The sequence below is a fragment of the Pan troglodytes genome, chromosome 20 (genome assembly GCF_028858775.2).
Source record: "Pan troglodytes isolate AG18354 chromosome 20, NHGRI_mPanTro3-v2.0_pri, whole genome shotgun sequence".
Lineage (NCBI taxonomy): Eukaryota > Metazoa > Chordata > Mammalia > Primates > Hominidae > Pan > Pan troglodytes.
The window spans coordinates 26086845-26145121 of NC_072418.2; the positions used below are offsets into that span (position 1 = coordinate 26086845).

Sequence of the window (58277 nt, forward strand, 5' to 3'; positions counted from 1 at the left end):
ACATGTACAGATTTGTAGCATAGGTATACTGCATGTTGTTGAGGTTTGGACACTTAATAATCCCATTGTCCAAGTAGTTTACAGTATTACCTAATGAGTAATGAGTAATTTTTCTGTTGTTTTTTTTTTTTTTTTTTTTTCCTGAGATGGAGTCTTGCTCTGTTGCCCAGGCTGGAGTGAAGTGGCATGATCTTGGCTTACTGCAACCTCTGCCTCCCGGGTACAAGTGATTCTCCTGCTGCAGCCTCCCAGGTAGCTGGGATTACAGGCACCTGCCATCATGCCTGTCTAATTTTTGTATTTTTAGTAGAGACAGGGTTTTGCCATGTTGGCCAAGCTGGTCTCAAACTCTTGATCTCAAGTGATCCGCCTGCCTTGGACTCCCAAAGTGCTGGGATTACAGGTGTGAGCCACTGCGCATGGCCCACTTTTTGACTTTTTTTTTTTTTCTTTTTGAGACAGAATATCGCTCTGTTGCCCAGGCTGGAGGGCAATGGCCTGATCTCGGCTCAGTGCAACCTCCACCTCCCGGGTTCAAGCGATTCTCCTGCCTCAGCCTCCCGAGTAGCTGGGACTACAGGCACGTGCCACCACGCCCGGCTAATTTTCTGTATTTTTAGCAGAGACAGGGTTTCACTGTGTTAGCCAGACTGGTCTCGGTCTTTTGACCTTGTGATCCGCCCACCTCAGCCTTCCAAAGTGCTGGGATTACAGGTGTGAGCCACCATGCCCAGCCACTTTTTGACTTTTTAATAAGAGCCATTCTAACTGGCGTGAGATGGTATCACATTGCCATTTTGATTTGTATCTCTATTGATTTGGGATGTTGAACAATTTTTTGCATGTTTATTGGCTGCTTTTATGTCTTCCTTTGAGAAGTGTCTATTCATATCATTTGCGTTTTTCTTATTAAATTCCTGATAGATTCTATATATTAACGCTTTGTTGCATGCAGTTTGCAAATATTTTATACTGTAGGTTGTTTTTTTACTTTGTCAATAGTTTCTTTTACAGTGCAGCTCTGCAGTTGAATTAGGTGCTAATTTTTATTTTTGTTGTATTCACTTCTAAGGTGTTAGTTATAAATGCTTTCTGGAGGCCAGTGTCTAGAAGAGTACTTTCTAAGTACTCTAGGATTTTTATAGCTTGAAGTTTCACTGTTAAGTCTTTAATCTATCTTGAGTTATTTCATTTTTTATATATAGTGAGAGGTAGGGGTCTAGTTTTCTTCTTCTGCATAAGACTAACCAATTTTCCCAGTGCCATTTATTGCACTGGGAGTTATTTTCTCTTTGTTAATTTCTGTTGACTTTGTCAAAAATAAGTTGCTTGTAGAAGTGTAGCTTTGTTTCAGGGCTCTCTCTCCTGTTCAATTGGTCATTATGTATACTTTTGTACCAGAACCATGTTATATTGGCTACTGTAGCTTATAGTATAGTTTAAAGTCAGGTAATGTGAGGCATCCCAGTTGATTCATTTTCACATTGCCTTGGGTTTTTGGCTTTTTAATTTCTTATATGAATTTTAGAGGATTTTATCTGAATTCTATGAAAAATGGCATTGATAGTTTGATAGAAAGAGCACTTAATCTGTAGGTTGCTTCAAACAGCATGGACATTTAATTATATTGATTCTTCCAATCCATTAGCATAAAATGCTTTTTTATTTATTTGTGTTTAATTTTCTTCAGCACTGTTTTGTAATTTTCTTTGTAGAGATATTTTATCTACTTGATTTAATGTATTCTTAGGTATATTATTTGTTTGTGGCTATTGTAAACAGAACTGTGTTCTTGATTTTGTCCTCAGCTTGAATGTTATTGGTGTACAGAAATGCTACTCATATGTGTATGTTGGTTTTGTATGGTCAGACTTTGCTGAAGTCATTTTTTAGTCTTAGGGGTGTTTTAGTGAAATCTATAAAGTTTTCCAGGTAGAGAATTATTTCACCTGTGAAGATAATTTGACTTCCTTTTTTTTCCTATTTGGATAACTTTTATTTCTTGATCTTGTTGAATTGCTCTGGCTAGGACTTTTAGAACTATGTTGAATAGGAGTATTTAGGGTGCATATTTTTTTCCTATTTTTATTCTTATGGAGAATGCATCCAGATTTTGCCCATTCAGTATGATTTTGGCCGAAGATTTGTCATAGATAACTCTTATTATTTGGAGGTATGTTTCTTCTATGCCCAGTTTATTGATTTTTTTTTTTTTTTTTTTGAGGTGGAGTCTTACTCTGTCGCCCAGGCTGGAGTGCAGTGGCGTGATCTTGGCTCACTGCAACCTCCGCCTCCCAGGTTCAAGTGATTCTCCTGCCTCAGCCTCCCTAGTAGCTGGGACTACAGGTGCCCGCCACCATGCCTGGCTAATTTTTTTATTTTTAGTAGAGACAGGGTTTCACCTTATTGGCCAGGCTGGTCTCGAACTCCTGACCTTGTGATCCGCCCACCTCGGCCTCCCAAAGTGCTGGGATTACAGGCGTGTGAGCCACCATGCCCGGTCTTTTTTTTTTTTTTGAGACGGGGTCTGGCAGTCACCAGGCTGGAGTGCAGTGGCTCACTGCAACTTCAACCTCCCGGGTTCAAGCGAGTCTCCTGCCTCAGCCTCCCAAGTAGCTGAGACTGCAGGCATCCACCACCATGCCCAGCTAATTTTGGTATTTTTTGTAGAGAAGGCGTTTCACCATGTTGGCCAGGATGGTCTCGATCTCTTGACCTCATGATCCACCCGCCTGGGCCTCCCAAAGCGTTGGGATTACAGGCGTGAGCCACTGCACTCGGCCTTGTTGATAATATTTTTATGAATACTGGATTTTCTTGAATGCTTTTTCTGCACTTGTAATAATTATGATTTTTTGCTTTTATATTTTTACAAGGTGAATCACACTTATTGACTTGTATATGAACATTTTTGCATTCATAAAATAAAGCTCACATGATAGTGGCAAAATAACTTTTTGATTTGCTTATGAACTCAGCTTGCTAGTTTTTTTTTTGTTTTTGTTTTTGTTTTTGTTTTGTTTTGTTTTTGAGATGGAGTCTCCCTCTGTCGCCCAGGCTGGAGTGCAGTGGTGTGATCTCGGCTCACTGCAAGCTCCGCCTCCCGGGTTCACGCCATTCTCCTGCCTCAGCCTCCTGAGTAGCTGGGACTAACAGTGCCCCCCACCACGCCCAACTAATTTTTTTGTATTTTTTTAGTAGAGACGGGGTTTCACTGTGTTTGCCAGGATGGTCTGGATCTCCCGACCTCATGATCCGCCCGCCTCGGCCTCCCAAAGTGCTGGAATTATAGGGGTGAGCCACCATGCCTTGCCCCTCAGTTTGCTAGTATTTTGTGGAGGATTTTTCTTTTAATGTTCATCAGGAATATTGACCTATAGTTTTTTTTGTTGTTGTTCTGTCTTCACTAAATCGTGGTAACAAGATGATAATGGTGGGTTTTTTTTTGTTTTTGTTTGTTTGTTTTTGAGACAGAGTTTCATTCTTGTTGCCCAGGCTGGAGTGCAATGGTGCGAATTCAGCTCACTGCAACCTCTGCCTCCCAGGTTCAAGCGATTCTCCTGCCTCAGCCTCCCGAGTAGCTGGGATTACAAGCATGTGCCCCCACGCCCGGCTAATTTTGTATTTTCAATAGAGATGGGGTTTCTTCATGTCGATCAGGCTGATCTCAAACTCCCGACCTCAGGTGATCTGCCCGCCTCAGCCTCCCAAAGTGCTGGAATTACAAGCGGGCCACCAGGCCTGGCTGACAATGTTTTTATATAAGTTAGGGAGGAATCACACCTTGATTTTTTTGAATACATTCAGTAGGATTAGTACCAGCTCATCTTTTTGCAATATATGTTGTAAAACTCAGCTGAGAATTCATCTGATTTAGGGCTATTTCGGTTGATAAGTTTTTTATTACTAATTCAATTTTATTATACATTTTAGACATCTGTTTTGTTCAAGATTTTTGTTTCTTTCTGGTTAAATCTTGGGAGGTCGTGTGAATCCAGTAGTTTATTTTCTCTGAAGTTTCTAGTTTGCAAGCGTAGAGGTGTTCATAGACGTATCTGAGGATGTTTGTATTTCTGTGGTATTAATTGTGGTTTTACAACTGTAACGTTTAAATTGATGCTGGATAAAAGTTCTAGAAAAGTCACAGTCCCTCACAATAAATCTCTGAAAAGCATAAGTATAAAAAAACGCACTGCAAGCCAATAAATGCCACATATAACTTAAAAAAATGCACAGCTAATAACATACTATATGAGGTAATGTTGTAAGCTTTTACTCTAAGAGCTAGAATAATACAAAAATGCCCACTTTCTCCAGTCTTACTAAACATAGTACTAAATGTCCAAGACAAACAAATTAGAGAATAAATCAAAGTGTATTATTCTGTTCTCTTGCAGCTAATAAAAACATAGGCCAAACTGGAAAATTTATAAAGGAAAGAGGTTTAAAGAACTCACAATTCAACATGGCTGGGGATGGCCTCACAATCATTATGGAAGGTGAAGGAGGAGAAAAGTCATGTCTTACATAGTGATAATGGAGAGCATGTGCAAGTAAATTGCCCTTTGTAAGACCATCAGATCTCATGAGGCTTATTCACTATCATGAGAACAGCATGGGAAAACCCACTGCCATGATTCAATTACCTTCCACTGGGTCTTTTCTATGACCTGTGGGGAGTATGGGAGCTACAATTCAAGATGAGATTTGGGTGGAGACACAGCCAAATACCATAAAAGCATCCAGATGGAAAAGAAAAAGCGAAATTATTCCTGTTTGCAGATTGCATAGTTTTAGGTATAGAAAAGCCTAAGAATTTACTAAGAACTACTAGAACTAATAAATTTGTTAAACTTGCAGAATAAAAAATCAATGTACAAAAGTCAATAGCAATTTTATACACTAACAATTATCTCAAATTGAAATGAAAAAAGAAATTCCATCTACAATAGCTGTAGTAACTATACTTTGAAATAAATTTAGCCAAAAAGTTTCAACACCTTACAATCTAAAAAACATTTAAGTAAAAAACTAAATAATACACAAATAAAAATACATTACTCATTCATGAATTGGCATATATATATATACATGTATATATATATGTGTGTGTATATACGTGTGTGTGTATGTGTGTGTGTATATATGTATTTGAGATGGTGTAGCGCTCTGTCACCCAGGCTGGAGTGCAATGGCATGATCTCAGCTCACTGCAACCTCTGCCTCCTGGGTTCAAGAGATTCTCCTGCATCAGCCTCCTGAATAGCTGGGATTACAAGTGTGCACCACCACGCCTGGCTAACTTTTGTATTTTTAGTAGCGATGGGGTTTCACCATATTGGCCAGGCTGGTCTCAAACACCTGACCTCGTGATCTGCCCCGCTCAGCCTCCCAAAGTGCTTAGATGACAGGCGTGAGCCACCGTGCCCAGCCAGCATTAATATTTTTAAACAGCTGTATTACACAAAATAATCTACAGATATAATGCAACCTCTATCAAAATGCCAGTTGTTGGGAGCAAGCCCCCCAAAGTCTGGCCATAAACTGGCCCCAAAACTGGCCATAAATAAAATCTCTGCAGCAATGTAACGTGCCCATAATGGCTGTAACGCCCAAGCTGGAAGGTTGTGGGTTTATGGGAATGAGGGCAAGGAACACCTGGCCTGCCCAGGGTAGAAAACCGCTTAAAGGCATTCTTAAGCCACAAACAGAAGACTGAGCCATCTGTCTTAAGGGAGTGTTCCTGCTGCAGTTAACTAGCCCAACCTATTCAATTAATTCGGCCTATCCCTTCGTTTCCCATAAGAGATACTTTTGGTTAATTTAATATCTATAGAAACAATGCTAATGACTGGTTTGCTGTTAATAAATATGTGGGTAAATCTCTGTTCAGGGCTCTCAGCTCTGAAGGCTGGGAGACCCGATTCCTCACTTCACACCTCTGTATTTGTGTGTGTGTGTCTTTAATTCCTCTAGCACCGCTGGGTTAGGGTCTCCCCAACCGAGCTGGTCTCAGTAGCCAGTGACATACTTAATATAAATTTTGTAAAATATATGTAAAATTCATATGGTACCACAAAAGACCCAGAATAGCCAAAGGAATAAAAAAGTAAAAAAGGCTGAAAGTATCACCCTACCTGGCTTTGCAACATACTGAAAAACTATAGTAACCAAAACAGTGTGGTACTTCAATAAAACTGGATACATAGGGCAATGTAGCTGAGGAGTGTGGAAATATATCCATGTATTTACAGCTAATTGATATTAGATATAGGTGACATTTTCTTAGAGAAAGGACAGTATCTTCAATAAATGGTATTGAGAAAACTTTCTTTTTTCCTTTCCTTTTTTTTTTTTTTTTCTTGAGAGGGAGTTTTGCTGTTGTTGCCCAGGCTGGAGTCAATGGCACGCTCTCAGTTCACTGCAACCTCCGCCTCCACATTGTTCAAGCTTGCCTCAGCCTCCCGAGTAGCTGGGATTACAGGCATGCACCACCATGCCCGGCTAATTTTTGTATTATTAGTAGAGATGGGATTTCTCCATGTTGATCAGGCTGGTCTCAAACTTCCAACCTCAGCCTGCCTCAGCCTCCCAGTGTTGGGATTACAGATGTGAGCCAACCCGTCCACTGAGAAAACTTTCTAGCCACGTGCAGAGCAATAAAATGAGACCCTCATCTGATACCATATATAAAAATTAACTCAAAATAAATTAGATATTACAATGTAAGGTCTGACACTCTGAAACCACTACAAAAAAAAATAGAGTGAAAGACCCATAACATTAGTTTGGGCAGTGACTTTTTTGATATAACTTCAAAATCCCAGGGAACCAAAAGAAAAATAGATTAATCAGATTACTTCAAATCAAAAAATTGCTGCAAAGAATCTGAGACAATCAACAGGATCAGACAACTAAAAAATGGAAAAAATGTGCAAATCATACATGTGACAACGTGTTAATATCAAAAATATATAAGAATCTCAAATTACAATACAACAAAAAAGTACTATGAAAAATGAGCAAAAGGCTTATTTTCAAGAATAGACATACATAGTCAAAAGATATATTTAAAAATGCTCAGTATCAATTATCAGGGAAAGGAAAGCAAAAAAATAAAAAAAGATGAGATATCAACTCACTCCTGTTAGAATGACTCTTATTAAAAAGAAAAAGAAAACGAGTATTCGTAAAGGTGTGAAGAAAATAGAATGCTTGCACACTGTTGGTTTGAATGTAAATGAGGGCAGCCATTATGAAAAACAAAATAAAGATTTCTTTAAAAATTTAAAATCAGGCCAGGTGCGGTGGCTCACGCCTGTAATCCCAGGACTTTGGGAGGCCGAGGCTGGTGGATCACGAGGTCAGGAGTTCGAGACCATCCTGGCTAACACAGTGAAACCCTGTCTCTACTAAAAATATAAAAAATTAGTTGAGTGTGGTGGTGGGTGCCTGTAGTCCCAGCTGCTCAGGAGGCTGAGGCAGGAGAATGGCATGAACCCGGGAGGCGGAGGTTGCAGTGAGCCGAGATCGCGCCACTGCACTCCAGCCTGGGCAACAGAGCAAGACTCCGTTTCAAAAAAAAAATTAAAAAAAATAAAAAAAATAAAAATTTAAAATCAAACTATCATATAATATAGCAATTTCAATAATGGATACATCTCTCAAAATAATTAAATCAGAATGAAGAAATATTTGCAGAAATACTGCAAGACATATTTGCAGAATGAAGAAATATTTGTAACATTCTTCACAATTGCCAAAATACAGAATTAACACTTCAACATCTAATGAGTACATAAAGACAACGTGGTATATATACACAATGGAATACTATTCATCTTTAAAATAAAAAATTTATTATTTTCAATTACATAGATTTACCAAATTATTTCACTTACATGATTCTAGAAAAATTAATCTAACTGAAGTACAGAATAAAATGGTGACCACCAGATGCCAACGTATTTGGAAAAAAGAGAGGTTTAGAAAGATGTCAAATACATAATTACGGTTGAATAGGAGAAATAAGTTCAAAAAAGCTTTTGTACTGCATGGTGCCTATAGTTCATAACAATGTATTTGTATTTCTGAAAAATGCTAAAACATTGTCATGTGCTCTTACCACAAAAATGTTAAGTATGTGAGGTAAAGCATTAATTACCTAGAATGAAGCATTTGACAATGTGTATATACTTCAAAATGTCATGCTTCACAGAATAAATGCACAATTTATATATTACAGATGGTATGAAAGACACTAAAAGGGCAGCTTGTTTCTTATGGTCTCACGACTGGCCACTCTGTGAACACAGTAAACAAGTTTGCACGCAAAATAATAGAAAATGTTTTTATCCAAAAGCTGCCATGATCTTCGAATGTTTTCCAGAGAATATGACCAAGAAGCTGGCTAGTTAGGTGACTAAATGTAAAAACTGTAGACTGAACTTCACCCACTAAAAAAATCATATAAGACTGAGAAAATTTCTTCAAATTGTAATATGAATATGGAAAAGAAATATTACTCCAGGTTTCAAAATCACAGAGGTCATTTTACTATTTTGCAATGTTTAATGTTCACACTTATAAATAGAAGATTTTGCATGGAAACGTACATTATGGCATAAGTATACTGTAGAAAATTAAATTAAAAGTTTAATTTCTAAGATATATTTTCAAGCAAATTTTATATTTGCCACACTTTGTGTAAGAATTTAATAAGATTATTCTTTAACAAACAGAGAAAAACGCTAAATGATTTAATCCTTTCATCTGTAGACACTGTATGCTTTTTGTTTTAATTTAACTGATCAGAAAATTATATTGATATGCAAAATCTCCAGTTAAAACCAATCTTGCAGTGCATTAAAAATACTGATTTCTCATCAAAACCTACAATATACCATGTGAAATGACATGGTGTGAAGAGAACAGTGAGAAAACTGTAGCCACAGCACAGCAAAACGGAGGGCTGTGATGCATACACAGCTGAAATACACATAATAAGACAAAGAAAACTAAGACAATTAGGAAATAAAAGAAGCACAATTTTTTAATTTAGCAAAATTGAGCTTTGCAGCCTGAAAATAAATGTCCTCTCCACATAAAAAATCAATGTTATTTCTCACCATTGATATGTTCCATCTCTGTCTTGAAGTTACAAACTAACTCCAACAGGAATATTTATGGCTTATTATAAAGCACCTGTGACACAGAAAGCACTGTCATGTTTGTTTGCTATATTTATATATAAAAACATCCTCATGATTTAGGAAGCCCCCCCTAGTACTTACCTAAACAAATGGGCTCAATCAATTTACTTATTTTCATTATAAAAACTGAAAGGAACAAAAACTAAAAAAAGTAGGCTTATACAGCATTCTCCAATTAAAAGAATAAAATATTCTAACAACATAAAATATAACAATACACTAATTTTGAAATTAAATCTAAATTTTTTGCAGATTTTATAAAAATTATTTTTATAATCTCTGACCAGCTCACATAGCATCTTATATAAAATAAGAGAAAAAAATGTAAGACACAAGAAAATTATGGGTCTAGCCTAAGAATCAGACAAGTAAAAACAAAAATTTGCATAGGGAGATTCTGAATTACAAGCCATACAATTTTACAGTAATCAATTCAATACAAAGCAGAGAGTATGGATTTGTTTTCAGCATTTTTAAGTTTTTTTAGTTTTGCAGTCATCATCTAATTAAAATAATTTGATTTGTTTCAATATTGCTCTTCTGAAACTAGGTAGAAACTCATATTCACAAAGAAGGCATTTACTCACTCCATAATTTTTTTAAACCCAAGCTTTATCTTTAAAGTAATATATGTATATATTTAACTCTGTGTAAATCAAAACTAATAGTCTGTATGTGCTTGCAGGCAGAGAGGCAACATGTTTGAAGAAAAATATATAACAATTTTTTAATGTTAATTCAGGTCTCAGAAATGTATGCATTTTGTTTATATTGTTTTCTTATGACCATAAAAGAGACCCTGTAGCCAACAACAATTTAATGTACATTTGAAAACAACTAAAAGTGGCTGGGCGTGGTGGCTCACACCTGTAATCCCAGCACTTTGGGAGGCCGAGGGGGCTAATCATGGGGTCAGGAGTTCAAGACAAACCTGGCCAACATAGTGAAACTCTGTTTCTACTAAAAATACAAAAATTAGCTGAGTGTGGTGGCATGCGCCTGTAGTCCCAACTACTCAGGAGGCTGAGGCGGGAGAACCACTTGAACCCAGTAGGCGGAGGTTGCAGTGAGCCGAGACCACGCCAATGCACCCAGGCGTGCACAGCCTGGGTGACATAGTGAGACTCGTCTCAAAAAAAAACCAAAAAGTGCAGAATTAGTTTATAATACAAACAAATACAAACAATAAATGCTGCAGGTAATGAATATTTCATTTACCCATATGTAATTATTACATATTATATACCTGTACCAAAATATGCCATATATGCCATATTTACACATACTATGTACCCACAAAAATTAAGAAAAAGAAGTTTAAATAAGAAAAAATGAGTAATAATTCAACCTACAGGAATAATATTCTGACTTATTTGCAATTTAAAGCCACTGGCAAAATAGATTACTAGAAATGTTAGTCCATTATCTTATTAAATAGTGTATTGTTACCATCATTTACCTATACCCTTGAGTAAGATGGGATAAGTTAAATTTAATGGCATAATAATGCTTCATTGAATGCACAATGGTCTTAACATGTTTTTTAAAAAGCCTGATTAATAAGTTCACACATTATCTAAAAATTTTAAAATGTACTACATTTTATTACATAGAAGTACAATTGGCCAGGCATGGTGACTCGCGCCTGTAATCCCAGCACTTTGGGAGGCCGAGGTGGGTGGATCACCCGAGGTCGGAAGTTCGAGACCAGCCTGACCAACATAGAGAAACCCCATCTCTACTAAAAATACAAAATTAGCCAGGCATGGTGGCACATGCCTGTAATCCCAGCTACTCGGGAGGCTGAGGCAGGAGAATCCCTTGAACCTGGGAGGTGGAGGTTTTGGTGAGCCAAGATCACACCATTGCACTCCAGCCTGGGCAACAAGAGCAAAACTCTGTCTCAAAAAAAAAAAAAAGTACAATTAGTAAAATGATATACCAAAAAAATTTTTTTCTCAATATAACACAGGATATTTATCTGAACTCCTACCTCATGCAACAGTCAATATTATAAATTAACCAGAAAGAGCCTCTCCACTTACATTTTCATCTTGCATCTTACATTTTAATGTCCTTAACTCTTTCACTAAAAAAGGTCGTAAATAATGCACACCTAATAAAAAAGAATCTCTCATCTTTGATGCAGCAACAATTAGTCACATGCTTTCACATGTGAATACAATAGGAATGAAGAGCATAATTTGAGTTAAATGACATCATTATTCACTTTTTATAAAACCTAATTTTTTTCAAAGAAAAGTATAGTTTGAATGTAATTACAACTCTGCAAAAATTTTCTACTTCTTATAATGTTATATACAAATAATTCATTTACCAATTTTAGTTTTAGATTCCTTTCTATACTTAGCAATCTGATTTAGTGTAATGCCTGAAGTGTCAGTGCCTTAACTATTTCTACTGTAAATTATCTGATATTTACATAGAATTTTGGATTAAATATTTTTTCATATTTACTGCATCTGCAAAAATAGATTTTAGTATGAACCCTCTAGTGTTTTCTAAGCTGTCGTTTTTGAAAAAATGTTTTCCCAAATTTATTACATTTGCAGGGTTTTTCTCCAGTATAAATTTCCTTATGTTGCACAAAGTTTAAGCAACTGCTCCATGGTCTTCCTCTAGCACAAAATGTGTACAATGAGATCTGTGATACAAGTAAAGGTACTACAACCCTCCTTATGTTCATAATGTGTGTCTTCAAAATGAATACTCTTCACTTTAGAGGCTTATATTTTCTGAAAGATTTTCGACAGTAATTGCATGTATAATGCTTTTATTAAGTATGAAATCTCTGATGTTGAGTAAGATGTGAACAGATATTAATGGCTTTTTCATATTCTGTATGTATATTTGAAATTTTTTTTCTAGTACAAATGCTTTCCCGTGCAATAAGGTGTGAGCATTGGTTAAAAGTTTTGCCACATTCTTCACACTTGTAGGTTTTTTTTTAGTATGAATTATCTTATGCACAATCAAGTGTGACAACTTTTAAAGGTTTTGTTACATTCTTCACATTTCTAAGATTTCTCACCAGCATAATTTCTCTTATGTTTAGAAAACTTTGAAGTGTTTTCAAAATCACTGTTACATCTTTTAGGTTTGTAGAGTTTCTCACCAGTATGAATTTTCTTATGTCCAGTAAGGTTTGAGGACTGGTTAAAAGCTTTGCCACATTTTTCACATTGGTAGGGTTTCTCTCCAGTATGAATTCTCTTATGTCTAGTAAGGTGTGAAGACTGGTTAAAGGCTTTACCACATTCTTCACATTGGTAGGGTTTCTCTCCAGTATGAATTACCTTATGTGTAGTAAGGTGTGAGGAATGGTTAAAGGCTTTGCCACATTCTTCACATGTGTAGGGTTTCTCTCCAGTATGAATTTTCTTATGTTCAGTAAGTTTTGAGGATCGATAGAAAGCTTTGCCACATTCTTCACATTTGTAGGATTTCTCTCCAGTATGAATTCTCTTATGTGTAGTAAGGATTGAGGACTGGTTAAAAGCTTTGCCACATTCTTCACATTTGTAGGGTTTCTCTCCAGTATGAATTCTTTTATGTGTAGTAAGGTTTGAGAACTGGTTAAAGGCTTTGCCACATTCTTCACATTTGTATGGTTTCTCTTCAGTATGAATATTCTTATGTTCAGTAAGGTTTGAGGATTGGTTAGAAGCTTTGCCACATTTTTCACACTGGTAGGGTTTTTCTCCAGTATGAATGCTCTTATGTCTAGTAAGGTGTGAGGACTTGTTAAAAGCTTTGCCACATTCTTCACATTTGTAGGGTTTCTCTCCAGTATGAATTATCTTATGTGTAGTAAGGTGTGAGGACTGCCTAAAGGCTTTGCCACATTCTTCACATTTGTAGGGCTTCTCTCCAGTATGAATTATCTTATGTCTGGTAAGGTGTGAGGACTGGTTAAAGGCTTTGCCACATTCTTCACATTTGTAGGGTTTCTCTCCAGTATGAATTATCTTATGTCTGGTAAGGTGTGAGGACTGGTTGAAAGCTTTGCCACATTCCTTATATTCATTGAATTTCTCTCTGGTATGAATTATCTTATGTGTAGTAAGGGTTGAGGACTGATTAAAGGCTTTGTCACATTCTTCACGTTTGTAGGGATTCTCTCCAGTATGAATTATTGTATGTGTTGTAATGTGTGCTGAGAAGTTAAAGGCTTTGCTACATTCTTCACGTTTGTAGAGTTTGTCTCTAGTATAAATTATCTTATGTGTAGTAAGGTTTGTGAATTGGTTACAGGCTTTGCCACATTCTTCACATATGTACGGTTTCTCTCCAATATGAATTCTTTTATGTTTAGTAAAGATTGAGGATCCATTAAAGGCTTTTCCACAGTCATCACATTTGTAGATATTTACTCTAGTACAAATTATTTTATGTTGAGTTAGGTTTGAAAATATGCAAAATGATTTGCCAAATTCTTTATATTTAAAAGGTTTTTTTCTGGTGTGTCTTACCTTATGTCCATTTAAATTTGAAAATTTACGAAAGATTTTCATATATTTATCACATTGAAATATTTTGCTCTGGGTAGTTGGCAAACATTGGTTAAGTCCATTATAACCTCCTTTTTGCACCTTGCACTCATCCACACTTTTACTTAACTGTAAATTCTCATGTTCACATTTTCCATATCTTCTTGGTGTCACTTTTTGGAAAGAATCTTTTATGTTCTGCTCTGGTGAAAAGTCTTGGGCAAAATGAGAACAAATAACTGAAAGAAATAAAAATAACAAATGACTCCACTTGATAGACTCTAAATATACTTTACAAATCCAACCTATACAATTATACAAATTACATAAGCAAGATGGTATAGCAAAATACCAAAGGCCCTAATTTCTTTTTTTTTTTTTTTTCCTGAGACGGAGTTTCAATCTGTCACTTGGGCTGGATTGCGGTAGTGTGATCTCAGCTCACTGCAACTGCTACCTCCCAGGTTCAAGCAACTCTCCTGCCTCAGCCTCCTGAGTAGCTAGGATTACAGGCATGCGCCACCATGCCCAGCTAATATTTGCATTTTTAGTAGAAACGGGGTTTCACCATGTTGGCCAGGCTGGTCTCAAATTCCTGACCTCGTGATCTGCCCACCTCAGCCTCCCAAAATGCTGGGATTACAGGCATGAGCCACCGTGCTCGGCCCAAAGGCCCTAATTTCTTAATAGAAATATAAATGTAACAAAAACATATTGACCAAAATACATTTGTGGAAAATTTATCAATTAGTTAAGTGTGTGCAATGACCCAGGTGAGCAGAATGCAAAGAGCCACATAGAAAATAAAAGTCTGTTACATTTACCCAACATAGATCTTTCTGCTTCCCAATATAACATAATGCCTTTAAAAGTAAATTGCCAACTTCAATTATTTTGTATACAGCAGCACACCTGACAGTGGATAATTTATAAAGAAAAAAGTTTGGCAGGGTGCGGTGGCTCATGCCTGTAATCACAGCACTTTGGGAGGCCAAGGCAGGCAAATCAACTGAGGTCAGGAGTTTGAGACCAGCCTGGCCAACATGGTGAAACCCTGTCTCTACTTAAAATACAAAATTAGCCAGGCATGGTGGTGCGTGCCTGTAATCCCAGCTGCTCGGGAGGCTGAGGCAGGAGAATCACTTGAATCTGGGAGACGGAGGTTGCAGTGAGCCAAGATTGCGCCACTGCAGTCCAGCCTAGGTGACAGAGTGAGACTATGTCTCAAAAACAAAAAAAAAAAGAAAAAGGAAAAAGTTTATTTGGCACACAGTTTGGCAGACCGTACAAGTGCGTGCCAGCATTGACTTCTGGTGAGGGTCTCACAAAGCTTACAAACATGGTGAAACACAAAGAGTAACTATGTGAGTACTATGTGAACATATCACATGGTAAGGGACAGAGCAAGTGTGAAATAAAGAAGCCAGGTAATTTTAATGAGCCAGCTCTCATTTAAATTAACAGAGGGTAAAGTTTTTGATTACCAAGAGGGTGATGCCAAGCTATTCATGAGAAATTTGCCCCCATGACTAGAACACCTCCCACCAGGTTCTGCATCCAACATTGAGGACTGCATTGCAGCATGATGTTTGGGGAACGTGAACATTCAGGTTATACCATAGATAAACTAGGCTTAACAGACATGTAAACAACTTTCCAGTTAAAAGCAAGAAAACACACAATATTCTTATTTGCACCTGGTGTATTCTGTTAGGATACACAACAAGTCTTATTAAATTTAGGAATACCAGGTGGGTGCTGTGGCTCATGCCTATAATTTCAACACTTTGGGAGACCAAGATGGGAGGATCTCTTGGGGCCAGAAGTTTGAGACGAGCCAAGGCAACACAGTAAGACTCCATCCCTACAAATAATCAAAAAATTAGCCAGGCATGGTAGTGCATCTCTGTAGTTCCAGCTACTCAGGAGGCTGAGGTGAAAGGAGCACTTGAGCCCCGAAGGTTGAAGCTGCAGTCACTGCACTCCAGCCTGGGTAACAGAAAGAGATCCTGTCTCAAAACAACAACAACAAATAAATGTAAGAAAATAAAAATTGTACACTGAATGTTTTCTGACTAAGACTGAATGAAACTGGAAATTGAGAACACAAGTAAAACTGGCACATCCAAATATACATGAAAACAACACATACTCTTCAACATAGTTTTACTCAAGGGTCAAAAAATTTAATTTTTCAAAGATGTCTGTACAACTTACAGTGATGAATACATTCAATATAATTTCTATAAAAATCCCATCCCCAAAGTGGCCGGGCGCGGTGGCTCAAGCCTGTAATCCCAGCACTTTGGGAGGCCGAGGCGGGCGGATCACGAGGTTAGGAGATCGAGACCATCCTGGCTAACACAGGGAAACCCTGTCTCTACTAAAAATACAAAAAAATTAGCCGGGCGTGGTGGCGGGCACCTGTAGTCCCAGCTACTCGGGAGGCTGAGGCAGGAGAATGGCATGAACCTGGGAGGCGGAGCTTGCAGTGAGCCGAGATTGTGCCACTGCACTCCAGCCTGGGCGAGAGAGCAAGACTCCGTCTCAAAAAAAAAAAATCCCAAAGCACAAGTTTTACAAGAATATTGTTTAAAATTTTAAAATTTGATTATAAACTATAGCCAAACACTCATGAAAAAGAACAAAGAGGTGTTATACTTCTGGATTTTAAAAAATATTAATAGCTACAAAAACAAGGTGGTACTGACATAAAGACAGATAAATAGATTAAAAAACAGAATAGAGAGCCCAGAAATAAACTCCTCAGTATATGATTAAATAATCTTTTACAACGTTGCCATGAGCACACAACAGAGAAAAGACAATCTCTTCAAAAAATCATGTTGAAAACTGGACACCAACACTGATAAAGCTGGATTCTTTGAAACATATACAAAAAATATTTTAAATAAAATACTTAAACATATAAAAATAACTAATAAATCTCTTAGAAAAAAAGAGAAATGACATGACGTTGGTCTTGGCACCATTTTTTTTGATATGATATTAAATGCATGAGCATCAAAGAAAAAAGTAACTACACTATACTTCAAAATTTCCACACATCAAAAAAACATTAGAGTGACAATGCCTTGTAGAAAATAAGTAAAAATATTTGCTAATTATATGTGATAAGAGTTAATTGTAGGGAGCTAAAGGCCCGAGGGTCATGACCAACTCAGCATTCCACTGAAGGCTATATGATCAAACAGCAAACTGTTTGTCATGAATGCAGGATGTGGGCAAACTCACATCTGTGCCTGCCACCAGAAGGTTTGCTGAGGGCAGTCACTCCCTGGTGCCATGCTCCTTGAGGTTATCTACTGGAACATCTGGAGACTACTGTTCAAAGAATGCAGTTGTGCAAGTCTGCACTAAGTAAAGCAGCTGACTGACAACCACCCCCTTCTCCCTATCTCCTTTACTCAATAAATACAAAGGGCTATAGAAGTTCACGGCCCTTGTTCACTAGAAGCAAGGAGCCCCCTGACCCCTTCTTCCAAATACACTCTTTTGTCTTTGTCTTTATTCCTACGTTCATCCTCCTTTGTTCAGTCCAGCAAGGTCCATGGCAGTTAATATTGAGAATACATAAACAAGTCTTAAATGGACTAATAATTGAAATAAATTTTCATCAAAAAAATACAAAAATCGGAAAAAGCATTTGAAAAGACACAGGAAATTACATTTGTAGAGAAATGCATAAAAATCACGTGAAAAAAATCAACTCAAACCAATTAGAATGGCCACTATCAATTTTTTTAAAACATTAAATCTGTTGATGATGAACTGAAAATCCGTTATTTGTTGGTATAAAACAAGGATGCAGCCACTGTTTTAAAATGTTATGTTACCCAAATAATTAAAAATGGAATCATTAAATACAATAATTCAATTTGTAAATCTATATGCAAACTCTGCAATGCAGGAGCTAGAAGGCATATTTGAACATTGATGTTTACTGTACCAGTATTCACAAAAGCCAAAAGACTGAAGCAACCCTTTCTTGACTTATAAATACATCAAAAAATGTAACATATAAATACAATGGAATATTATTCAGCCTTAAAAAAAATCTTGTCACACTTTAAGACAAACTTCGAGCATTATTATGTCACCTGAAATAAGCCATTAACAAAATGATGGCTACTATATGATCCCATTTATAGGAGATATCTTAAGTAGTCACGCTCATAAAAACAGAAAGTAGAAGGATATTTGTCAAGGGCTGGAGAGAGGGTAAAATGTTCAGCTGTTACTTAATGGATATTGAGTTTTAGTTTTATTAGATGTAAAATTTTTAAAAGTCTTTTGCATAACAATGTGAATATAGTTAACATGTCTGAAAAGTACAGCTTTTTTCTGAGACAGGGTCTCATTCTATCACGTAAGGTGGAGTGCAGTGGCACAATTATGGCTAAGTGTAGCCTCAAATTCCCAGACTCAAGTAATCCTCCTCCCTCAATCTTTCAAAGAGCTGGGACCACAGGTGCACACAACCATGCCTGGGTTAAAAAAAAAAAAAAAAATTTGTAGAGCGGGAATCTCCATATGTTGCCCAGGCTGGTCTCAAACTTTTGGGATCAAGCAATCCTCCTGCCTTAAGATCCTCAAATTCTGGGATTACACATGTAAGCCACAACCTGGAATGTACACTTCAATAGATTTAAGACAATACATTTTATATTATGTGTTTTTACAATTAATTTTTCTCAAAAAAAAATCTGAAAAAATTCAGAATCATAAATCTTTTCATAAATTACCTTCAAATCACAAAAGTGTTTGTCTCACACAGAGCAAATACATATTCATCATTAAACACATGGTGAAAATAAAACTATTTCCATGACTACTCAATTAGACAAGATAAAACAATCACTGAAAATCAACTAAGAAAAAAAAAAAGGGCCAGGCACTGTGGCTCACGCCTGTAATCTCAGCACTTTGGGAGGCCGAGGTGAGCGGATCACCTGAGGTCGGAAGTTCTAGACCAGCCTGGTCAACATTGTGAAACCCCATCTCTACTAAAAATACAAAAATTATCTGGGTGTGGTGACATGAGCCTGTAATCCCGGCTACTCGGTGGCTGAGGCTGGAGAACTGCTTGAACCCGGGAGGCAGAGGTTGCAGTTAGCCAAGATCGCGCCATTGCACTCCAGCCTGGGCGACAGAGTGAGACTCCAACTCAAAAAAAAAAAAAAAAAAAAAAAATCAACTAAGAAAGAATATATACAAGATAAGTCATAACCAAAGTTGTGGTTATATTTACAGATAAACACACAAACATATATACTCTCATTGTGATAGTCATATGGCTGATGTATCTCTTAAGTAAACCCCACATTGACTTAAAGTGTACAAACAGAATTGCAAATTGTCTAAAATTATAATACATATGTAAAACTAAAAAGCACAAGAAACTAATATTAAGAAACCTACACTAAAAAAAACACACTAGTAGGCCAGGCATGGTGGCTCACACCTGTAATCCCAGCATTTAGGGAGACTGAGGTGGACAAATCACCTGAGGTCAGAAGTACGAGACCAGCCTGGCCAACATGGGGAGACCCCATCTCTACTAAAAATACAAAAATTAGCCAGGCCTGGTGGCATGTGCCTGTAGTCCCAGCTACTCGGGAGGCTGAAGTGGTAGGATCCCTTGAACATGGGAGCCGAAATCACTCCACTGCACTTCAGCCTGGGCAGCAAAGTGAGACCGCATCTCTAAAAAAAAAAAAAAAAAACCCAGGCGCAGTGGCTCACACCTGTAATCCCAGCACTTTGGGAGGCTGAGGTAGGTGGATCATCTGAGGTTGGGGGTTCGAGACCAGCCTGACCAAAATGGAGAAACCCTATCTCTACTAATAAAAAAAGTACAAAATTAGCCAGGCATGGTGGCACATGCCTGTAATCTCTGCTACTCGGGAGGCTGAGGCAGGAGAATTGCTTGAACCTGGTAGGTGGAGGTTGCAGTGAGCCAAGACTGCGCCATTGCACTCCAGCCTGTGCAATAAGAGCAAAACTCCATCTCAGAAAAAAAAAAAAAAAAAGATCTGGTTTGCAAAACGATGTACCCTTAAGAATTTATCTAAATAGGCTCGGTGCGGTAGCTCACACATGTAATCCCAGCACTTTGGGTGGCTGAGGCAGGCGGATCACCTGAAGTTGGGAGTTCAAGGCCAGCCTGACCAACATGGTGAAACCCCGTCTCTATTAAAAATACAAAATTAGCTGGGCGTTTTGGCACATGGCTGTAATCCCAGCTACTCGGGAGGCTGAGGCAGCAGAATTGCTTGAACTCAGGAGGCGGAGGTTGCAGTGAGCCGAGATTGCGCCATTGTACTTTAGCCTGGTGACAGAGTGAGACTCCGTCTCAAAAAAAAAAAAAAAGAAAACAAAAAAAATTCTATTCTCTAGATAACTGTAATATGTGACTGTGTTCACAGAAGGCAAGTATTTTGAATAACTGGCATGTGCTCCATGGCAGTAAAATTTCAAAGAAAATGGAGTGTAATCATAAACAGAAGATTCTAATGAGAAACTTTTAATCAATAAACATTTAAAAGAAACTAGAGACAATTTTATTTATTTACTTATTTTTTTGAGATGGAGTCTTGCTCTGTCACCCAGGCTGGAGTGCAGTGGCACAATCTCGGCTCACTGCAACCTCTGCCTCCCGGTTTATACCATTCTCTTGCCTCAGTCTCCCGTATAGCTGGGACTACAGGCACCCGCCACCATGCCCGGCTAATTTTTTTTGTATTTTTAGTAGAGACGGGGTTCCACCATGTTAGCCAGGATGGTCTCGATCTCCTGACCTCGTGATCCGCCCACCTCGGCCTCCCAGAGTGCTGGGATTACAGGCGTGAGCCACCGCGCCCGGCCTCAGGTTGGAAAATTGCTTCAGGACAGGATTTCAAAACCAGCCTGGGTTATGTAGCAAGACCCAATCTCCAAATTAAGTGCCTTTAGGAGAGCTTTGAGATCCAGGGAGGGAGTTGTGAAACTGCTAATGCCCAATTCTGAGGAGTGCTATTTTTCAGAAGGCAGGTGGCAAACTACAGAACTCCTATTTTTCAGTATAGACCAGGAGATGACCTACCCAACTTGGTCTTACTGATAATTCTGAAGTTACTCTGTAATCATCTCAGACTTTTCCCAGCCACAGTCTGTAAGAGGTCACATACCCTTTCAGAGGCCTTGAGAAAGACACCCACTTATAGCCATGCAGCAGGCCTGCAGACCTTGGCCTTTACTGTGGTCCTTAAAGCAGTTCAATGACTCAGTTTCACATCCCTGAGCCACAGTTCACAGCCAGTTCTGCCTATGTTAAAGCCCACTGAGTGACCTGGAAAAATCCTCTCTGATGCACAGTGAATGCCATACTCATCCACATTCTTAAATAAGACTTAACCATATACAGACCTGACTGCAGAAACCTGCCCTAGTGTCTGCCCTACAGGTCAAAGTCTTGAGAGAAATTCAGTCTGTCCAAAAAATAAAATGTTAATTACAACTACCCAAGCCCCTTGTAACAAGCCAACTAAAGGTGGACCCTAGTGCAGACCCAGCAGCCTTGTGACCAAGCTACATGCCCTCTCCACTACAAACCCAGAGGGCATCTCATTACCCTGGGGGCCCAACAAAAGACCTTTACCTTCTGAAAACAGGTTATAAAAACTTGAAGAGGCTTTTGCTTTTTCAAGTTTAAAGACACTAATACAAAACTATATTTTGCCTATCGTCAATGCTTCTCTTTTAACAAAGAACTGTTAGTACGTGGCAAGAATTAGTCAAAAAAATGAAAAAGAGCCATTGAAATTGAAGACAAGTAAGTAAAAAGTTGCTGGTTGCAGATCATATGATTGTATATGTGTGTGTGTATATATATATATATATAGTACATTAAATCCTGTCTAAACTAATAAATACACTCAGTAAATTAGCAAAATATTAAATTAACGTACAAGTTATGGTTCCATACACTTAAGCTATCGGATAAAATATTTTAAAAATCTTATTTACAGCCAGGCGTGGCGGCTCACGCCTGTAATCCCAGCACTTTGGGAGGCTGAGGCAGGTGGATCATCTGAGGTCAAAAGTTCAAGACCAGCCTGGCCAACATACTGAAACCCCATCTATACTAAAAATACAAAAATTAGCCAGGCATGGTGGCATGTGCCTACAGTCCCAGCTACTTGGGAGGCTGAGGCAGGATAATTGCTTGAACCCGGGAGGCAGAGGTTGCAGTGAGCCGAGATTGCACCAGTGCACTCCAGCCTGGGCAACAGAGCAAGACTCTGTCTCAAAAAAAAATCTTATTTATGATAGCATTAAAATAAATTTCTGAGAAGAAATTTAATCAAAGAGGTAGAAAATCTTTACAATGAAAGATATGTCAATGAGAGAAATTAGAAAAGACACAAATGAATTTAAAAATATTTCATGTCTATAGATTGAAAGAATAAATACTGTTAAAGTGCCATGTTGGCCAGGCACGGTGGCTCACACCTGTAATCCCAGCACTTTGGGAGGCTGAGGCAGGCAGATCACGAGGTCAAGAGATGGAGACCATCCTGGCCAACATGGTGAAACTCTGTCTCTACTAAAAATACAAAAATTAGCTGGGCCTGGTGGTGAGCACCTGTAGTTCCAGCTACTCGGGGGGACTGAGGCAGGATAATAGCTTGAACCTGGAAGGGAGAGGTTGCAGTGAGCCAAGATTGTGCCACTGCACTCCAGCCTGGAGAAAGAGCGAGACTTTGTCTCAAAAAAAAAAAAAAAAAAAAAGTGCCATGTTATTCAAAATGATCTATAGATTCAATAAACTTCCTATCAAAATTCCAGTGGCGTTTTACAGTAATGAAAAATACAAGTCTAAAATTTATATATGAAACTACAATAAACTTTGAATAGTGAAAGCAATCTTGAGAAAAAAAAACAAAGCTGAACATCATACTTTATAATTTCAAACTATATTTGAAGACTATAGTAATACAAACAGGACGGAATGTGCAGAAAAATGAACAAAAACCTACTACTCTCACACATTTCAGAGATGATGCAAAAAAAGAACTTAAAAAATAGTTTAACAGAGTTTCTCAAAATTATGCAGATATTTGTGTGTCCCCCAAAACAACGGAAAAGCAGTCAGATTGTGCAGTCTCTTACATGCCATTAAGGAGACTTTGGCTCTCACTCTAAACTAGAAGGCAGATCACTGAAGGGAAAGCAGAGTCCTGAGAGAACTTAAAAGCGTAAGACAGAAGACTCCCTTATATGAGAGCAAAATAGAAAAACTCGGCAGGGTGGCGTGGCTCATGCCTGTAATCGCAGCACTTTCAGAGGCCAAGGCGGGCAGATCACCTGAGGTTAGGAGTTCGAGACCAGCCTGGCCAACACATAGTGAAACCCTGTCTCTACTAAAAAAATACAAAAATTAGCTGGGCATGGTGGCGCACACCTGTAGTCCCAGCTACTTGGGAAGCTGAGACAAGAGAATCGCTTGAACCTGGAGATGGAGGTTGCAGTGAGCCCAGACTGTTCCACTGCACTCCAGCTTGGGTGACAGAGCGAGACTCCATCTCTCAAAAGAAAAAGGAAAGAAAGGAAAAACTCTGGCTTTCCAGAAACTATTTCCTTTGGAATACAGCTTCCCAAATCACATTATAAGCACTAGCTTTTTCTTTGACCTTTGAACCGCTCATCTATGTTATCTGTTGTATTCACTTTCACTCTCACCTACCTGGGGGTTCGGCCACCATCCTATGTCTCTTTCTAGTCCAAGGCTCTTTTTCTTGTTCCAGACAGGTGATCAGGTCTGGCTTAGAGACAACAATACCTGTTTTATTGAAAATAAATAACATAAATCTTGCTTATATTCTCTAATCACCAACATGGCAATGTAGTCAGTAAAGAGGGTGAAATAGAATATTCTTATAAATCAATCCCAAAATACTGATTTATAAAAGAAATTTCTAAATATTTAGAAAATATTTTAAATTTGTTAGTTCTTAATTTCACTGTCCAGTACAACAAATCAAAAATTGGTGTTGGCAATTAGATTTTAAAGTGTGAGCAATAATATTTTATGCCACTAAACTTCTGGAATTACCACTCTAATCTAGAGTGAAGAATACAGATTAGCTCAGGAATGCAGAAAGTTCAGGTCAAGATGAAATATCTTGAAGAAATTCTTTTCTACAGAGATGAATCCCTAAGATTTTTATAAAAACAGGGATCTGAAACTCACTTATGCAAAGCATAAATTACCTAAAAACATTATACAAAAAAGAAAAATGAAACCTTTAGGGTATAATAGGAATTGTATATTGAAGTTATCCTCACCCAAGAAGACCAGGTTTCTGTAGTTCTCTAACATCACATTCCTATATAAATTCTGCTGTATAGTGTCCAGGCATTGCCACTCCTCCAGAGAGAATTCTATGGCCACATCCCTAAATTTCAATGGTTCCTGAAAAACAAACACACACACACACATACACATTTAGAAAGTGGCCATGGAAATAATTTATAATTTGATTCAAGGTAAAATAAGAAAGTGAAGAGAACTGGTTCTGACTTACAGACATGACTGAAATTATCCAATAAAATAATTTTTTTTTACACAGGAACATTCTCTAATCTGTTCTCCAACCATGAGAAAAGAAAGCGGCATTAGATCTATAACACCAGACCTAAATAAATCGCCAGTCAGAATGGCGATTATCAAAAATTCAAGAAACAATACATGCTGGTGAGGCTGAGGAGAAATATGAATGCTTTTACACTGTTGGTGGGAATGTAAATTAGTTCAACCATTGTGGAAGACAGTGTGGTGATTCCTCAAGGATCTAGGACCAGAAATACCATTTGACCCAGTGATACCATTTCTGAGTATATACTCACAAGAATATAAATCATTCTACTATAAAGACACATATGTGGCTGGGCGCAGTGGCTCAGCCTGTAATCCCAGCACTTTGGGAGGCTGAGGCGGGTGGATCATGAGGTCAGGAGATCGAGACCATCCTGGCTAACCGGGTGAAACCCCGTCTCTACTAAAAATACAAAAAATTAGCTGGGCATAGTGGTGGGCGCCTGTAGTCCCAACTACTCGGGAGGCTGAGGCAGGAGAATGGCGTGAACCCAGGAGGCGGAGCTTGCAGTGAGCTGAGATGATGCCACTGCACTCCAGCCTGGGCAACCGAGCGAGACTCTGTCCCCTCCCAAAAAAAACACATATGTTATTGAATCACTATTTACAATAGCAAAGATATGGAACCAACCTAAATGCCCATCAATGATAGAATGGATAAAGAAAATGTGGTACATACACAACCATGGAATACTATGCAGCCATAAAAAAGAATGAGATCATGTATTTTGCAGGGACCATGGATGCAGCTGAAAGCTATTATCCTCAGAAAACTAACACAGGAACAGAAAACCAAACACTGCATGTTGTCACTCATTAGTAAGAGTTGAACAATGAGCACACATAAACACAAGGAGACAAACCATACACACCAGGGCCAGTCGGGGGGTGGGGGGACGAGGAGAGAAAGAGCATTGGGATAAATAGCTAATGCATGCCAGGTTTAAAACCTAGGTGATGGGTTGATAGGTGCAGCAAACCACCATGACACATGTATGTACACCTATGTAACAAACCTACACGTTCTGCACTTGTATCCCGAAACTTAAAGTAAAATAGAAAAAAATATATTATAAAAGACTATACTTAGAAATAAATGATAATAAAAATTATACAAAAACTTATTTTTTTTTTGAGTTGGAGTCTCGCTCTGTCACCCAAGCTGGAGTGCCATGGCGTGATCTCGGGTCACTGCAACCTCTGTCTCGTGGGTTCACGCAATTCTCCGACCTCAGCCTCCAGAGTAGCTGGTATGACAGATGTCCGCCACCATGCCTGGCTAATGTTTGTATTTTTAGTAGAGATGGGCTTTCTCCATGTTGGCCAGGCTGGTCTCTTTGCCAGGCTGGTCTCAAAACTCCTCACCTCGTGATCCACTTACCTGAGCCTCCCAAAATGCTGGGATTACAGGTGTGAGCCACCTCACCCGGCTTATAAAAGTTATACAAGCTAAAAGTGCTGAGATACAACAAAAATAAAAAGAAAAAAAATTATGTTACAGGGCACTGTGCCTGGGATAACACATTATGTAATTTAATTTTTATAACACCCTGGGAGCTGGTACTGTTTAATAATTCCCAGGATTTAGATGAAAAGTCCAGCATTTTTATTTCTTCTGTTTCTGTCATTGATTTTTTTAAAAAAATATATACAATAAAAGCTAAAAATAGAGAGGAATGCAGAAAGAATTTAATGTATTTTAGAGAAATTTATATTGTGTCTATGTTTACTTTTTTGTGACTTGTAGAGCAACTACTAGATCTGTAAGAATAGAAAACAAGTTGCTAGATAGAATGCAAGCACTAGTTTTAATAAAAAATTATAACCATAAAATATATACTTTATTTTTTAAATTTATCTGCTTTTGTGTTTCAGGAATTGTAAGCACCAGCCCTAGCAGCAGAATTCACCAGCCAAAACTCCGATCTCCACAAATCAGTTCTATGAGGCAACACTTAAGGGTAGGGCCAGACCTAAATAAGGCCTCCAAAAAGGTGAACCTGAGCAGAACTGGGGCAGGGAGTGGACTCTGTGTAGAATTCTGTTCTCTATGCCACTGGGGTATTTCCAGTTCTGTTTTTCCTAAACTTACCTTAAAAAAAAATCCTTAAATCTCAGAGTTTGTATAATTTTAATCTTTCTTAGACCCCGCCCTATCAATTATATAACATATACTAATAAGCAATTTGAACAAATTTGTAAAGGTTTTCTAGGGTAATTTTATTAAAAGATAAATATGTATTAACAAGGTAAAAGAAATGGAAATAGAAATAATTCTTCTGTCTATAAATATCCCTTCAGGTGATGACATCACAAGTCACAATTATATAAAGTGGCACAAATAGAGCCCAAATTTTCTGCACACATCTATTTATTGTACCAATTATATGATGCTTAATTTAACCATTTATCCAGTTGCTAGACTAAAAGCTCCTGGATTGTAGGGACCATGACTGCTTCATCTATTTTTCTAATGGCCATATGAAAAGAAAACAATTTAGCCGGGCGTGGTGGCAAATGTCTGTAATTACACCTACTCGGGAGGCTGTCTCGGCCTCCCAAAGTGCTGGAATTACACGCGCGAGACACCGCGCCAGGCCTTTTGACTCTCATAAATTTTTAATGAAAGGAAAGAGAAACTGGGAACGCCACGGACCAAAGCTCTTCCCATTCATGAACCCGGCACCCGTCAGGATTCGCCCCTGACGACCCTCCCGTGGTCCCTGCACAATCTGGGAGAGACCCGGCGCTGCGGGTGCAGAGCCACCCAGAGAGAGCTGCAGGCCAGGACACAGTCACTGAGCAGGGAAGAGAAAGGACGCCCAGGGGGCTGGCTGTCAGCGCAGCCGCCATCTTATGGTCCAAGTTGACTGAGGCCGCCCGGGCGAGGAGAACTCAGGGTGCAAATTGTGGAGCTGACTGCGGCGAGGTCTGAGTCCCGCCACAGCCCCTTCCCCTCTCTCGGGATGTCGGACCCGACATTCTCACCATTTCTAGGTTTCCGGGGGACCTGGCGTCTTAGCTATGGATCGCCAATACCTGCAGGTCAGAGGGCCATAGAGGCTGGGCCTCTAGAAGAAGAGGACACAGAGCAGTGAAGACGAGACCCGGAGCTCGGGCTGAAGGGAGAGACAAAGGCCCCGCCAATCCCGGAAGCCGCCCTGTCTGCTCCAGCTGCCTGCCTGATTGGACAGTTCCCAGCCCAGCGTCCCTGACTGGATAATGATTAAAACCCCACCCCTCAGGTCCTGAGTGACAGAAGATGTGATCAGATGCTCTGCTGAATGAAGACTAACAACCTAAGTTACAGCCTTTTCAGACAGGGCTCCCTCCCTGAGCTAAGCCAGGCCCACCCAACAGGGTATTTGCCTTTAACCTTCTGTGTAAGGTCACATGCATTTCAAATAATATACTAGATAGCTATTCAAAAATAAAAAAAATATATAATAACAATTATTTTAATATCTCAGCTTTTATGACCGTCCTGGTTTCTGGCAGCCATAGTCCCTACCCCGACAGCCCCCAGCCCAGATGGCATTCAAATCTTCCTGGATGGGCTTGATGCCCGTCACTCCCCGCTCTTTAGCACTGCCTTGTGTTGGTTACTCAGGCCTGGGAGAGGTGGTGGGGATTGTAGATCCAGGGTAGGAACCACCTCACACCCAGAGTTCACCTGGCCACATGCCAGCAAGGAAGCCCATGAAGCACAGCCCTAGACACTGAGCCTCGGCACCTCCAGCTGAACTTTCTATTTATATATCAGGTTTTTTTTTTTTTTTTTTTTTTTTGAGATGGAGTCTCGCTCTGTTGCCCAGGCTGGAGTGCAGTGGCACAATCTCCGATCACCACAACCTCTGCCTCCTGGGTTCAAGTGATTCTCTTGCCTCAGCCTCCCGAGGGGCTGGGACTACAGGTGCGTGCCACCATGCCCGGCTAATTTTTGTATTTTTAGTAGAGACGGGGTTTCACTATGTTGGCCAGGCTGGTCTTGAACTCCTGACCTCGTGATCGGCCCGCCTCAGCCTCCCAAAGTGCTGGGGTTACAGGTGTGAGCCACCGCGCCCGGCCTATATATCAGGTTTTTAAAACCATAAATAAACAGACACAAAAGCAGCCACTTTGATTGAGGAGAAAGTGGGAGCCTAAAGCAGCTGACCCTCAAACAGCTTTGCCAAGCCTCAGGCCAGGCCAGGCCATCTGAACACTCCAAGGCTACATGGTAGTTACAGAGGACGACAGTTCCCACAGGTACTTGTCAAGCACTGTGCTAGCTTCTCAGTCACAGAGTCTCAGAATTTCTCCTCGCCAATACCCTGTGAGGGGAGGCCCTAACTCACTAGAGCACAGGAGGTTCCTAAGCTCTTCCCAGGAAATGGTTAACAAAGTGTGGAACTGGGGGAAAACCCAGTCAGAACAAGTGACTTCCCAGGGTCTCCCTCGACTGCATCCCTACCTCCACATGGGGCCAGGAGGTGAAGCGAGCAGCCTCCTAACCCCCTCCATTCCACTCTCTCCTCAAAGTGGCTGTTTTTGTGTTTGCTTATTTATGGGATTTCAAAAGCCTGATTTTTTGAGTAGTTTCAGGCTTGTATGTGTGTATTTGTATAGGCTTTATTAGAAGAGGGCTTAAGACAATAACATTTTTAAAATGTCTCAGTGGGGAATAGACTTCCATGTCATGAACGATGATGTTGACCTCCTTCTGCTGTCTTTGTGCAAAGTATAAATAGTGTGAGAATTGGCATGTGCTGGGTTGTGGTTTCAGTGTGGGAGGGCAGTTCCTTAAGATGGAAACCAAATCTCACCGAGCTGTAGCAGCCACACTCACCTTTTATCACATTCCCCACCATCGTCTTTCACTTTTCTTCTGTGCTTAAATTTCTTTCAACATACTTTTTTTTTTTTTTTTTAAGACAGAGTCGTGCTGTGTTGCCCAGGCTGGAGTGCAATGGTGCAATCTCGGCTCACTGCAACCTCTGCCTCCCAGGTTCAAGCAATCCTCCTGCCTCAGCCTCCCAAATAACTGGGATTATAGACGCGTGCCACCACGCTGGGCTAATTTTTGTATGTTTAGCAGAGTTGGGGTTTTACCATTTTGGGCAGGCTGGTCTCGAACTCCTGACCTCAGGTGATCTGCCCACCTCTGCCTCCCAAAATGCAGGGATTATAGGTGTAAGCTACCATGCCTGGCAAACATACATATTATTTTGATTATATATATAGGGTGTATAAATATATGTGTGTGTATATATATATGTGTATATATATGTTTGTGTGTGTGTGTATATATATGTGTGTGTGTGTGTGTACACATAGAGGTCTCACTCTGTCATCCAGGCTGAAGTGTAGTGGCTGAATGATGGGTCACTGCAGCCTCAACCTCCAGTGATCCTTCTACCTCAGCCTCTTGAGTAGGTGGGACTATAGGCAGGCAACACCACACAAGGCCAATTTTCTAAATTTTTGTAGAGACTGAGTCTCACTACATTGCCCAGACTGGTCTTGAACCCCTGGGCTTAAGCAATCATTCCACCATGGCTTTCCAAAGTGTTTGGATTACAGGTGTTAGCCATCAAACCCAGCCAACAATATTTTTTAAAGAACTGTTACAACCAAATTATGAGCTATGGTTGTGCCAGTGCATTCCAGCCAGAGCACCAGAGTGAGACCTTGTCTCCAAAAACAAAACAAAACACTTATGACCAAATTAAAATTCTAAGGTTGTGTCCTCTGTGTCCCCTTCTTGCCCTGTAAGCTATCACTGTTAAATATAATGCGTATTGAGAAAACTGTTAGATATTATTAAGAAATTCCTATATATCTTCTAAGTGTGATAAGGTATTCTGATGTGACCCAATATTTCCTCACCCCTACCTCCAGGGTCTAAACTAGCAAATCAAATCAGGAAATCCACAAAGGACAGTTGGCCATGTTCGATTAGAAAATTAAATATCCCCATTAGTGAGAGTAATCCAGTGATTTTAAAAAAGAGAAGTCAAACTGAAATGCAGCGTAGTCAGGGCACAATTACCCTGGAATAGCCACTTCACACGGAATGACTGAGGAGCCTTTCTAAGATGAACAAATTTTGGTAACATAATTCTCTTTCTTTCTTTCTTTCTTTTTCTTTTTTTTTTTTTTGAGATGGAGTCTTGCTCTACCGCCCAGGCTGGAGTGCAGTGGCATAATTTGGGCTCACTGCAACCTCTGCCTCCCGGGTGCAAGCAGTTCTCCTGCCTCAGCCTCCTGAGTAGCTGGGATTATAGGCGTGCGCCACCACGCCCGGTTAATTTTTGTATTTTTAGTAGAGACGAGGTTTCACCATGTTGGTCAGGCTAGTCTCGAACTCCTGACCTCGTGATCAGCCCACCTCAGCCTCCCAAAGTGCCGGGATTACAGGCGTGAGCCACCGTGCCCGGCCCGGTAACATAATTCTTTCTAAACCATTCTCAGCTTGGGCTGCCTCCCACCCCCGCCTTATTTCTAATGGCCATCCCACGATGTGGTCAGCAGTGTGGTACGGCATGGTGAGAGAGGCGCTCAGGGATGGGATGAGGGTCTTTCCCGCATTATGAAAATGATTTAAAAATGTCCAAATGGGCAGGGCGCTGTGGCTCATGCCTGTAATCCCAGCACTTTGGGAGGTTGAGGCGGGCGGAACACCTGGGATCTGGAGTTCGAGAGCAGCCTGGCCAACATGGTGAAACCTCATCTCTACTAAAAATACAAAAAGTACCCGGGCGTGGTGGCATGCGCCTGTAATCCCAGCTACTCCGGAGGCTGAGGCAAGAAAATCATTTGTACCTGGGAGGAGGAGGTTGCAGTAAGCCAAGATCGCACCACTGCACTTGAGCCAGGGCAATGAGACGGAAACTCGGTCTCAAAAAAAAAAAAAAGTCCAAATGTTCTTTCTTACCCTTAAGTAGCAAATAAGATGCATTATACAAGACCCAGGTAAGGAAAAGAGCAAGTGCATTTCATGTCTCAGCTTACTTCTTAATTAGCTGTAATTCGCTGTGCATGTTACCTTACCTTTACTATCCGTAAAATGCCCTAATAACTAGCGGGGCGGGTGGTGGTATGCGGAGAATGCTGTTGCTTTATCCAATCAGTGGCGCTGGCGCGGGAACCGCCCAATCAGGGGCGCAGCCGGAGAGGAGGGCGTGGCTTCCGACATTCGGCGGGGTCTTTACCTCTTGCTCCCGCCAGAGTTTGGGATTCGTCTCTACTGTTCCGCGTCCTCCACCTTAGCCCCTGGTGACTCTGTCACAGCCTCTGTTGACCTATGATCTGCAGGGAGACGCACAGCCAGGACATCCTGGAACCTGGGAAAGGGTGAGTGTGCGGGGTTGGGCAACCCGAGAAGGGAGACCAGGCTGTGAAACCAGCAGGACCGGCCTCTCCACAGTCCGCTCCCAGGTCGCCGACCTGAGTCCCCGCTGGCGCAGCTCCGTCCCAGGCCCCTCTGGCCGCAAGATGGCGGCTGGGCCCACAGCCGGGACCCCAGCGTCCAGCCCCGTCCGTGCGGGGCCATGTCTGGAGCCCCCTGAGCAGCTCTTCACGCAGCCTCGAGTATTTCCCAGGTTGTTCAGGGATGCCAGGCGGGTCATAAGAGCAGAATCCCGACCCGGTGTTTGCGTGGGAAGAACTGCAGCATATGGGGCTCCCAGTGTCTTTTGTTAAACATTTTGTTTGAGACGGAGTCTTGCTCTGTCGCCCAGGCTGAAGTGCAGTGCGTGATCACGGCAACCTCCGCCTCTCAGGCTCAGGTGATTCTCGTGCCTCAGCCTCCCGAGAAGCTGGGATTACAGACCTGCGCCACCCCGCCCGGCTAATTTTTGTATTTCTAGTAGAGAAGTGGTTTCGCCATGGCGGAAGGTGGTCTGGAACTCCTGGCCTCAAGTGATCCGCCAGCCTTGGCCCCCCAAAGTGCTAAGATTAGGAGCATGAGGCACTGCGCCAAGCCTCTTCTCTTAAAAATTAAAGGGAGTCGGGGTTAAAACCTTAAAGAGGTTATTTGAGCCGTGATTGGTGAAATGGAAAGCACCCCAGCCATAGTATGTGGCCCACCTGAGAGACATAAAGCAAAGGGTTTTATAAAGGGCGTGTGAGAAGGCAAACCAAATGCAAGAATTGGTTAGTTATGTAGTCACCTTATTTGTATGATTCAGGTGGAAATTTCCTGGTTAAGTAATCAGAGGTTAATTGCAGGTTTATGATTGGTTAATAAAATTCAATTATGATTGAATTTTGTTTCCGCCTAAAATAGTAATTTATAAGATATAAACTCGAGTTAGGTTTTACATTTTTTACTTATGAACACAGGGCACTAGGGCCACTTCAGTCTAATTTCCTGCTTTTTAATTACTTTAACACTCCACAGGAGGAGGACTGGTTTTCCTCTGTGACTTCCTAATGTATGGCAAGCAGGACTTCTTCTAATCCACTACCCTCTTCCCCTAGCTTAACTAAGGCTTGCAGTAAAATTATAAATTTCCACTTTCTTTCCTACATTCTCAAATGTAGGAAATGAGGACAAACAACTTCCTCTCTCCAATTTACAACACTATCAACTATTTGTCCTTTATTGTGCGTTTCAGACACAGTGTTTTAATTGTTAATCATGTTTTTACACTGCAGTGGATGGCAGGTTTTTAAAGATTTGTTTTCTGTTTGTAAACGCTTTTTTTCTGGAGACAGAGTTTCATTCTTGTTGCCCATGCTGGAGTGCAATGGCATGATCTCAGTCACTGCAGCCTCCGCCTCCCAGGTTCAAGTGATTCTCCTGCCTCAGCCTCCCAAGTAGCTGGGATTATAGGCTGCCACCACCGTGCCCTGCTAATTTTTATATTTTGAGTAGAGAGTGGGTTTTGTCTTGTTGGCCAGGCTGGTCTCGAACTCCTGACCTCAGATGATTTATCCGCCTCAGCCTCCCAAGTCTATAAACATTTTACGTGAGAAAAAAAGTAGAAAATAATCCTCTGGAACTCCACTTTAAAAAAAAAAAAAAAAAAGTCTGCGCCTCTCCTTTTATCTTCCCTAGGCACACACACCCTACTAGTACGTCTTTGGAAGTTTTGCTTTGGAGAAATTACAGGGCCTTTACAGCAGCCCTTTAGTCTATTCTTGGTAATGAGTTTCAGAACTGTCTGGGATAACCCAACATACCCACAGTGGCCATATATCTTGGAGTGTCTAATGAATATCATCCCCTGAGTCGTCTCTTAGAGGACAGCCTGAGGAGTAAGAGTGTAGCTTCTCAGAAGAGCAACTGGATGGCCTAGGCCTGTGGAAAATTTCCTTGTGTACTATTTGTCTAAAAAGCTAACCTCTTAGAAAATTAAAATTATTTTTTCACAAAGGAATGCTTATACACTGTTGGTGGGAGTGTAAATTAGTTCAACCATTATGGAAGACATGGTGGGAACTCCCTGAAGACCTCAAGACAGGAATACCATTTGACCCAGCAATCCATTATTGGGTATTTACCCAAAGCAATGTGAATTATTCTATTATAAAGACACATGCATGCGTATGTGCACTGCAGCACAATTCACAATAGCAAAGACATGGAATCAACCTAAATGCCTATCAGTGATAGACTGGATAAAGAAAATGTACATATAAAACATGGAGTACTGTGCATCCATTAAAAAAAATGAGATTATGTCCATTGCAGGAATGTGGATAGAACTGTAAGCCATTATTCTTAGCAAACTAACACAGGAAAACTAAATACCACATGTTCTCATTATAAGTGGGAGTTAAATAATGGGAACACATAGACCCGTAGAGGGGAACAACACATACTAGAGCCTATTGGAGGACGGAGAGGATCAGGAAAAATAACTAATGGGTAGTAGGCTTAATACTTGGGTGATGAAGTAATCTGCACAACAAACCCCCATGACACACATTTACCTATGTAAAAAATTTGCAATGTACCCTTAACTTAAAAGTTAAAAAAATAATTTGTTAGCTTTTCCAATAATTCCCTGATAGCGTTTTGATTTTATGTGTGTATGACACCTATTATGTATCAGAAATTTGGATTACACAGATGAACAGGGTTCAACATACCTGCCGTGTAGGAGTTTATAGTTCATTAGCATGGATAGGTGTGTAAAAAATTAATTTATTCTGGAGAATAATACTTGTACATAAAAAGACCTATAAGGTATTGAGCTGTAAGGTAATAGTGATCAATTCTGCCACTAACATAGCAGTGGGAATATCAAGGAGGGCTTTATAGAAGAGGTGACATTTGAGTGGGTGTCATTGTTTAATAGAACTTTTTGTATTAATGTTGCTGGTGCGGATATTTCATTTCCTTTTTTTTTTTTTTTTTTTTTTTTGTGAGATGGAGTCTCACTCTCTTTCCCAGGCTAGAGTGCAGTGGTGCAGTCTCGGCTCACTACAGTCTCCACTTCCCAGGTTCAAGTGATTCTCCCACCGTAGCCTCCCGAGTAGCTGGGATTATAGGCATGAGCCACTGTGCCCAGCCTCAGAGTGTACCCTTTAAAAAATTATTTAAAAAAAATTTTACTTCTTGACTCTGAAATATATTGAGAGGTCTTCCCCCAATGACATAAAAATGAACAAGTGTGTAAACAGTTAAGAAGTTTTTTCTCAAGCTAATTTTTTTTTTTTTTTTTTTTTTTTGAGACAGAGTCTTGCTCTGTCACCCAGGCTGGAGGGCAGTGGCGCGATCTCCTCGGCTCACTGCAAGCTCCGCCTCCCGGGTTCACGCCAATCTCCTGCCTCAGCCTTCCGAGTAGCTGGGACTACAGGCGCCCACCACCTTGCCCGGCTAATTTTTTGTATATTTAGTAGAGACGGGGTTTCACCGTGTTAGCCAGGATGGTCTTGATCTCCTGACCTCGTGATCTGCCCGCCTCAGCCTCCCAAAGTGCTGGGATTACAGGCCTGAGCCACCGTGCTGGGCCGATTTTTTTTTTTTTTTTTTTTGAGACGGAGTTTCGCTCTTGTTGCCCAGGCTGGAGTGCAGTGTCGTTATCTTGGCTCACTACAATCTTCACCTCCTGGGTTCAACCAATTCTCCTACCTCAGCGTCCTGAGTAGCTGGGATTACAAGTGCCTGCTGTCAAGGCCGGCTAATTTTTTGAATTTTTGTTTGTTTGCTTGTTTGTTTTGTGTTTTTGGGAGACAGAGTCTTGCTCTGTCATCCAGGCTGGAGTGCGGTGGCATGATGTCGGCTCACTGAAACCTCTGCCTCCCGGTTTCAAACCATTCTCCTGCCTCAGCCTCCTGAGTAGACAGGTGCGTGCCACCACGCCCAGCTAATTGTATTTTTAGTAGAGACAGGGTTTCGCCATGTTGCCCAGGCTGTTCTCGAACTCCTGACCTCAGATTATCCACATGCCTCGCCCTCCCAAAGATTTGGGGTTACAGGCATGAACCACGGCGCCCGGCCTAATTTTTTGTATTTTTAGTACATACGGGGTTTCATTATGTTTGCCAGGCTGGTCTCTAACTCATGACCTCAGGTGGTCCATCTGCCTGGGGCTCTCAAAGTGCAGGGATTACAGGTGTGAGCTACCATGCCTGGCCTCTCAACCTGATTTTTATTTTTAGTAGACACATTGGTGATGAGACAATCAGATGTTCGCATTGATGAGAAAAGGCAGAAATGATTTTTGTTCTCTGGATTCTTGAAATAAAATTTTTTCCAAAGGACAAGAAGATCCCATCCCAGTAAGGCAATGCAAGAACCTGCAAGCAAAATGTACCTGAGACTCACAGTGGGGTACAAAGTGTCTCCTGGGAAGGTGGTCACTGAGTAATTTAATGGGCAGGATGGGGATGACAGAATATTTTGAGTGATATTATTGTCTGACTTGACAGTGGAGTCAGACATGTTTGTGTCCCAATCAGCACTGCCACTTCCTGAGTTTGTCACCTTGGAAAGATTTTTTCACTTATTTCAATTTCGCTTTTTTTTTTTTTTTTGAGATGGAGTCTAGCTCTGTCGCCCAGGCTGGAGTGCAGTGGCACAATCTTGGCTCACCACAACCTCCGCCTCCCGGGTTCAAGCTGTTCTCCTGCCTCAGCCTCCCGAGTAGCTGGGATTACAGGCGCCCACCAGCATGCCCAGCTAATTTTTCTATTTTCAGTAGAGACGGGGTTTCACTGTGTTGGCCAGGCTGGTCTGGAACTCCTGACCTTATGATCTGCCCACCTCAGCTTCCCAAAGTGCTGGGATTACAAGCGTGAGCCACCACACCCGGCCCAATTTCAGTTTTTTAATAACTGTAAATTACATTTCATCAGAAGAGCTTAAAAGATGTTTAAAAAGTCAACGACTATGAAAGGTATATTTCAGAAAAATCTAGTGATATGTTTTATTTGTTAAATTTATGTTTTTTTCTGGTTGTGTAATTTTAAATAGAACCCCAGGGGTTTGCTTTGAGAATGCTACCAGAGAAGAGAAATAGGAAAAATCTTTTTTCCATTATGGCTATACAAAGTGAATACATTTCCACAAGCAAATATGATAGATTAATTGGTGCATTGTATATATTTCTCAAACCATCAGCTCCTCTTTTTTTCAAAGTCTAGAATTTGTAATGGTGGATATCTCTGTTCTGTATTCTGTTGTCTAGATATCCAAGTTTAATGCAAAATTTTATGACATGGAACTTGACACTTTCTAGAAATGTTCACATATGGTTGTTTATTAAATTATCTCTCATGGAAATATTTAAATGACATGTTTATTGTCTGAAAAGGACAGATATTTAAGCTTTTTTTTTTTTTTTTTTCTTTTTTTTGAGAAAGAGTCTCGTTCTTTTGCCCAGGCTGGAGTGCAGTGGTACAATCTTGGCTCACTACAACCTTCACCTCGCAGGTTCAAGCGATTCTCCTGCCTCAGCCTCCCTAGTAGCTGGGATTACAGGTACACAACACCAGGCCCATCTAATTTTTCTATATTTAGTAGAGACAGGGTTTCACCATGTTGGCCAGGCTGGTCTCAAACTCCTGACCTCAGCCAGTCCGCCCGCCTCAACCTCTTAAAGTGATGGGATTACAGGTGTGAGCCATTGTGCTTGGCCCCCTTTAACTATTATGTGACTCTTCTCTCTTACCTGAACGTTGCCCAAAAAGAGACTGTGACATATATTTGGGCCCAGCACCAAGGTGATGTAACTCTCCTCTTCAGCCGGGCATTGCCCACAGAAGAGAGAGTGACTTATTCCTGAGTTTAGCATACAGGTGATTTGATTCTTCTGCTGACTCCCAGAAGTCACTGTAACATATATCTGGGTCCATCGCTGAGACTGTGTGACTCTCTTCTCCCTGGGACCTGTCCATAGTGGGGATTGTGACGTATTGCTTGGCCAAGCACCTACGTGATATGACTCTTTTCTTAGGCCTGGGCCCTACCCACTGGAGTGATTTTGACACATTGCTGGGCCTAGCTCAAAGATTATATGTGACTTCACACTTCTTCCTGAGCCCTACCCATGAGGGGCACTGTGTCTTAACTCTGAGACACTTAATTAGGTGATGTGACTCTCTTTTTTCGAGATGGAGTCTGGCTCTGTCACCCAGGCTGGAGTGCAGTGGCAAAATCTTGGCTCACTGCAACCTCCACCTCCTGGGTTCAAGTGATTCAACTGCCTCAGCCTCATGAGTAGCTGGGATTATAGGCATGCACCGCCACAGTCAGCTACTTTTTGTATTTTTAGTAGAGATGAGGTTTCACCATGTTGGCCAGGCTGGTCTCAAATTCCTGACCTCAAGTGATCCACCTGCCTTGACCTCCCAAAGTGCTGGGATTACAGGCGTGAGCCACCATGCCCGGCCTATGTGTCTCTTTTGTTTGGACCCTCTTCTTGGGATATTGTGACATATTGCTGGGCCCAAAATCTAGGTGATGTGACTCTACTCTTTGGTCTCTGCCCAAAAAGGGATTGTGGCATATCACTGGGTCAAGAACCTAGATGAGGTGACTCTCCTCTCCAGTCTGGGACCTGCACACATTGTGTGTTGAGACATATCACTGGGTCTAACACCTAGGTAATGCAACTCTCCTGCAAGGGCCCCGCCCACAGAAGTATTATGAAATATCTTTCTATTAATCACCTAGGTGATGTGACACTCCTCTTCTGCCTGGGGACTGCAAAAAAAGTATTATTACATATCACTGGGCCCAGCACCTAGGTGATGTGACTCTTTGCTCATGCATGTGCTCTGCGAACTGGGGTGTTTGTTACACATAGTTGGGCCTAAACCCTAGGTCATGTGATTCTTTCATTTTCCTGAGCCATACTCATAGCATTTTGACATATTTTTGGGCCCATAATTTAGATGATGTGACTCTCTTGCATGGGCCCTCCCCATAAAGGGTAGTGTGACATATTGTTGAGCCCAGTACATAGGTGATGTGACTCATAGTTCTCTATGGATTGGGCTTTGCCCAAGCAGGGATTATGATGTGTTGCTGGACTCACCACCTACGTGTTATGACTCTCCTCTTCTGCCTAAGCCCTGCATGCATTGTGTGTTGTGACATATGCCTGGATTCGGCACTTAGGTGATACAACTTTATGACATGGGAACTGCCCATGGAAGTATTATGACATGTCTCCTTTCCATCACCTAGGTGATGTGACCCTTTTATTTTTCTTGTTTCTGGCATATTTTGGGTATAGTGACGTATCATTGAGTTCAACACCCATGAAATGGGAGGCTTCTGCCTGAGCCCAGCACATAAGTGGCCTTTTGATATATCTTTGCATTCATTATCTAGGAGATTTAACCCCCCTTTTCTGCCTGCACCCTGACCACTGGGAAGATTGTGACGAATCACCAGTCTCAGCAATCAGGTGATCTGTTTTTCCTGCCTGGTCCTTGCCCACAGATCATTGTAACATATCACTGGGCCTAGCATCTAGGTGATGTGACTCTGCTGACTGTATTCTGCTTTCAGGGGGAGATTTTAACATAACCCTAATCAAGCACCCATGTGTGGGTGTGGCACTTCTGCCTTATCCCTGCCCTCAGAGAAGATTGTGACATATCACTGCCCCAAAATGCGGTGATGTGAGTCTACTGGTCAATACCTCTTCACTGGTGGGATTGTGATGCATATCTTGTCCAAACTTACACGTGCAATAATGACTCTCATACCTCTAAACAACCAGTAGCAGATGTAGTTTCTCTCATAGCCAGGGTCAGGAAAATGAGTAATATCCTGGGCCTCCTCTTTGTATGAAGGTCATAAAGAATTAACACTCTCTCACATACTGTGTAAAGTTGTCAAGAGGTACAGAGAATGTCCTAACAGAACTCAGCACACAGGGGAGGTTGTGACACTCATATGCATAGCCTGCCAACAGTAAAGACTGTCATCCTTCCACATAAACACAGCTCAATGTTGAGTTTCTGAATCTCATACCCAGCTGCAGTCAAAAGTTGGAAAATTGAATGTCATGTTAATTCAGTCCATAGAGAGGTTAGTGTCTCTGAGACCAAGATTCAGCACACGTGTGAGTTGTTGACGTCAATAAATGACACAATTTGCAGGCGGGATTGAGGTTTTCATACACAAATCCAGACCGTCATTGGGACTCATTCATGTACTTATACCCAACATACAGAGGGTATTATGTCTCATACCTAGAACTAGAAAAACGTGTGAAATTGTTAATCTCATACCTCCACCTTCATCCAGATGTGATTGTGACATACAATTCTGCCCAGCAACTGAGTGATTTGACTCTCCTGCCTGGGCCCAGTGTATAGACGGGGTTGTGCCATATTGCTCGACCCAGCATTTAGGTGATGTGAATCTATTCTTTTGCCTTAGTGCTTTTCACAGAGGGCATTGGACATATCACTGTGAGTAATGTCCAGGTGATGTGACTTTTCTCTACTTCCTGGGCTTTTCCCAAGAAGGGACTGTTATATATTTCTGGGTCCAGAACCTAGGTGATGTGACTCTCCTCTCCTGCCTGGTTTCTCTTGTACATTGTGTATTGACATGTGGCTGGTTCTAATACCTTGGTGATGTAAATCTCCTGTATGGGCCCTGCCCACAGAGGTGTTATATCTTTTCATTCATCACCTAGGTGATGTAATTCTCTTTTTCTGCCTGGGCCCTGCCGGAAGGGAGGATTGTGGCATATCACTAGGCCCAGCACCTAGGTGATATGATTCACCTGTTTTTCCTGCGCCTCACATATTTTGAGTACTGTAAAATATTACTAGACCTACCACCTATGGGATTGCATGCTCCTGCCTGGGCTCTGCCCACAGGGACCTTGTGACATATATCTGCATCCATGACGTAAAAGATGTGACATTTCTTGCCTGCACCCTGCCCTGCACAGGAAAGATTGTGACATATCCCTGGAACCAGACACAAGGTGATTTGGCTCTTCTGCCTCTGTCTTGCCCCCAGGGAGCATTGTGACAGTGCTGTGACTCTGTTGCCTGTGCTGTGCTTTCAGGAGAGAATTGTAACATATCCCTGGCTGAGCACCTAGGTGATGTGACACTGCTGCTTGGTTCCTTCCCTCAGGGAAGATATCCTTGGCTGAAATCCCAGGTGATGTGACTCTCCTCCTAACTCCCTACCTACAGGTTAAATGGTGACATATACTATAGTCAGCTTATAAGTGCGATGATTACTCTCATAACTCAAGTCAGCTATTAGAAGAAATAGTGTCTCTCATAGCTTGCCTTAGATGAGTCACATCCTTGGTCTTCTCTTTTTATGAAGGTCATAAAGAATTGCCACACTCCCACATATCATATAATGCCCTTGAGTGTTACAAAGAGTGTTATCCCAGGGCACAGCACAAAAGTGAGCTTGTTTCTAATATGCACACCTCGCCAACCATTAGGATTATCACCTTCACACATGGAAAGAGCCCATTGCTGAGGTCTTGAATCTCAAATGCAAACACTGTCCACAGTTGGAATTGTGACTGTTATATATGAGCCTCCAGCCACAGTTGAGATGGTGACACATTTCTAAACTCAGAACATAGCAGATGAGGACTACTATCCAAACCCAACCAACTGGAGAGATGTTTACCCCAATACCTGGGCTTAGGGCCAGAAGTATGGTCATGGGTGCTTACAAACATGATTTTAGAGTAAATTGTGACTCTCATTTATACTGGATAAAGCCATTGAGTAGGACAGAGAGTGTACTAGCCGGGTTGCATTGAGTTGAGATCGTGCCACTGCACCCCAGCCCAGGTGACAGTCTGAGACTTCGTCTCCCCCTGTGTGTATGTGTGTGTGTATGTATATATATATATTTTTTTATTTTGGACGGAGTATCTCTCTGTTGCCCAGGCTGGAGTGCAGTGGCATGATCTCAGCTCACTGCAAGCTCCACCTCCCAGGTTCACGCCATTGTTCTGCCTCAGCCACTCCAGTAGCTGGGACTACAGGTGCCTGCCACCACGCCTGGCTAATTTGATATATATATATGTATAATTTTTTTTTTTTTTAAGACAGAGTCTCACTGTCACCCAGGCTGGAGTGCAGTGGCGTGATCTCAGCTCACTGCAACCTCCACCTCCTGGGTTCAAGTGATTCTCCTGCCTCAGCCTCCTGAGTAGCTGGGATTACAGGCACGCACCACCATGCCCAGATAACTTTTGTATTTTTAGTAGAGATGGAGTTTCACCATGTTCACCAGGATGGTCTCGATCTCCTGACCTCATGATCTGCCCGCCTCAGTCTCCCAAAGTGCTGAGATTACAGGCGTGAGCCACCACAGCCGGCCTGGAGATTTTTACTGTTGTATGAACACACATCAAATAGCATACATCATCATTTTCTCACATAAACATAGCCTACTTTTGAAGTTCTGACTCTCACACATAGAGGTAGTCAGAGGTGGAAAAATTGACTCTCATATGTGGATTCAGTTTGCAGGTGAGTTGATGACACTCAGAGCAAGATTCAGCACACCTGTGAGTCTGTGACTTCACTAATTAGACAAAGTCCACAGGAGGAGTATAGGCTGTCAGGTACAAATTTAGTTCATCGTTGAAATTGTAACTCCTGTTCTTAGACACAATATATAGGAAGGGTTAACTTCCTATTCCTAAAACCAGAACATGTGTGGGATTGTTAATTTCATCCCTGCACCTTCCCACAGGTTTAATTGTAACATTTTCAGCACCTGAGTGATCTGACTCTCTTGCCTAAGACCAGCCCACAGATGGAATAGTGACATATTGCTGAACCCTGAACTGAAAGGATGTGACTCTATTTTTCTGTATTGGTGCTGCTCACAGGGGACATTGTGACATATCGCTGGGCCTTGCACTTAGGTGATGTGAGTCTCCTTCTTTGCCTTGGCACTGCCCACAGAATGCATTGTCACGTATCTCTGGGCCCCACACCCTGGTTATGTGACTCTCCTGACTGTCCCCTGACCACATAAGCAATTATGACATATTGCTGGGTCCGACTCTCTGGTATAACTCTACTGCCAACAAGGAGCATTGTGACATATATTTCCACTCATCATCAAAGTGATGTGACTCTCTTCTCCTGCCTGTTCCCTGCTCACAGGGGGAGTTGTGACATATCACTTGGCTCCGTACCAAACAAGTGTGATTCTTCTTCCATCATAAGTTCTGCTGGCAAGGGAGATTGAGACATATTATGGAGCTCTACACCAATGTGACATTACTGTTTTGCCTTGGCCTGGACCTCAGAAGCCATTGTGACATATTACTGGGCTCAACAAGGTAACATGAGTCTCCTGTATGGACCCTGACAACAGAGCATTGTGACATCTTTAAGAGCATCAACTATTTGATGTGACTCTCCTTTTACACAAGGCTTCCCTCATATGAGAGACTGTGACATACCTTCTGGCCCAGAAATCAGATGACATGTTTCTTCTGCCTGAGCTTTGCTTACAGGGAGCATTGTGACATATCACTGGTCTCAGCACCCATGTGATGTGACTCTACTGTCTGTGCCCTGATTTCAGGAGGAAATTGAACATATCCCTGACTGAGCACCCAGGTTTTAACTCTTCTGCCTGGTGTCTGCTCTCAGAGAAGATTGTGACATATCCCTGGCCTGTTACCCAGATGATGTAACTCTCCTGCTCACTCCCTATCCACAGGGGAGATTGTGACATATATTTTTGTTCAGATCATAGGTGTGATGTTTACTCTCATATCAAAAATCAGCCAATAAGAGACAAACTATCTTTCATATGTGGGCTTGGGAAAATGAGTAAGATTCTGGCTCTCCCCTTTGTAGGAAGGTCAGAGAGAATTACACTCTCACATATTGTATGAAGCCCCGGGTGGTACAGAGAGTGTCCTAACAGGTTGCAGAAAACATGAGATTGTTTTTGTGTATGCACACTTTGCCAATTGTTAAGATTATCACCTTCATCCATGGACAGAGCCTACTGGTGTGGTCTTAAATCTTACAGGTGGATGCAGTGCAGAGTTAAAATTGTGACTGTTGTAAGTGAACATCAGGCAACAGCTGAGGTGGTGACTTATTAATAAGCCTAGCTTATAGGTAGGTGGCAACTCTCATATCTGGACCCAGCCATTACAGAGGTGTTAACTCTCATATCTGGGCATAGAGGCACAGGTACGATCATGGGTGCATAGCAGCAGAAATGTCTCCCAGCCACAAAAGACTGTGACTGTCACGCATACCTTATAAATTCCTTAGGTGGTACAGAGCGTGTTCTAACTAGGCTCAGTGTAGAGTTTAGGTTTTCACACTCATGCACACCCAGCCAACAGTAAAGATTTTCATCTTTTCACATGAACACAGTCCACTGGAGGTTCTGAATCTCATGTGCAGAGACAGTCACAAGTTGGAAAATTTACTCTCATAAGTGAATTCAGTCCAAAGGTAAGTTGGTGACTTTCAGACCAAGATTGAACACACCTATTAGTCTGTGATTCCACTAAGGTGACACAGCCAGTAAGAGGGATTGAGTCTCTCATTCAGTGATTCATTTCATTCTAAAAATTGTGACTTGTGTGCTTAGATCCAACATACAGGAGGTGTTGACTTTCATACCAAGAATTGGGGTATATACAGGATTGTTAATGTCATCCCTGGTCTTTCCTGCAGGTGTGATTTTGGCACACACTTCTGCCCAGCACCTTAGTAATGTGATTCTTCAGAATTGGCCCAGCCTACAAATAGGATTGTGCCACACTGCTGGACCCAGCACCTAGGTGATGTAACTCTGTTCCGCCTTGGTGCTACTTGAAAAAGACATTGTAATATATCTCAGAGCCTTGCACCCAGTAATGTCAGTCTCCTCTCATGCCTTGCTGCTGCACACAGAAGCAGGATATGCACAGGATTGTTAATCTCATCTTGGACCTTCCTGCACGTGTGACTGTGACAGATGCTTCTGTGTAGAACCTGAGTGAGTTTACTCTCCTGTCTGGATTTAACCCACAGATGAATCGTGACATATCGCTGGACCAGAAACTAGGTGATGTGACTCCATTGTCTTGCCTCTGTGCTTTCCACATGGGGCATTTGGACATATCACTGTGCCTTGCACCCAGGGGATGGGAGTTTTCTCTCCTGCTTTGGTGCCATCCACAGTGAACATTGTGAAATATTGCTGCCCTCCCCCCTAGTTTATGTTACTCTCCTGCCTCTGCTTTGCTCACATGGGTCATTGTGACAGTGTGACATACTGCTGGGTCTAAAACTCAGGTAGTGTAACTCTCTTGTTTGGGTTCTGCCTGCAGGAGCCATTGTCACATATCTTTGTGCTCATCACCCAGGTGATGTGACTCCCTTTTACTGCCTGGTTTCTTCTCACAAAACATCTTGTGATGTATTGCTAGGCCCCATACCTAGCTGGTGTGACTCTTCTTTTAGGTTCCACCTGCTGCAGAGATTGTAACAAACTGCTGGGCCCAGCAGCATAATGATATTACTCTTTTGCCTTGGGCCTGCCCTCAGAAAGCACTGTAACATTCATGGGCCCAATGCCGAGGTGATGTGTGTCTTCAGCCTGGACCCTGCCCACAGGGGGCATTGTAACATATCACTTGGCTCATCAGATGTTTGATGTTATCCCCTCCGCTCTCCTACCCTGTGTTTGCCTATAAGAGACATTGTCACAAGTTTCTGGGCCCAGCACCTAGGTGATATCTTCCTGGGACCTGCCATATGGGGATTGTGATATATTGCATGGCCCAGTACTTACTTGATGTGACTCTCCTCTCATGCCTGGGCCCTGCTTACAGGTGTGATTGTGACACATAGCTTGGCCTAGCCCCTAGGTTATGTTACTCTCCTCTTATCCTTCAGTTATTTTCACAAGGGGCATTGTGACATATTGCTGGACTGGGAACCCAGGTGATGTGACTCTCCTCTACTGCCTGAAATACAACCAAAAAGAAAGTTTGATATATTGCTTGGCCAGGATCCTAGGTGACGTTATTCTTTTCTCCTGCCTAAACCCTGCATACATTATGTATTTTAACACATCGTTGGGGCCAACACCTAGGTGATGTAACTCTCCTGCATGGGCTTTGCCTACAGGGGTATGTTGATGTATCTTTTCATTCATCACCCAGGTGGTATGACTCTCCACTTATGCCTGGGCCTTGATGAAAGAGAAATTGTGACATATCCCTGGAATTAGCACTTAGGTGATGTAACTTACCTTTATTGCCAGGGCATGGAATATTATGAGTATTGTGACAAATCTCTTGGCCTGACACCTAGGGGATGAGAGACTCCTGCCTGGGCCCTGCCCACAGGATGCTTTGTGGCCTGTCTTCTGGTTTTATTACCTAGAAAGATGTGACTTTCCTCTTCTGCCTGCATTCTTCCCACAGAGAAGATTGTGACATCACTGGACCCAGCAATTAGAAATTGTTTCTCTCCTGCCTGAGCCTTGCCCACAAGAACATTGTGACATATCCTTGGGCTCAGCACCCAGGTGATGGAACTCTGCCACCTGTGCCCTGTCTACTTAGGCTATTGTGAAGTATAGCCGGTTTCAATACCCAGGTGATGTAACTCTCCTGCCAGGCCACTGCCTTCCAGTGATATTGTGACATGTCTTTGTGCCAATCACCCAGGTGATGTGAATCTTTTCACCTGCCTGGTCCTTGTTCACTAGGGGATAATAATACATATTGCTGGTTTCAGCACCAAGCTGATGTGACTTGTCTCTTCTTCTTAGATTCTACCCCCCAAAAAACTGACATATCACTAGGCCCATCAGCAAAGTTATTTTGCCTGGTCCTGCCCTTAAAAGACATTGTGACATATTGCAGTGCCAGAACCAATGTAATTTGTCTCTTGCCTAAACCCTGCCTACTGGGGGAATTGTGATAGATCTCTTGGCCAATCAGCTGTTTGATGTGACTTTCCTTTGTGGGTTTTTTGTTTTGTTTTTGATGGAGTTTCACTCTTGTTTCCCAGGCTGGAATGCAATGGCGCAATCTCGGCTAACCGCAACCTCCGCCTCCCAGGTTCAAGCGATTCTACTGCCTCAGCCTCCCAAGTAGCTGGGATTACAGGCCTGCACCACCACGCCCAGCTAATTTTTTGTATTTTTAGTAGAGACAGGGTTTCTTCATGTTGGTCAGGCTGGTCTCGAATTCCTGACCTCAGGTATCTGCCCACTTCGGCCCCCCAAAGTACTGGGATTACAGGTGTGAGCTACTGTGCCTGGTGACTCTCTTTTTTTTAACCAGGGCTTTGCCAATAGTAGAGATCGTGACCTATCTCTGGGCCTAACACCTAGATGTTATGACTTTCTTCTCCTGCCTGGTCCATGCCCACAGAAAAGAGAGTGACTTACCGCTAGGCTTAACACACAAGTGATGCGATTCTTCTGCATGATTCCAGCCCACACCGCTTACTGTGACATCTCTAGGCCCATCACCTAGATGATGTGACTCTTCTTCTTGGGAACTGTCCATAATGAGGATTGTGACACATCACTTGGCCCAGCACTTATGTGATAAGACTCTTCATTTGCCTGGGCCGATCAATTTGGGCGACTGTGTCATATAGCTTTACTCAGCCCCTAGGTTATGTGACTCTCCTGTTTTTCCTGAGTCCTACCCACAGAGGTCGTTGCAACATATTTCTGAGCCCCTCATTTAGGTAATTTGACTGACTCTCCTGCCTGGGCCTTCTGCTCGGTGATTTTTGTGACACTTTTTTTTTTTTTTTTTGAGACGGAGTCTCGCTCTGTCGCCCAGGCTGGAGTGCAGTGGCGCGATCTCGGCTCACTGCAAGCTCCACCTCCCGGGCTCATGCCATTCTCCTGCCTCAGCCTCCCGAGTAGCTGGGACTACAGGCGCCCACCACCACGTCCGGCTAGTTTTTTGTATTTTTAGTAGAGGCGGGGTTTCACTGTGTTAGCCAGGATGGTCTCGATCTCCTGACCTCATGATCCGCCCGCCTCAGCCTCCCAAAGTGCTGGGATTACAGGCGTGAGCCACCACGCCCGGCCGTGACACATTTTTTGACTGAGCACCTAGGTAATAAGACTCCATTGCTTGGACTCTGTCAGAGAAGGTATTGTGATGTATCACTGGGCTTAACACGTAGGTGAAGATACTGTCTTCTCCTGCCTGGACACTGCATAAATTGTATATTTTGATATGTTGCTGGGGTTAACACATGGGTGATTCAGCTCTCTCACAAGGATCATGAGCATGGGGTTATTAGGACATTTATTTTTGCTAATCGCCTAAGTGATATGACTCCTCCCTGAACCCTGTCAGAAGGAAAGATTGTGACTTACCACTGAAACCAGAACTTAGGTGATGCGACTCTTCTGTCTAGCAACCACGTATTTTGGGTATTGGGACATTTCACATGTCCAAACACCTAGAAGAATGGGAGACTTTGGCCTCGTCCTGTCCACAGGGTTTCTTGTGACACATATCTGTATCCATTACATAAAAGATGTGATGCCTTTTCTATCTGCACCCTGCCCACAGGAAAGATTGTGACATACTTCAGGCCCCAGCCACCAAGTGATGTGTCTCTTCTGAATGTGCATAACTTTCAGGAGAAAATTGTAACACGTCACTGGTTGAGAATCCAGATGATGTGACTCTCCTGCCTTGTCACAGTCCTCAGGGAAAAGAAATTACATATCAGTGGCCCAGCATCCAGGTGACGTCACTCTCTGGCATGATTTCTGCCAAGAAGTTCGTTGGTAACCTACATCTCAGCCCAGCTCACAGGTCTGATGATAACTAATACCTCTTACCGGTCAATAGAAGAGATACTGTCTCTCACAGCTAGGCTTACAAAAAGGAGTAAAATCCCGGGTCTCCTCTCTGTATGAAGGTTATAGAGAATTACCACTCTCTTGTATATTGTATAAAGCACTCGGATGGTCCAGAGCATGTCATCATAGGACCCAGCAGACAGATCATGTTTCATGTAAACACACCCTGCCAATTTTTAGAATTGTCATCCTCACACATGGAAAAGCCCACTGATGAGGTCATAATTCTCATGCACAGATTCAGGCCACAGTTAAAACTGTGACTATCGGCCAGGCGCGATGGCTTACGCCTGTAATCCCAGCACTTTGGGAGGCTGAGGTGGGCGGATCACGAGGTCAGGAGATCGAGACCATCCTGGCTAACGTGGTGAAACCCCATCTCTACTAAAAATACAAAAAATTAGCCAGGTGAGGTGGTGGGCGCCTGTAGTCCCAGCCACTTGGGAGGCTGAGGCAGAAGAATGGCATGAACCTGGGGGATGGAGTCTGCAGTGAGCTGAGATCGTGCCACTGCACTCCAGCCTGGGCAACAGTGAGACTCCGTCTCAAAAACAAACAAACAAACAAAAAAACCAAAAAAACCCCCACAAAACTGACTATCATTTGTGAACATGTGGCCACATTTGAGATGGTAACTCTATAAGATCATGGGTCCAGAGCAGCACAACATTCTCAGAGCAGGTTGCAACTCTCATGCATACCATATACAGCCCTCAAGAGAGTGCCCTTACATGGCCAAGCACACAGGTGAGATTGTGAAACTTATATTCACACCCAGTCAATAGCAAAGATTGTCATCCACTTAAATACAGCCTACTTTTGAGGTTCTGAACCTCACTTTTGGAGATGGTTGAATTGGAAAATTGACTCTCATTTGTGGATTTTGTCCACAGTTGGGTTAGTGACTTTTTTCTTTGAGACAGAGTCTCGCTCTGTCACCCAGGCTGGAGTGCAGTGGCATGATCTCGGCTCACTGCAACCTCCACCTACCAGGTTCAAGCGATTCTTTCACCTCAGCCTTCAGAGTAGCTGGGACTACAGGTGCATGCCACAATGCCTGGCTAATTTTTGCATTTTTACTAGAGACAGGGTTTCACCATGTTGGCCAGACTGGTCTCAAACTCCTGACCTCATGATCTGCCCACCTCGGCCTCCCAAAGTGTTGGGATTACAGGCGTGACCACCATGCCTGGCCTCGGGTTAGTGACTCTGTAACCAAAATTCAACACACCTTTGTGACTGTAACCTCACTAAGGAGAATAATTTATTTATTTATTTTGAGATGGAGTTTCGCTCTTCTTACCCAGACTAGAGTGCAGTGGTGTGATCTTGGCTCACTGCAACTTCTGCCTCCTGGGTTCAAGTGAGTCTCCTGCCTCAGCCTCCCGAGTAGCTGGGATTACAGATGCCCACCACCACGCAGGCTAATTTTTTGTATTTTTAGTAGAGATGGGGTTTGACCATGTTGGTCAGGCTGGTCTCGAACTCCTGACCTCAAGTGATCTGCCCACCTCGGCCTCCCAAGGTGGTGGGATTACAGGTGTAAGCCACCATGCCCAGCCTAAGGCCCATACTTTGCAAAGGAAATTGAGGCTCTCATGCACAAATCCAGTCCACCATTGAGACTGTAACCCCTGTACTTAGACCCAACATACAGGAGGTGTTGATTCTTATCCCTTGACTCAGGACATGTGTGTAATTGTTAATGTCATCACAAGACCTTTCTACAAATGTCTTGTGACATACACCTTGGCCCAGCATCTGAGTTATTTGTCTCTTTTTCCTGGGCCCAGTTCACAGTGCTGTATCACCAGCCAAGGACCCAGACCCTTGGTAATGTGATTCTATTCTGCCTTGATACAGCCCACAAGGGTCATTGTGACATATCGCAGGGTGTTGCACCCAGGTGGTTTGAGTCTCCTCTTCTGCCTTGGTGCTACCCACAGGTGTATTGTGACATATTGCTGGGTCTGTGTTATGTGAATCTTTTGCTTTTGCCCTAAACATATAGGCCATTGTAACATTGCTGAGTCCAACACCCAGGTGATGTAACGCTTCATCCTGGACCTGTCTACAGAGGGGATTGTACTGTATGTCTTCACCAATCACCCTGGAAATGTGATTTACTTTTCCTGCCTGTTCCCTAATCACAGGGGGTATTGGGACATACTATTGGGTCCAGCACCTAGCTGATGTGACATTTTTCTTTTTTTAAGGTTCTGCTTAGAAAAGAGATTATGACATATGACTGTCCCTAATACTAAGGTGATGTAACTTCTTTTGTTTTGGCTCTGCCCTTAGAAGGCATTGAGACATACTGCTGGGCCTAGCACTAAGATGATGTGAGTCCTCTGCCTGAATCCTGACTACAGGGAGCATTGTGACATATTTCTTGACCCATTACAATCTCTCCTATAGACCAAGCTCAGGTAAATGCCCTTTATACCTACGTGATGTGACATTCCTCTTCTGCCGGGGCCATGCCCACAGAATAGAGAGTGACTTATTGCTGGGGCAAGCAAAACAGTGATGTAATTATTTTGCCTGGTCCCTGCACACAGGAGTCACTGTGATATATGTTTGTGCCTCCCACCTAGATGATGTGACTCTTTTCTTCTGGGGTTTGTCCACAGTGGGAATTGTGATATGCCACGTGACATAGCTCCTATGTGATGTGACTCCTCTTCATTCTTGACTTCCAACTGGGGTGATTGGAATATAAAGCTGAGCCCAGCACCTAGGCTATATCTCTCCTTTTGTCTATGAGCCCTACCCACAAGAGACATTGTGACATGTCTCTAGGCTTCTCACCTAGGTAATGTGACTTGTTTGCCTAGGCCATCCCCTCAGGGGTATTGTGAAATACTGCTGGACCAAGAACCTAGGTGATGTGACTCTCTGCTACTGCTTGGGGTGTGCTTAAGGGGAAATTGTGATGTGCATTTAGGTGCATCCATCACCTACATGGTGTTACTCTCCTCTCCTGCCTGAGATCTGCATGCATCACGTATTTCTTTTAATTAATTAATTAATTGTTTTGAGATGGAGTTTTGCTCTTGTCGCCTAGGCTGGAGTGCAATGGCACCATCTCAGCTCACCACAACCTCCACCTCTCGGGTTCAAGCAATTCTCTTGGCTCAGCCTCCCGAGTAGCTGGAATTACAGGCATGCACCACCACTCCCACCTAATTTTGTATTTTTGATAGTGACGGGGCTTCTCCATGTTGGTCAGGCTGTTCTCAAACTCCTGACCTCAGGTGATTTGACTGTCTTAGCCTCCCACAGTGCTGAGATTATAGACAGGTGCCACCACACCTGGCTGGAATCATTTATTTCAACATATCTCTGGGTCCAACAACATGGTGATGCGACTTTCCTGCATGGGCCCTCCCACAGAAATATTCTAATACATCTTTTCATTCATTATCTTGGTGATGTGACTTTTCTATTCTGCTTGAGCACTGCCAAAAAAAAAAAAAAAAAGATTGTGACAGATTTCTGGACCAAGCACCTAGGTTATATGACTTTCCTCACTTGCCTGAAACCTGCATATTTTGGTTATTGTGACATATCACTGAAGCAAACACCTAGGGGTTGGAAAGTTTCTCCCTGAGCCCTTCCCACAGAGAGCCTTGGGATGTATTTTTTTAATCCATCACCTGGGAGATGAAACCCTCTACTTCTGCCTGCATTCTGCCCATAGAGAAGATTGTGACATATTGCTAGGTCAAGCAACCAGGTGTTTTGTCTGTCCTTCTGGACTTTGCCCACAGTGAGTCTTGTGACATATATCTGAGCCCAGCATGCAGGTGATCTTACTCTTTTTTCCGTGTCCTGCTTTCAGGAGAGGATTGTAACATCTCTGGTTGAGAACCCTATGATGTGACTCTTCTGCCTGGTGCATGCTCTCAGGGAAGATTGTGACATAACCCTGGCCCAGCACACAGTTGATGTGACTCTTGTGCTTGTTCTCTACCCACAGGTGGAATTGTGACATATAACTTGACAAAGCACGCAGATGTAATGATGACTCTCATACCTCAAAGAAGCCAGTAGGAGAGAGAATGTTGCTCACAGCTATGCTTAGGAAAACAAAGAAGATCCTGGCTCTTCTTTCTGTACAAATGTCATAGAGAATTACCACTCTCACATCTGTAAAGCCCTAGTGTGTTATAGAGAATGTCATAACAGGGTCCACTATGCAGATGAGATTGCATTTGTCCTATGCACAGCCCACCAACCTTTAGAATTGTCACCCTCACACATGGAGAGAGCCCACTGGGTGAGGTCCTGAATCTCACATGAATGCACTCCACAGTTGGAACTTTGACTGTCATATGTGAACATCTGGCCGCAGTTGAGATGGTGACTCATTTCTAAACCTAGCTCATAGGAAGGTGAGGACTCTATTATCTGGACTCAGCCAATTAGAGAGATATTGACTCTGGGCTTAGAACCACAGAAAAGGTTCTGGATTTCCTTCTTGTATGAAGGTCACAGAGGATCACCACTGTTGCCTATTGTATGAAGCCCTCAGGTGACACAGATAATGTCATAGGAGTACACAGCACACAGGTGGATAGTGTCTCTTGCATGCACACTCAGACAACAGTAAAGACTGTCATTCTCCCACACAAACATATCCCACTGTTGAGGTTCTGAATCTCAAATATGGAGTCTGTTGATAGTTTCAGAATTGAGTCTCATACATGGGCCTGGTCAACAGGTGGACTGGTGACTCTCAGACCAAATTTCAGCACACATATGAGGCTGTGACTGCACTGACAGTCTGCAGAAGAAATTTTGGCTCTCTTGCAAAAATTCTGTCAGCTATTGAGATTGTTACTCATGTACTTAGACCCAATATACAGGAGGTATTGACTCCCATATCTAGAACGTGGACACATATGGAATTTCTAATCTCATTCCTGGACTTTCTTTCAGATGTGATTGAATGTGTCTGCTAAGCATTTTAGTGATTTGACTTTTCTGCCTTAGCCCAGCCCACAGATGAGATTGTGACATATCTCTTGACTCTGCACCTCAAAAGAAGTGACTCTTTTTCCAGCCTTGGTGTTGCCCTCAGGTGGCATTGTGACATATGGCTGGGCTTTCCACTTAGGTGATGGGAGTCTTTTTTTCTTGCCTTGGTGCTGTGCACAAGTTGCATTGTGACATATTGCTAAGATCTGCACTCAGGTTACGTGAATTTGCTTTTTTTTTCCTAAGCCCTGAATATTTTGCAAGTTAGGACATATTACTAGCCCCAACACCTATAAAAGGGGAGGCTTCTGCTTGGGCCCTTTCTACAGAGGGCCTTGTGACATATCTCTGCATCAATCACCTAGGAGATGTGACTCTCCATTTTTGCCTACACTCTGCCCACAGAAAAATTATCACTAGGCCCAGGTACCAGACAATGTGTCTTTCTTGCATGGCCCTTTACCATAGAAAGCATTGTTACCTATTGCTGGGCTCGGCACCTAGGTGATGTCACTGCTGCCTGTCCTGCTTTCAGGAGAAGGCTGTAACATATTCCTGGCTGAGTATTAAAGTGATGTGACACTCCTGTCTGGTCCCTGCCCTATTGTGATGTATTCTTGGCCAAAAACCCAGGTGATGTTACTCTCCTCCTTTCTGCCTGTTCACAGGTGGGATTGTAAAATATATTTTGGTCTAGCTCACAGGTGCAATGGTGACTCTCACACCTCAAACCATCTAATAGGAGAGGTGTTGTCTTTTATAGCTAGGCCTAGGGTAATGATTAAGATCCTCGGTCTCCTTTTTTGTACAAAGTCATAGGAAATTACCACTTTCTTGTATACTATACACATCTCTTGTGGTACAGTGAGTGTCATTCCAGGGTTCAGCACACAGGTGAGATTGTGGTTCTCATGTGCACACCCCACCAATTGTTAGAATTGTCACCATAATACAATCCACAGTTAAAATTGTGACTGTCATATGTGAACATCCAGCCAGAGTTGGAATGATGACTTATTTCTAAATCCAGTTCTTTAGCAGGTGAAAATTCTATCTGGACCCATGAAAAATTTACCTGGGCTTAGGGCCAGAGTAAACACAGTTTACAGGAGGAATGAAGGCTCTCATGCACCAATCCAGTTCATTGGTGAAATTGTTAGTACTGTACTTAGACCCAACATAGAAAATGTGGTGATTCTCGTACCTAGAACTGGGACCTGTGCGGGATTGTTAATTTATTACTGGACCTTCCTGCGGGAGTGATTATCACATATGCCTATGTTCAGCACCTGAGTGATTTGATTTTGCTGCCTGGTCCCAGTCTGAAGGTAAGATTGTGATTTATCACTGGATCCAGCACCTCGGTGATTTGACTCTTCTTTTTTTGGGGACCCCATAAATTTTAAGTATTGTCAATTTTGGGTGAATCCTGCACCCATGTTATGTGACTCTCCCAAATGTGCCTTACATGTTGTGCCATATTGGGGCTCAATATATCACATTAGACATTGTTACATATTGCTGGGTTCAACACCCAGGTGATGTAACTTTTTTTTTCTGGGACTGCGTGCAGGGGACCTTGTGACATAACTCAATGTCCATCACCATACTGATGTTACTCTCTTCTCCTGCCTGGTCTCTGCTTACAGAGAAATTGTGACAGATTACTGGCCTAGCATCTAGTTGATGTGATTCTCCTCTTTTTTTCAGGCTCCGCATATTTGGGTATTGTGACATATTGCTGAACTCAACACCTAAGGGATGAGAGTCTCCTACCTGTGCCCTTCCTACAGGGGACATTGTGGCATGTGTCTGCATTCCTCACCTAGGAGATGTGACTCTCATCTTCTGCTTGCACCCTGCCTACATGGAAAGCTGTGGCATATTGCTGTGGTCAGCAACCAGATGATGTGTTTCTCCTGCCTGGGTCTTAATAGAGACAGGAAAGATGGTTGACATATTACTGGGCCCAGCATCCAGGTGATGTGAGTCTCATCTTCTGCCTGGTCCCTGCTTACAGAGAAATTGTAGCATATTGCTACACCCAGCACCTAGCTTATGTGACTCTTCTCTTCTTTTAGGTTTTGCCTTCAGGTGACATTGTGACATCGCTGGGCTCTGCATTGACAATTTGTGACTCTTCTGCCTGTGATTTGCACACTTGGGCCATTGTGACATATTACTGGGTGTGACGCTCAGGGGATGTAATTTTTATGCCTGGGCCTTGCCTATAGGCGGCATTTTGAAATGTCTTTGTGGCCGGGTGTGGTGACTCATGCCTGTAATCCCAGTACTTTGGGAGGCTGAGGGAAGTGGATCACAAGGTCAGGAGTACAAGACCAGCCTGCTTAATATTGTGAAACCCTGTCTCTACTAAAAAAAAAAATACAAAAAGCAGCCAGCCATGGTGACCGGTGCCTGTAGTCCCAGGTACTCAAGAGGCTGAGGCAGGAGAATTGGTTGAATTCGGGAGGTGGAGGTTGCAGTGAGCCAAAATCGTGCCACTGCACTCCAGCCTGGGTGATAGAGTGAGATTCCATCTCAAAAAACAAAAACAAAACAAAAAAAAGAATGAATGAATGTCTTTGCACCAATCCCAAAGGTGATGTGACTCTCTTGTGTTACCTGGTCTCTGCTCACAGGAAGAATCGTGACCTTTTACAGCATATGGTTGATTTTTTTTTCTTTTATTTCTTACTTTTTCCTGCAGGAAAGATGGTGAAATATTAATGAACTAAGTACCAAAGCGATGTTACTTTTTTTCTTGGACCTGCCTACATAATACATTGTGACATATTGCTGCGCCCTGCCCATAGATGATATGAGTTTTCTGCCCATCAGCTATTTTATGTGACTCTCCTCTTTTATCTTCGCTTTGTCCGTAGGTTAGATTGCAATATATCTTTGGGCCTGGGTCATGCTAACAGAAGCGACAGTGACTTATTACTGGGCACAGCCCCCAGGGTTGTGATATTCCTGCTTGATTCCTGCCCAAGTGGTCATTTTGACATATCTCTTGGCCAGTCGCCTAAATGATAGGTCTCTCCTTATCTTTCTGGACCTGTCCACAGTAGGAAATGTGACATATCTCTGGGCCCAGCACCTATGTGATGTGACCCTCCTGTCATGCCAAGGCCTTGCCTACTGTAGTGATTGTGCCATATAGCTGGGCCCAGCTCCTATGTTATCTGACTCTCATTTTCTTCCTGAGCCCTATGAAAAGATAGCATTATAACATCTTTCTGAGCATTTTACCAAGGTGATGTGACTTTTCTTCCTGGGTTGTCCTCTCAGGGCATTGTGACATGTTGCTGGATGCAGCATTTAGGTGATGTGACTTCCTCTACTGCTTGGACTCTGACCAAAAAGGGATTGTGATGTATCACTTGGCCGAGCACCTATGTGATGGGACTCTTTTCTCTTGTCTGGGCCCTACAAACATTTTGCATTGTGACATATAGCTGGGTCTGCCACCCAGATGATGTGAGTCTTCTACGTAAGCCCTGACCACAAGGGTATTATGAAATACCTTTTCATTCATCACCTAGGTAGTGATGTGACTCTTCGTCAGCCTCTACCCTGCCATAAGGGAATTGTGATGTATCACTGGACCCAGCACCTAGATGATGTAACTCGTATTTTGACTGGACCTTGCATATTTTGCATATTGTTACATATTATTGGGTCTGACATTACGGGATGGGAAGCTCCTCCCTGGGCCCTGCCCACAGGTGGCCTTGTGACATGTTTTGGATCCATATCCTATGAAATGTGACTGTCCTCGCCTACATGCTTCATGCACAAAGAAAAGATTGTAACATATCACTGGGATCAGCCACCAGGTGTGTGTCTCACCTCTCAGGGTGTTGCTCACTGAGAGCTTTGTAACATATCACTGGGCCCAGCACCCAGATGATGTGACTTGTGGCCTGTGCTCATCTTTTCTTTTTTTTCTTTTCTTTTTTTTTTTTTGACAGCCAGGTTGGAGTGCAGTGACGTGATCTTGGCTTACTGCAACCTCCGCCTCCTGGGTTCTAGTGGTTCTCCTGCCTTAGCCTCCCAAGTAGCTGGGATTACAGGCATGCATCACCACACTGGGCTTATTTTTGTATTTTTAGTAGAGGTGGGGCTTCACCATGCTGGCCAGTGTGGTCTCGAACTCCTGACCTCAGTTGATCCACTTGCCTTGGTCTCCCAAAGGGCTGAGATAACTGGCATGAGCCACTGCACCCAGTCTGCCTGCCACCAGCAGCCATCTTATAGAAATAGATTTTAATGCATCCCTGACCAGGTACCTAGGTGATGTGATATGACTCTCCTGTCTGGTTCTTTCCTCCAAAAAAGATTGTAACATCTTTAGACAAGCCCCAGGTGATGCGACTCTTCTGCTTACTCTCTACTCACTGATGTAATTGTGACATATATCTTGCCCCAGCTTGTAGTTGCTATGATGATTCTCACACCTTGAACCAGGCAATAAAAGAGTTACTCTCTCTCCTAGCTAGGCTTAGGAAAACAAGCACAATCCTTAGTCTCCTCTTTTTGCCAAGGTCATAGAGAATTACCATTCTTTCACATATTGTATAAAGCTCTCGAGTGGCACAGACAGTGTCATCAAGGAACAAAATCACAGATGATAT

At 42.2% G+C, this 58277-nt stretch overlaps 1 protein-coding gene and 1 long non-coding RNA gene across 4 annotated transcripts; one reads left to right on the top strand and one right to left on the bottom strand.

Moving 5' to 3' along the window:
* Window positions 1-9034: 9034 nt before the first annotated feature.
* On the bottom strand, window positions 9035-27575 carry ZNF681 (zinc finger protein 681). Its single transcript, XM_524195.8, has 4 exons — window positions 27372-27575; window positions 24074-24200; window positions 23472-23567; window positions 9035-13962 (listed from the first exon to the last, which is right to left on the bottom strand). The coding sequence occupies exons 1-4, from the start codon at window positions 27372-27374 to the stop codon at window positions 12251-12253; spliced, it is 1938 nt and encodes a 645-aa protein (XP_524195.3). The 5' UTR covers window positions 27375-27575; the 3' UTR covers window positions 9035-12250.
* Window positions 27576-31540: 3965 nt separating this feature from the next.
* Window positions 31541-56559, top strand: LOC107969709 (uncharacterized). Of its 3 annotated transcripts, none has more exons than XR_010153793.1 (8): window positions 31541-31718; window positions 42948-43126; window positions 44493-44796; window positions 46232-46406; window positions 50956-51083; window positions 52637-54965; window positions 55348-55622; window positions 55719-56380. It is a non-coding gene; the product is annotated as an uncharacterized LOC107969709 (long non-coding RNA). The 3 variants fall into 3 exon arrangements; XR_010153791.1 differs by having other exon boundaries at window positions 31547-31718; window positions 44493-44865; window positions 52637-53051; window positions 55719-56559; XR_010153792.1 differs by having other exon boundaries at window positions 31547-31718; window positions 52637-53051; window positions 55719-56229.
* Window positions 56560-58277: the final 1718 nt, after the last annotated feature.

Bases quoted from the DNA above. Each gene is read 5' to 3' on its own strand.
- ZNF681 (XM_524195.8), bottom strand. The intron at 23,568-24,073 runs GTGAGGATAACT...TCAATAAAACAG, and splicing joins CAGAAACCTGGTCTTCTTGG to GTATTGTTGTCTCTAAGCCA. The intron at 13,963-23,471 runs GTAGGTGAGAGT...TATTTCTTTCAG, and splicing joins GATGGTGGCCGAACCCCCAG to TTATTTGTTCTCATTTTGCC.